Source organism: Scleropages formosus, chromosome 7 (assembly GCF_900964775.1).
Source record: "Scleropages formosus chromosome 7, fSclFor1.1, whole genome shotgun sequence".
NCBI classification, from domain to species: domain Eukaryota; kingdom Metazoa; phylum Chordata; class Actinopteri; order Osteoglossiformes; family Osteoglossidae; genus Scleropages; species Scleropages formosus.
This window is the reverse complement of record NC_041812.1, coordinates 24,151,210-24,212,708: the sequence shown is the minus strand read 5'-3', so window position 1 is coordinate 24,212,708 and position 61,499 is coordinate 24,151,210. Positions and strand designations below refer to the sequence as shown.

The following is a 61,499-nucleotide window of genomic DNA, read 5'->3' as shown; positions in this document are numbered from 1 at the left end:
ACCACTGCTCACGGAGACACAAAGACCGATAATTGCATGCAAACCTTTCACTAAAATGGATTCAGGAGTTGCATGTAGTGGGATAATAGGACGGCCACATTGCAAAAAGATAGTTTCCTCTGGAATATACATGTACACTTTCTTGGGGTGACTCATCAAGAGAACACATGCTCATTTCTACCAACCCAAGTCTTCCCCTTATTTTGGTGAACAGAAAATGTACTATTGTTTATACGTACTTCCTTTACATAATATTTTTTTAATACAAAAATTTTGGACTAATAGTTTGACAATTTCCGTTGGCCCAAGGAATGCTGAGGATGAGGCCGACAATCAATGTTTAGATGACAGAGAAAAGCAGAGAAAAATAAAATGGGACACCGTTCAGTAAGAAATAAACATTCTTTCCTTACATGATAAAAGAGGTCATGTACAGCGATGTTAAGAGCCAAGCATGTGGTCAGTGCTGGGATAAATTAAGTCTTGTGTGCTCCTAAGATGTTAACAATAAAGTACATGTTTGGAAAGAATTTTTTTATGTGTACAAGACAAGTATTGACTCATTTTATTTAAACACTGACTGTGAGCTTTATTCATTTGGTTTTGAATGATTTTTTGCTAACTGCTTTTAGAAACTGAGTTCTACAAAATTCAGAGAGGTATGTTAAAATATGAATATCAATATGCTAAAATAGTCAGCAAGAGCGGTACACAAAAGTTTCATTTTGGTGAATTGTCTATTTCTTTTCACAAAAGGCTGCACTAAACTCTAATCAGTGGCGTCATAAAAATGTCACCTAATGATCACAAATGATAATTGTACAAACAAATGTGAGTTCTAATTCAGTTAACTTACTTGGTATTTATTGTCAAATTTACCTTTGGAATATTTTGGAGACCTAATTTTACAGAAGGAAATGTTGTACACCAAGCAACTCTCATGCCGGCATTTATTTATTTATTTCACCGCCGGCTGCCTGCTATCCACCCGGACCAAGAAGTAGTACTGGCTGTTTATCCAGTGGACAATTTTGATTTTGGAAGACTACTTTTAACTGGGTAACTATTTTTCACTACTCTTCCCCCTCTGGTGAAATGTAATTATTGCTTTCCATCAGTTGTGCTCTGTAAGCGTGACCTGTCATATTTCATAAGACACACTTTCCTCCTCGCCGATTAACATTCCTGGCCAATCACAATACAGGAGTGAGGTCCTCAGAAGAGACCCGGGTCTGTCTTAAAAATGCCAGAAATGTACACTACATATTCTGTTGTCGGAGTTTGGACGAAATCAAAACACGTATGCAAGGCACTCCCTTAATATGAAAGATTTGTTTTCTAAAAGCAGAATTAATTGCAAAATGCAACTGAATGCAGTTCAGTGGGAGTATTCTTGCAGGCAAATCGCGAGGGCGTTCTGTTACCGATGTCTACTTATTAAAGGTACAGTGCGCGTATGACACCTGCTGAGCTCGACTGTCAGTGAGCCGGCGGAGTGTAAGTGCGAGACGTGCACCATGGGGTTGCTGAGCGTGGCTGGCTGGGCGCTGCGGAACGGGGCGAGAGCGCTTGATACCGCCGTGAGGCCCTGGCGCACATCAAGGGCATTGAGCTGCTTGACCGCTGCTGTACATGTAAGTTTCTGGAAGTTTGTTGACTCTCTTATTATTTATACTATTTTTTTAATTTGTTATAATGTTAAAATTTATCCTCATGAAGTATGTAGAAATGTACTACATAAAAGTACTTTTAACAATTGTGGTACTTATGTTCATTCAACTAGTATGTGTGACATTTTACGATGATGTGCTCCCCGTATTATCGCGATATTTGGGCGCAGCGGTAAGCGCAGTTTCACACGATAGTCCGCGATTTCATACTGTATCCATACAAACTAGCCCCCCCCCCCCCCCCCCCCCCCATGTAATATTTGTAATATTCTAACAACTTGCTGGAGAATGTCGTGTTTTACTCTGAGAAACGTCCTAATCTGTTGAAACGGAAACGGATTTTTCGCCTGAATAACTTTTGCGTTGACGTGACACCGTTATTTTGTCAGGCTGCGTTTCACTTGAATTATGAATTGATTTGAATTCACATCAGTTAATCTTTGTTTGTTTGACCTTCTAGCGTTTTCCTCAAACTCAAAGTGATATTATCATTATGCACCATTTGGCTTGTCGCCAAACTGTGTATCCGTCCCCTGCGCTGTTTTGCCTCAGAAAAGCTCCGAAAGGTTGGTTTTTGTCTTTCAACTCACTTTTACATGACATTTCGTCAGAAACGAAGCGCTCACACATACTGAGTACTCGTTATACACAGTAGTTATATTAGTATTAATAATAATACCTTTTAATATTAACCTTTAGTTTGTCCGAGGTGACTTACAATCATGTTGCATCTAATTTTTGCAGTGATGCTATTTATTGTTCCTTTTTTCATTAATAGGTTTTGGCAAGTTCTACTCAAAGGATGGGAATGCACCTGGAGGCGAACGGCCTGCTGGGGGAGGCCAAGGTTGGGTATTGCGCCAAATCCTGCTCTCGGAGTTCGGGTGTGGATGCTTCTTGTTTTTCATTCCAGTTGAATGAATATTCCTGTATGTGATCAGTAGAGGTGAACTCTAAGGACTCTCATCCTGGTGGAGAGGAGAAGAAAAGCAGGAGGAAGGGCTCCAATTTGTGGACACGCCTACAGAAGGTCAGTGTTCGCATTGCGGGGCAGTGTGTCAACAAAACTGAAATACTGCATTTTATTGTGGAGTTGGTCATTGGCTGCGCTGGGTAGTTTGATGCTTAGAGATAGGGTTATTGCAAATCCAGCTTGGCAAAACTCTGAATTATCAGTGTTTTTTTGCTGCAAAGTGGGTAGTATGGCAGCTTGTGGCATAGTGGTTAGGGCAGTAACCTTCCTGTTGATTCAGGACCTAGGTTTGAATCCTACCTGTTCTAGTATCCTTGATACTTAACACCGTATTAGTGCAGTAGAAATGCCAGCCTGGCTAAATGTAATTGCTCATAACAGTTATTTCAGTAAGCAAATTAAGTGCATAAATGTTGATGGAGTAATAAGTAACTGTGTGTCCCCTCCCCCTCTGGCCTTACGCCCTGTGTTGCCGGGTAGGCTCCGGTTCCCCGTGACCCTGTATGGGACAAGCGGTTCTGAAAATGTGTGTGTGAAATGTGTGTGGGTGTTACAGTGATGAGTGCTCCTGCCCCTGCTTACCTACTGTTGGTAATTTCTGTCTGTCTCTCTTAGGGGGACTTCCCCTGGGATGAGAGGGACTTACAGTACCTGGCCATTGCTTTGGCAGGAATGGTGTCTGCATTCCTGTACTTCTATTTCCGGGAAGTAGGCAAGGAAATTACCTGGAAGGATTTTGTGCAATTCTACCTGACCAGGGGACTGGTGAGTTTCATCTGAAAATGACCAGCTCAGCATCACAAGCTCTGCACTCTAGGGATACACCATGAATGGTTTCATTAAGATCTTGATACTATTTCATTAATGGAATTACAATTTTTGATATACAGGAAGAGACCAATTTTTATCAAGGAACCAGGAGACCTGTCGACATCCTGGTTTACTTTAGGAAAGTAGGCTTTTTACTAAGTTTTATTTTGGTACTTTAAAATGTAAAGCTTAAGTCAATGGTTATTGCCTACAAATGCATCAGTAGAACTGCCCCTAGCTATTTACAAGACTTGATCAACCGCTACACCCCAAGCAGGCCGCTTCACTCATCTACTTCTGCCTGCTTCGTGGTCCCACGCACTAAAGGTAAAGCACCGAGGTTCTCGGTTCTGGCTCCATTGTGGTGGAATGACCTCCCCCTCTCACTCAGAACTGTTGAAACTCTGTCCACATTTAAGAAGGGTCTAAAAACTCACCTCTTCCAGACTCACTTTGCCCATGATCTCTTAAGCTCCTGTATGGTGTATAGGCACCGTAACTTTATGATCATGACCAAATAAGCCTTTACACAGCTGCTACTCCTGTATTGTATGTAAATGTTTGTTTACCTTTAAAAAAACAAAAAAAATATAAGAAGATGATCAGCAATTGTGTATTCTGAGATTGACGCACCCACTCGTGCAATGAACATTGGTACATAAAGTGGAAAGGAACAAACTAAGTTTACTTAATCACATGTCTGCAACTATGTCTCTTTCTCCTAACGTAATGCACAAGTTGTATTTCTCTGAGATGTACGCTGCTTTGGAGAAAAGAATCTGCTAAATGAACAAATGTAAAATTGACTTTATGTTTAATGCAATGGGACCTGTGTATAGGTGGACCGCCTGGAGGTGGTGAACAAGCAGTATGTCAGAGTCATTCCGGCACCAGGGGTGAACACCTCTAATGTGGTAGGTGTCAGGAATCTGTTCTTAACTGGGATTTACTTAAACAAAATTTCTTTCAGACATTTGTTGCAATCAAGTGAGGTATAAAAGTAACAAAATTCAGGCAGTTCCTCTTAGAAACCACTAGAGGGAAGCAGCAGATTGTTGTCTGCCTGAATTTAAACTTATACGCTGATCTGTCTGGTAATCAGACTGTAAAAGTACCGAAGTGTCAAATTCTTTCACAGAAGGAGGAAAGATGTACAAATTATTTTTCCATATGTTTTAGTAGTGCTGAATTAGTACTCTTTTTTTTTTTTTTTTTAAAATAAAACTACTACAATATCTTTGTTTCTTTTGCGTTCAAATTCAATAGCTTGTGTGATACCATAAATGTTTTCCCACTGTGTGAGGACACTAGTGACTTGCTGTTGTAAAAGCCAGGGCCTAGTGCATCTCAAACCTGCATTTTTTGCTGCGATTCTAGAACTATGTGTGGTTCAGCATCGGTAGTGTGGACATGTTTGAGCGCAACCTGGAGGCAGCCCATCAGGAGCTAGGTGTAGAGCCAGCCCACAGAGTGTCAGTGATCTACAGGTCTGAGAGTGATGGGTGAGTATGTATCCCTGAGAACTGCAGGGTCCTGGAGGTGTAGGAGAGATGGGCACACATATCTGCAAGAGTGGGTGGTGCAGCAGTGAAGGGTCTGCAGAAGTACTGAGCGACTGGTCAAAACTTCCATCTTTCTTGTATCTAACAGGCTATTTTTTCTTACCTTTTTGGTCTTTCTTGTCATCTAGGTCTTTTTTGAGGAGCATGATTCCCACCTTTCTGCTGATTGGGTTCCTCCTCTTCTCCCTGCGCCAGGGACCTATGATGGGAGGTGCAGGTGGTGGCAGTCGAGGAGGGCTCTTCAGCATGGGAGCGTCTAAGGCCAAGATGTTAAAGGACAACATCAATGTCAAGTTCAAAGATGTGGCTGGTTGTGAAGAGGCCAAACTGGAGATCATGGAGTTTGTCAATTTTCTAAAGAATCCCAAACAGTACCAAGATCTTGGGGCCAAAATACCCAAGGTAAATGTGCAAAGGAAAAGCCTTACAAATAGGTAGTCCTGGAATATTTCTTACAGAAAAACAAAAGAATTGTATTTTATGAGTTAATACTAGTCTGGTCAATTTCTGGTTCCTCTGTTTTAGGGAGCTGTGCTCTCTGGGCCCCCGGGAACAGGCAAGACTCTTTTGGCAAAGGCAACTGCTGGAGAAGCGGGAGTCCCTTTCATCACTGTCAATGGGTCCGAGTTCCTTGAGATGTTTGTCGGTGTGGGGCCTGCTAGGGTGAGCAGCCAGAGTCATCATTGGCTCAAAATATTCTGCCACACTCAACTGCCAAGTTTGGGTTGAATGTATTGCACTGGAATGTAGTTTTGCTTTAGGGTAATATCAGTCCAGTGTGGACATTGGAGTTCATGTGTGTCTTTGCAAACTCCCCCCCCAGATGCATTCAGCGAACAAGTGTGATCTGAAAATGAGGTGCAATTCCCAATTCAATCTATCACTTCTTTGTCCAGCTCACTCAGTACCAGTATTCCCTAAGCATAGTCAAAGTTTTGACTAGTATAGTATGTTCTTAAATAAATGGGACAGCTGGTAGCATAGTGGATAGAGTTGCTACCTTTGGATCCAAGGGTTGCAGATTTGAATCTTGCTTCCAGCTGTAGTACCCTTGAGCAAAGTATTTACTCTAAAATTGCTCCAGTAAAAATTGCCCAGCTGTATACATGGGTAAATGTAAGTAGTCCGACATTGTACACCACTTTGGGGGAAAAAAGCTTCAGCTACATGTATAAATGGCTATGTCAATTGTAAAGATGGCTAAGAACATTAAAAGCAGTTGCGTTTCTCTGTGTTTGTGGTTGACTTGAAGGTTCTGTGGCATTGTGTTGAAGAAGGTGTAGTACAGTACAGCAACCTTCTTTCCTCACTGTTGTGTTCAAGGTGAGGGATATGTTTGCCATGGCGCGGAAGAACGCTCCCTGTATCCTTTTCATTGATGAGATTGATGCAGTGGGCAAAAAGAGGGGCCAGGGCAATTTTGGTGGCCAGAACGAGCAGGAAAATACACTGAACCAGCTATTGGTGGAGATGGATGGTATGTGTGTTGCTATTTATTTATTTATTACATGAGCTGTTTGGCAGGCTCAGGACAAACACTTCACACAGATTGTTATATGACAAGTCAATATTGTGTATTTGATGTTTCTATAAACAATAAAATCACTGCTTTAAAGTCAGCAATAAGCTGTAATCTCCTGTTTTCTCATAGGTTTCAACACGAGCACTAATGTAGTTGTGCTGGCTGGGACCAACCGACCTGATATACTGGATCCAGCCCTCATGAGGCCTGGCAGATTTGACCGGCAGATCTACATAGGTGTGGTTCTGATGAGGAATTCTGGGCCATAACAAGGAAATATTATTTTGAAAGACTGGAGTTTTGATAAAATGTAGAGTTATGTTTTCTCTAGCCTTAAAGATTTTGCTGCTGGTGTTCCATATTTCATCCTTAAATCATAAAATTATTGATCCCTTTTTTACTGTGAAAAAGAGTATTGATTCTGTAAGCAGTATGTTTGTGTAACCAGTAGCAGTGAGGTGTCATGTCTTTTAAACAGGTCCACCTGACATCAAGGGCAGGGCTTCCATCTTCAAAGTTCACCTGCGTACACTGGTGCTGGACAGCACTATGGACAAGGATGCTTTGGCCAGGAAAATGGCGGCCCTCACACCAGGCTTCACTGGTGAGTTCAACTTCCTTTCCTCTGGAAGGATGGAGAGCAAAGGGTCTTATTGTTGCCTAATGTTTAGGTGTTTTTGAAACCCTGATCAATGTTATGAGCAATGACATGCAATCAGAATGGGCATTACAGGTTGCTGTTTTATGAATGCTTTCTCATTTCACCTGACCTTTGATCTCAACCAGCAATGCATTGTTCTCAGAGCCTGGCCTATTACAGGTCCCTCTCATTTCAGGAGCTGATATTGCTAATGTGTGCAACGAGGCAGCCCTCATTGCTGCCAGGGATCTTAATACGTCGGTTGACGTAAAGCACTTTGAGCAGGCCATTGAGCGGGTTATTGGAGGTGAGCTGCGCTGCCTTTGGTGGTGGTGGTGTGTCTCGGGAGATAAAACCACATCAGCGGATGGACCACGAACGTGAAGTCCGAGTCACAGCTCTATGTTAGTCCTGTACCGCTAGACTGTGTGGAGAGCAGTGTGATCCCGATGGTCCACATTCTCGTATCCTCAGTTCCCAGTCACCTCTGCAAGGTTCCGCCTTTAGTTGCTCACGTGATCTCTGTGATGTTAACAAGGCATGTTCAACCGTGTCTCTCAAAAATGCCTTCATTTAATTAATAATCCACATGTTCCTTGCATCCATGCTGGCCCCTAATCATTAACAGCATCTCAGATACGCAGTCAGCCACAGCTGCTTGATTATTTAGGATTTCAGTTATCTCCATTAAGTCATCAGTCAATGTTTTGGTTGCTTGGTCAATATATTTCACAAGTCATTTAGGGTAAAGGCAACAGTGTTCCATTGCAGTGAGCAGATCCTGTTCATGTTCAAGATCAGCACAATATTATCACACGTGAGCATGGCTTTAACACCATATGTATGGGGCAGCATGTAGCGCACTGGATTTGAGTCCTACTCTCTCATGTGGTAGCCTCAGAAAAGGTATTATTCTGAACTGATACAATCTAACATGGTTGCTTTAGAAGAAAAATCACCAGAAGCACTAAGTAATGATGTTATTTGTGATTGATAGCTAATATTGTTTGGGCTTACAGGTCTGGAGAAGAAAACTCAGGTCCTACAGCCCACTGAGAAGAAGACAGTGGCATACCACGAGGCTGGTCATGCTGTCGTGGGCTGGTTCCTGAAGCATGCTGATCCCTTACTGAAGGTGTGGTGTCATCTTCCCCAAGCTCAGATGGTTGTTCAGCTTCCTTGTACAGCAGGAGGGATGCTGTGGAGTCTGGGGAGAAATGAAAACGTGCGCAGCATCATGTCTGCTGTGCTCTGTAGCCTCAAGGGTCACAACAGAGCAGATTATAAAGCTGTTCAGTGCTGGGATCAGTGCGCCCACTCAAGCTGCTGTACAGAACACTTAATGGATGCCAGAGTATAGGATCAAAAGAAAGCTGCAACTTCAGCAAAACAAACGACAAAGAATTCAGTGTTTGTGGTCTGTGTCATTAATGGCTGTGTGTTCTGTGTCATTGCTGCAGGTGTCCATCATCCCCCGTGGGAAGGGCCTTGGCTATGCACAGTATCTGCCCAAGGAGCAGTACCTGTACACGCGAGAGCAGCTGTTCGACCGCATGTGCATGATGCTTGGGGGCCGTGTGGCCGAGCAAGTCTTTTTTGGCCGGGTCACCACTGGAGCACAGGATGACCTGAAAAAAATCACTCAGTCAGCCTATGCACAGGTAGTGTGACGATTCCTTTGCTGTCCGTCTATTTGATTGTCGTTGTCCGGATAGGATTTCGGTAAACCTCTAAAACGTTGTTCTGAGGAGACTAAGTGAACATTCTAGTACTAAGTGAACATTCGTCCTTTATTCATAACCTGCATTCCTTGCTGGGTCGCTGTCATTCAAGTCAGTTTATTTTTATAGAGAGCTGTGCTTTAACACAGGCATAAGGCAATAAAAACAAACATCAGACAAAGAAATATAGAAGAGAGTTGACTAGAAACTATCATAATATAATGCTTTTATAGAGCTATAACTATGCCTACTGGCCATGGAAAAAAGGAATAAAAACTTTCAAACAAAAATCGAAGGAAGGGGGGAGAAAGAACCTCTGGGGGTCCAAGGGCCAGTGGCTCCCCACCCCTCCTGGGCATTCTAGATTAAGTAACAATTCTAAGTCAGTTAACAAGTAATAATGATCTTGTTGCTGTATGGTAGCTTAAATCCCCATCTTAGCATGGTACGTCTTGTCCATCATGGCAGTTGGTCATCATCTTCAGTCAGCATGGGGGGTGCGTCCATGACCGCCGGCCAGCCTCCTTAGGTCTTATGTAGAAAGACCATGCTCAACAAGAAGAAATGGTAATTTGTAACGTATAAGTAAATTTAATTTGCATTGGTGGGGGGAAGGGGGGACAGCAAAGTGGAATCACATTTCAAGGTGGAATGTCTCAGTAAATGTAATGTATTTGGTCTGTATGCAAGTCTTTAGTCTGGATCTGAAAACAGAAACAGACGGGGCATTTGTGACAGTAACTGGTAGAGTATTCCATAGTTTAGGTGCTCTATAATTAAAGGCTCGATACTGAGGTCTTATTGATCACAGGTACTTTAAGGTAACCTGCATCCAATGAATGAAGATATTGTGCTGGGATATAAGAATCAATAATCTCGCAAAGGTAAGCTGGAGCAATGCCATGTACTGCCTTATAGGGCAAAAGTAGGATTTTAAGTCTAAATGTGACCAGGAGTCAATGCAACGATTTAAGTACCAGTGTTACATGGTCATACTGACTAATTCTAGTGACAGTTCTCGCAGCAGTGAAAGAAGTAACTGAAAGAAGCATGACTTAGTCAAAGCATTTACTTGAGATACAAATTACAGCTTTCCATGCAACAGGACGCCCAAGTTCTTGATGCAGTCTACGCTTGAATACCATTTGTTGTAAAGATTGTCGTGATTGCGTCGAGAGCTTTGGCATCACCACCCACCATAAGTACCTCTGTTTTACTGGAATTTAGAAGGAAAAAAAAAAAATTTCTCATCCGTATTTTTATATTGGTAAAACAATTACATAAAGACACCACATGTCATAGATCATCAGGCTTAAAGGAAACCTATAGCTGTGTGTGTGATCAGCATACAAATGGAAATTCATTGTGTTGAACTGTCATCCAGAACCCATCTTGGAAGCTTATGGTCAGAGGTAGGGTACACCCTGGATGGGATAACAGTCCATCCCAGGGTTATTGTGCATACACCTGCTTATTCACACACAGACATACAGTATGTGCATTTTTGTTTTACCTGAAATACATGTTTGCACTGTGGGAGGAAACGGGAATACATGGAAGAAACCCATGCAACTTCCTGTAATCAAAGAAGTTTGAAATTATGTGTGATTAGACACTTTGCTCAGTCATGAAATCTTTATTCTTAATATGGCCTGATATCACAGAGCCAAATGAAGTGGTCTCATCTGTTTGTATGGTATGAGAATTTGCTTCCACAATCCATTTTCAGCTTAGTGAAGACTTCCATGTGATCATTATTGTATAATGTTTCTTGTAAGTAAAGTGGTACATGAGTGAATCTGATCATCCCAAATTGACCTGCAGAAGAATGCTAGCTCTGCATCCCCATACAGGCTGTAACACTGCGTTTAAGGCTTGCTGTTTGAAGCCGATGAAGCCTGTGTGCCTTTGTCATTCCAGATTATACAGTTTGGGATGAGCGACAAGGTGGGCCAGATGTCTTTTGACCTTCCGCAGCAGGGCGAGATGCTAACAGAGAAACCCTACAGTGAGGCCACGGCACAGCTGATTGATGAAGAGGTTCGGGACCTCATTAATGCTGCGTTTGAGCGAACCCGCAGCCTAGTGCTGGACAAGAGAGACCTGGTGGACAAGGTAGGAGACATGGCAGGAGAAACTTGAGTAGTCTTTCATTTGAGTGCTGTCATTTCGATCATGCTTTGGGGAACCTTATTGGAATACTCTTAAATAAAATGAACTGTCTTGACTCTTTTTCTTTTCACAAGCTGGTTATGCCACTGCTACAAGTCACTCTCTAACCTGTGATAAGGCTGGGTCAGGAGCATGGTGTTGCACACAGCACAGATCCTGTTTTCCTCTTGTGCTCTATAGGCCATCTGTGTGTATTTTTTTTTTTCCTTGTTTGAGGTTTTTAATAAATCAGGGCACAGAACCAAAGCTGCTGTAAATAGTTTTATTTATGTAATTTCTTTTTTTACAAGAGAAACTTTTGAAAGCTACATTGTTTGCGATGTTGCACTATGTCAAGTTTAAAACGGCACAATTCACGTGATACCCTGTTTTTTGCAGGTAGGCAAGAGGCTTCTGGAGAAGGAGGTCTTGGATAAGGCTGACATGCTGGAGCTGCTAGGTCCAAGGCCCTTTGAGGAGAAGTCTACCTACGAGGAGTTTGTGGAGGGCACAGGCAGCTTTGACGAAGACACAAGCCTGCCCCTGGGCCTGCGGGACTGGAACAGGCAGCGGGAGGAGGCCCTACAGGAAGGCCAGGCTGTTTAGAGGACACGGTAGAATGGGCATAGGAGAGAGAACTTCTCTGGGCCACTTCAGTGCATCATGGGTCAGAGATCCACTGTACTGCCTCCTTATGTTCAAGACCTTGTGGCTTTCGATTGTCTATGCAAGAATTTGGGAATGCAGGAGCCAGGCCACAGTTCATTACAATGATGGATGACACTGGATGAGCTGAATGTTCTTCAATGCCTTTGCTGGAGCAGCTGTCTGGGCATTTTTATGTTTGTTTTTATGTTGAATGCAGCAAGTCTGCATCATATTTAATGTAAGGTTTTGTGCCCACATAAGGTCTGAGTATATTTAAAATTAGAGAATATAGTGTTTTGTTGAATTGTTTTCCCTTTTGTGAAATAATCTTTGTATTTTAAGATGAATGTATAAGTGTATTTTAATGTTTGTACCATGAAAATACAGGTCCTGTTTAGAAATATCTTATTCATTACATGTAAAGTAGATATTTTTGTGGAATCTCGCATTGCACTGCATTACATTACATGTTACATAACACAGCAGAGAAGTACTTGTGAATAAGGTCAATAACTTAAAGGTCTTTAAAGAAGTTACCTATTTATTCTTTAAACAAGTTTACATTATTTTTGTTAAATTCAGCTATCTTTAAGCTTTTTTTAACTGTATCAATTTTATAAATGTATTCTAAGTTCTTGTCTCAGGAACTTCTGTTTATATCTCCATGTCAGTTATGTTTCACTGCATTAGATTTGAATCTGAACTTTCTGAATTTCTTGTGAATATCTACAGTTCATTTAGCAGTTATGGATCTCAGAATTTCATAGCACTTACATTTTATTTTTTTAGCTGACACTTTTTTTTTTCTTTTTCTCCCCTTCCAGACCAGCTTAAAATTATTTACCTATTTATACAGCGGTATAATTTTACTGGAACAATTTAAGGTAAGTACCCTGTTGAAGGGTGCTACAGCTGGAGTGGAACTTGAACCTCCAACCACCTGCAATGACTATACTTCCTGCTGTTGCTGCTTTACTGTGTCACATCATTGCTGTACGGATGGGAAAGACCGATGCCACATCTCCCTCTATATGCAGTATCCCATTTACTTAGGGCCATTGTGCAGTGATTCAATGTTGTTACTGAAGGCTTGAGAGTAAAATGGGCCATGACATTACTGCTCCAGCTTTCACGCGGTGGGCATAGCCACCCATGAGCACCTCATCACCATGACATTTGGTCCTTAGCACCCAGAGGCTCCTGGTTCCTACCCTCCGGTGAGATTCGCCAGATACCGTTTCCCTCAGTGCAGGAGTTCCACATATAGATAAATGTGGTCTCAACCAGGAATGGAATTGACTCGAGCTTCTGGAACTTTACTCCCAAGTTAGCTCCCAGAAATACCCCTGCTCTTTGTTCAAGCATTTAATGCAATTTTTCCATTTCTGAAGGCCATAAAATGTTGTTGTAAAATTGTAATGTGAGCGAGTGGCCAGCTGTTATGGAGAGGTCCCTGCTGCTCAGGTTCAATTAGACCTTCAGCTCTTGTGATGGGGGAGCCCAGCAGTGGAGTCTAAAGTGCTCAGGCCTGAATTGTTGTGCATGTGTTGTTTGTACACAGGCTGCGGAGAGGGGGTCACGCTGCCTCGCTGGGCCCTGGCTGTTATAGGAAGCTGGTAGCCTTGTTTTTATGTTTGTAATGATTATGGAAATGTCAGTGGACCAAATGTGAAAAGGCCTGCTGTGACATTTGAATGGGCAGAACTGCTTTGGCTTTACAGTATGGCAGGTGTTCTCTCATCCTTTCTCAGCAAAAGGTAGTGTACTGTTTCTTACAGAATGGGTTTGGGGGCTGTCAGATTGATAAGTGGTAAGTGGTGCTTTTACTCCATTATCTGTAATTTTGGATTCCAGTTGTATCAGTAGAATATATTGCAATAAAGATTATATACACTCTGCTTTATTGGGCTGTGTGCTTTGAATGGGTTTACCACTGAGTACATTTGGTGTGGTTCAGACACTGGCAGTGTTTTCTAGCCAGGGTTCTGTGATCTGTGCTGTAGTACTTCCTGTTGTATCATTTTCAGGCATGTCCATAACCCATCTGCATTTTCATTATGTGTAAATGATGTGTACAATAGTGTAAAAGTTTGAGGGAATTTTGTTCTATTTCATATGATTTTTTGTGCCTTTAATTCACATTGTAAAGTTGTGTATTATAGTGCCTGGAGCATGGTAAGACATTCCTATGATTTTTTTGTGAAAAATCAGCATATTCAAGGTGATATTAAACTGGTTTTGTTAGTGTGCTCTTTTCCACACGAGTGGAAATGCTCTTTATGAGACGAGGGCCTGGTGATTCTGTGCATCCAGGCTCTTTGTTCTCTCTTGAACTCATCATGGCTTTTGGTATTTATACTGTGCTGTACAAAGAAACTGAAATATGTGCCCTTTTTGGTGTCTGTGCTGCGACTTGCATGTTAATTGTCTCATCAGTGAAGCGTGAAGTCGGACACATGGTGGAACAGATCTGGTTTCACCCGCCTGCCAGCCTCCTGCCTTTTGACACCTATGGCCACAGGATGTCCACAGCTGGAGACCCCGCAGGCACTTTGGTTCCTGGTGAAAGTCCAGGTGTTTGTGGTACACTGGACACACAGCGTGGCCACAGTCCTTACAGCCTTTCTGACCTTTGTTCTGTACTTGGCTGTTCCTGAGCTCTCCTGTAACTCGAACCTTCAAAACACAAACAGGAGTCAGTATATTTTCATATCACAACCAAATGTAGGCTACACTATTTTTTTAATTTTAAAAATGAGACTATAACAAATGTTTTAATTTCATTTAATTTTATTTTTTCAACATTAGTACTGCTATCAGCTTTAATTCTCAGTTGGGCCCATCTTCTCTCTGGTGTCCTTCAGTGTGTCCTCTGTAGAAAAGCATGTCCTCTACGGCGCTGTTGTGCTGACTGCCCCAGCTCCTGCGAAGTGGTGCTGCGAGTGGTGCTGCGAGTAGTGCTGCGAGTGGTGCTGCAGGTAAGCAACAAAGGGCATCTTTTTCTCTCCCGTGTGTCGCATCATGTCGTGCCTCATGGCCCCTAGGGCCTCCTGTCAGCAGCCTGCCCCAACACATCGCTGTTTCCCTGAGTGCCAGAGCGTCACCCTCAGGGCTGCACACTGACCTACCATCTGGTTTGGTGGCCCAGTGCATCTCCTCTCTAAACAGCTTCACAGTCAAGCCAACTATCTAACTTACTATTTTACAGTAATTTCTATTATATATATTATTATATACATAAAATGCAAATCCACCCCAAATTCCAAATCAAGTGCGAATCGAGTTCATCTGTAACTTCATTTATTGAATTCTCAGGGTTTAATGAAACATTAACTTGGAGCCCATGGACCCACTTGTGAGTCTGTGTTCACGTTACGGTGTAGTACAGGGAAAGGGAGGTTGGGCGTCTCGCACTGTCTGTGTCGCCTCGACCACAGCTTTCCATCGGTCCACTGAGCTGCTAATCACCATGCCAACATATGGCACAGCTGCGTTATTTATAATTTGTCTTAAAGGGCCCTTCCACACTGAACAAACCAAAGTCAACACACAGATGCAGAGGGCCTTGTGCTGGACACATGGACCGTCCATTTCTGATGACTCCTCTTTGTCTTGGGACATTCTCCTTAACTGGAAGTGTTCAAATGCCCTTTGTGCCTCTGAGTTTTCTGAATTCTGGGATGCTGGGGTTTGTTTTGCGTATATGTTTGGTCAGCATGGAAGGTGAAAGAAAAGAGGCTCAGGGAAGTGTACTACTTCAGTGGTTTAGTAGTCTCTTTGCGCTTAAGCGGAAGCTCGTCTCTCAGCTGAATCTTCACATCGCTGTAAGTTTGACAAACCGACATCCCAGCATGCACCACCACAGACCCTCTGTTCTCTCGGCCTCGCTAAAAGCAGAGGTTTCTTTCCCTGCAGGGCTGTGTCGGCACAGATGGACCGACCGCAGCGCCAACGGTCCTGGCTCATGGCTGCTTGGGCCGCTCCGCCCGCGGGAAGGGCTCCCTGGTGTCCGACTCGCTTTGGCGTTTTCTCTCCCGCCCTGCATCTCCTCTGCTGCACCGGCTCCACGAGGGCGAGCGCAAGTACCCTCCTCGGGGCTGAGGCGGGTGATGGTGGCCTGGTGAGGCAGCACACAGCAATACAGGGGTTTAGAGGCATTCCTCTCCAGAGCTCAACCTGAGTGTCTCTAACTCTACATGGTCCTTTAGAGCTGTTGCCTTCCAATCAAAGGACCTGGGTTTGAATCCCACCTCCTGCTATAGTACCCTTCCTACATTTCTTGATGTCTGTGTCAATTTGTCTTTTGAAAGACAGTTTATGCCTCGGCATCGCTGTTCAGACCTGATAGACGACTGTCACCGTGAGGCTGAAGAGCCGGAGCGTCAGTGGGGCAACCTGAGGGATAATGAGACCAAGCTGTGAAGGACACTGTACACACAGTCGAGAGCCATCAAGTTAGAACTTAAGGTTTGTGAACAAAATTGCTTTCTATCCTTATTTTCTTATTTAACTGCCTCTTCTGACAAGCATTTTAACAATACATCCACAAGCAAGTTCCCCCTCCACCTGAAATATTATTTATCTTACTTTATTACTTTATTATGCCACAATTTACACGATGGCAAGACCAAAAGACAGGTCAATAACGCTGTTGGAAATACCCTTAAATTTACTGTCAGATAGTGATGATGACCTCTGAGAGGTTATTGAAGAGGTACTTCCTGCTCTTGTTGGCACTCACCTATTAGAATTCTGACAGTTATGGATTAATCCTTACACTTGCATTTATTCATTTGGCAGATTGTTTTTTCACAATGTTAGCCCTTTTTACAATTGGTGCACTTACCTATTTATACAACAGGGTAATTTGTAATGCAGACAATTTTTAGGATAATTATACTGCTCGGTTACACTGCTGGTTGAATTCGAACCTGGATCCGTTGAGTGGTAAGTAGTGGCTGTGGCCATTATGCCACCTGCTGCCACCTTAGGTTTCTGCCTTCATACATCTAAGTTGTTACACTTGTAAATCAATGTTTTTTTTTCCTGATTTTCCAGGTTGTGTGGGAGAGTGTTGGATGTGGCAGACTGCTGTGTTGTGAAAGTGATTCCACCTGCATAACACCACCTGGCTGCCATGTGACGGAAACCAGAGCTTCACAGATGGCCTTCAAACGGCCCACATCCATCTGGCCTGAAACCAGCTCCTGCTACAGGTTCTGGGCCGCTCTGCACTGGTAGGTATTTATTTTATATTCCGTACTTTCTCTTGGCCGTAACTGCTTCCAGAGTCCCAGTTCCTTATTTTTCAATTTGTAGACCCCTTCTCACAGTGCAGTTCAAGTGCTGAAAACATGGTGATTGATTTTCTTTTTATTTTGGCTGATGATGCCAAAGAAGGCAGGTGTATATTATATCCCCAGATCCTGAGATCGAAAGTCTCCGAGTCCTGAAATCAGTGCCTTGCTTAGTTTATCCCACCATGTCTTATTATCCATGTGAAATTCACAAATCCTGTTTAGAAATTAGCCTGCATTGGAACCAGACTGTTTTTTTTTTTTTTTTTTTCCCCCAATAAGTGATGCTTTTGTGCTTTGAGAGATGAGCTTTGCTGCAGCTTTAACTCTTGTCTTCAGTTAGGACAATATACATGGCCCTGATGAATGAATGACACGTTGTAATTTTTTTATCACGTGTTTGTTTACCAACAGATGTGCTGCTTTTCCCGGTCTCTAATGTCACCTAGCTGCATACATCACCACTGTCGAGCTAAAACATTATTGTTTTCATAAAAACATAAATGTGTGATAATAGTTACTGTAGAGGTCTGTGAAGATGTCAAGATAATCAACAGAGCTTTTCCGAAAAAAAGCAGCAGTTCTGTTTTCCCACATTTAGTCAGTATTTGATGAACACAGTAAGTGGGACATTACAAAAAGTAAAACTGTCTACTAATCATTCTTAAATGGATTGATAAACTGTCTGCTCAGTACTTCTTTCTCAAAGGTTATCACTGCTGTAAATCACAGCTCCCCTCGTACTCATATTCCATGTTCCCCGTCCAAAGTGTTGCTATTGATTTTGTGGATTCTGACAGCTTTGTGTGTGTGTGTGTGTGTCTGAGCCACAGCCATAGTTCTCAAAAAAAACTGGGCACTGCTGAGACAGATTCAGTCTTTGTCTGTATGAGCGCGGCACTGCCCGACCCCGGCACCACCCCGACTGACTCGCGGTCCTCATGAATATGGGTGCAGAGATGCTGCGAGAAGCTCTGGGCCTTGGCTGCTTATTGAGTTGTGGCAGAACATTGAATGCACCCAAATGTCACCTTAAAACTGCCTTCATCTTTCCCAGCTGTTCGCTGTTCTTGCTGCACTGTGGAGTTCTCCAGTGGACACACAATTATAACAGGTTCATAGTTCGAGAATGACCACACTGTCTAATGTGTTACTGTTTGTTTTTTTCTCTCTGTTTATTGGTTAGTTCAGCTGTTTAACAGTGGAGATGTTATGTGTGCAATTATGGGGTCGATTAAAGGAGCTTATGGGCCGTGGAGCAACCCATGGTGCACTGCTCTCATTTGGTTCTCCCCTATAAGGGCATGCCCCTGACACCCCTCCCCTGTCTCATTAAGCTTTCCCTTTGCTCGCCACCCCTGGAGCAAAAGGATGTGGTCCATAATCTGCAGTCCCATGAGTCTTCATTTAAGGTGTCAGAGGGGCCAATCCCATCAGTCTTTGTATGACTCCTTATAGTGACTTATCTTAAAGGTCACCGGATCGTCTGGGCTGTTTCGTTCAGTACAGCCACTGATTAATGTGACCTGGACTCGTTCTATAACAAGTGATCATTAAAAGCAGCATTTTCCATTTCTGCTAATGACACCGTACAACACAATAAACCCAGAGATTCTGATCAGCACGTAGGAAAAGATATATTTATTTTATTTTATTTAGAATTTCTTTTTCTCCACAGACTTGAGAGTTTACAACTTTATACATATTTTACTGTATTTTAGGTTGTTAAATACCTATCCAAGGGTATGACAGCAGGGCAGCAGCAGACACAGGATGACATGTTAATGCTCATCTGAATACTGCTTACCACCCAATAACACCACGGTGCGGTTTTCTGTACTAGACTAGATGTGAACACATTCAGTGAAAAAGTTCTTTCTTTGTGCAATGATGCCAAAAGGGAGGCTGCACCAGGTCTAAGATTTTTTTACAAGTGTTTATTGTCGATTTATAGCTGCATCTTTAAACCACAGCCCATTTTTTTTTTCTACATCATCGGGGAATGATGTTGAAAGAAGGGAGAAAAAAGCGAATTTCTCTCCAGGAGACTATTGAATTATTCAGAGCAGTGAGTTTAGACCAAGAGTACGGCTCCCACGTGGCCGTCAGATGTGAGACTCCAGGGGTGATTCTAAGCGTGAGAAGGATTCCCTCAGCATAGTCTATAACAATTCTTTATCTTTCAGCCTTTCTGCCAGTCAGGTGAAACCTACTTGTTTGCTGTGTCTCACATTCACTGATGTTTTTGATAACATTATTAGTTATAAATGTATAAAGTAATGCCACTCCCCTACCAGAGGCTAGAACTACTGTCTTCTGGTCAAAGAACTCAAAGTTCAGTTCCCTGCTCCAACTGTAGTACCTTTGATCCAGGTGCTTATCCTGAAGTGCTCCATTAAAAATGATCCTTCTGTATAACTGAGTAAATTCCTAAGTGTACAAACCCATCATTGTAAGTTACTTTGGAGACAATAATGATCTGTGAAATATGTAAGTTTTCTACTGTCCACTGTAATATTCTAATAAACTATTATTAGAATATTATATAATGGTGATGGGGGGGGGCGCGGTGGTGCAGTGGATTGGACCGGGTCCTGCTCTCCGGTGGGTCTGGGGTTCAAGTCCTGCTTGGGGTGCCTTGTGATGGACTGGCGTCCCATCCTGGGTGTGTCCCCTCCCTCTCCGGCCTTACGCCCTGAGTTGCCGGGTTAGGCTCCAGCTCCCCGCGACCCCGTATGGGATAAGCGGTTCAGAAAGTGTGTGTGTGTGTGTGTGTGTGTGTGTGTGTGTGTGTGTGTAACGGTGATATAAAAGCAGATATTTGAAATGCGACAATCCTTTAATGCTGGCCATTGTTTTCGTAAGTGAACTGTGGAAAACACCCTGAAACGGTGGAGTTTCAGTGGAAGTTGTCTGAATGTAAGAGGAATTTTTCTTATGTTGGTTGTGACCAACCAGGCTGAGCTTTGCAGAACCCGGTGCAGAGGCTGCTATGGTGGGGACGTGCTGTAATTACACGGTTTATTGTGTTTATGAATGGCCTGGTACTCTCGAGGGGCATTCTCATCTGAAATGCTTTCATGTGCTGTTGACGGGGTGGTAGCTGCTGTTCTGCAACCTCGCACTGAATGGATGGACAGTCTGTAGAGCAGGGCTGCACAACTGTACACTGCAAGTGTTTTTAATGTGGCTCATTGCTCTCTAGTTAGAGGTTGGCAGAGACTCTTTTACCGGCTTCCGAAGTCAAAGCTGCTGTTTGAAATCATTCAGGGAAATATATTGCCAAAAGAGATTCCATCTGTATTAAAACTGACGGCCTGGCACATCAAACAGGGATTACACGCTCATTACGTGCTTTTTGCTCTTTGAACTTTTTATATGGTAACAATGATGTTGTGGCTGATATTGTATTACTGCGGTAATGTCTGTGGCAGCTGTGGTAAGTGTTTTGCTGCAGAAGTAAAGTCTTGGCAGTGCGAGTGCATGTATCTGGCTGGATGCAAATGGCTCTGCTGGCAAAGCACCAGTATCGCTTTTTGCTAAATAATTATTCCATGGAAGTAGCTGTCATTGTGCTTGTCTGGGCAATGAAAAAACAGGTCCAGATATGCAATTCCCGGTGTGCTATGAAAGGAAAGTCTGTTAGGATTTTATTAACGCGGTGGGAAAAGCCCATTTATTTGGCTCGTGCGTATTCTCATATGCTCTTTCCAGGTGCCTGCAGATTACAGAGGCATTTTGGGACGTGAATGAAACAGATCGAATGAAATGTGATTAAAATGAGGTGTAAATGAGGGTTAGCGCTTCAATCATCACCATATTTTCACACAACAGATGAAATGGCAGTGTACTTAATTGATGATGGGTGTCCATTACAGGCGAGCCCTCCGTACGGTAGCTCGGTGCAGTACCTCCGAGACAATTCAGCAGTCCGGCCAAAAACATAAATACATGAACTGAAAGTTATGGTGGGGTGAAACCAGCGTGATCTGTTATGCTCTATTTTCAGTGCTTTTTTTTTTTAGAAATAGTTTTGTATATTCTTTGTGAAGGGGGGTGCGGTGGCGCGGTGGGTTTGGCCAGTGCCTGCTCTCTGGCGGGCCCGAGGTTCGAGCCCTGCTTGGGGTGCCTTGTGGTGGATTGGCATCCCATCCAGGGTGTGTCCCCCTCCCCCTTCAGTCTTGTGCCCTGTGCCCTGGTTAGACTCCAGCTTGCCACGACCCTGCTCTGGACAAGCGGTTGTAGATGTTGGTTGGTTGGTATTCTTTGTGAAAGGGTGATCTATCCAGTAGGGCTGAAAGCACTGCTTTTAAACCACCTTGTTTTGATTTATCAAAGTAAGTGTTTTTAGGAATCAGCCTCAGCATGGAAACACTTTAAACTAAAGTACTATATATAAATATATCCCATGGAGCTTTATATAAAGATTCTGAAACAAATAATATTTACTGGGAAATGGAGGGAAATGACACGTGAACAACTTGAATTCAGTGGGGTGAGTTTACAGGATACTCTGTAGTAGGTTGGGGTACCATGGTAATTGGAAGGCTCACTTACTTGCTGCCAATTCATTGTGGTGTTCTTCATCTGAATCGACAAAGACCTCGGTCAGCTCCTGGTCAGACATATCCGTGAGCTCGGTCAGATCTAGGAGGTCAAAGTGCACCTCCAGGGAGGACACGCTGCTCAGGGGCTCTGGAGGACACAGAAGGAGGCGGAAAAGAATGATGAGCACCATAGACGTTGTCATGAGAGCATCAGCCTACTTCTTCAGACTCAACTGGACTGCTCTCTATTTACCGCTCCTTTTATAAGCTTCCGCTGAATCCCTCAGGTATCGGTTGCTGTGTGAGAACCTAATTGTATTGTATTTTACTAATTTTACTACTTGTCTTGTGGGCCAAGCCTGTCTCACTTCATGCAGTAGGTTACACTAGAACTTAAAATGAGATATTATAGACTGAGCACATTGCAAAGAACTGTAGAAGTTTCATCCTTCGGTTCCAGGTTGATTTAGAACTTCTAGTCCCTCATGAAGTACTCCATCATGACAAATTACTGGCAGATCAGCAGTTTTCCCCTACCTACTGATTTGTAACTGGAGAGCAGGTTAATAGAGCAGAATGAAAGTCATTCAGACTTATTCAGTCAGGGTCTCTGCATCTTAAATTCCATGTTCTTCATGTGAAAAAAGAGCTCCTGTTGTATCTTCAGCTGATAGCACTGAATCATAAGAGCTTTGCTTCCAGGAGACGGTCATTTAGCACCACAGACAAGGAGGCTGAGACTGTGTGTGGGTTTGTCATTTGTCCACAACTGTTTGGGTTGTCCAGCATCTGGCCTTTGTGCCATATAAGCCTGTATCAAGGCCTGATGCAGCTCATTAATGACCAGCAGTGTTTGGTTATGGGTCTTACACAGTTTCTGAAAGCTGGGTCTGGGTTGGTTCTAGGTCAGCAGTGTCCTGAACTGCTGACGTGAAGAACAGATGACTGTTCTGGCCCTGGTAGATCCTGGAGGGATCTGATGACTTGGCTTGGCTGAGCTGCTGTGTCCTGGCTGGGGGTAGAGCAGTGGCCCTCTCTCACCTGCACCGATCTGCAGTGCAGCAGCATACAAAACTCACCTCTTTCAGACACACTTCTCCACTGATCTCTTAAGTGCATGGTGAATGTCTAAATGTTTAAATAATTTTTTGATCAGATATAGCTGAATAATGGGTAAAGCTATAATCAGCTACTCTTGTGACGTATACTGATTATATTGGTTAGTGTGGTGGACTGTGACAAATTAACTGAACTCCTGAATCACTTGTCTGCATCCAAGTTTCTCTTTCCTAGATGCACTCTTTGTATTTTCTCGGAGATCAGCGTGGCTTTGGAGAAAAGTGTCTGCTGAATGAATAAATATAAATGGAAATATACCTCTTTCACCCGCCACAAATATAGTGTCCACCGAAGTGTCAAAACAATCTCCTGTCCTGTGTGTTTGCCACTGTGCCAGAACCCTTTTTGGTGACAAGTTTAGGCTTATTTTTTTCCTTGCATATTTTAACCAAAGAAGAGATTTTTTACAATGTGCATTTACGGTGAAATGAAGAGGAAGCCTATGGGTTTGAAGGAGTAAAAATAGGAGTAAAAATTTTTGCTGGTGTTCCATAACACTCTCTTAAGGCACAGGGGCCACTTTAAGATTCATTAAGAACAACACGCTTACAGAACTCTGATTATGGGGTGGGGCAGTAAAAGCCAAGCATACATTTATTCATTCAGCTGATGTTTTTCTTCTACATGACTTCGTGTTGAGCTATTTACTGTGATTTTTCCCATTTATACAGCTGGGTAGTGTTTACTGGAGTAAGTACCTTGATCATGGGTACTATAGTAGAAGGTGAGATCTGAACCTTAATTCTATGAGTGGAAGGCAGCAGGTCTAACCACTGCACCATCTGCTCCAGGTCTGGGTAGTTGAGCAGCTATGGTGTTGTTCTCCTGGGACTTCTTTACCTTAGTCTATACAAAAATCTGCTGATTGTGAAGTGCAAAATAAATTTTACTTGTCTGTGTGACTGAACCCTTGAGATTCAGTTTTCCAGTATGTATTTAATCTGAGAATGTTGAGTCAAGAAGTTAGGAGGGAGGCTGGTGGTAGGTTCTCTCATTCTGACCATTCCTGCTGTTTGGCTGCATGCCCATGTTCCTCCCCATCCTTGAGTCTTACCATCAAAACTCTCCCACAGGATCAGTTGTTTATGACTCATGCAAAATGAAGAAGCAACATTGTCAGCAACTAACAGCTTCCAGCGGCTTCTGTATCATCCCAAGTGGGACTTCAGTGAGCTCTCTACAGAAACTTGTCTTGTCTTTTTTTAATTTTTTATAATCCAGTGTATCCTATTTACCTTGCTCGAGGGGGAAGGAGAAGGGGAAGGAGGCTAGTAGTGTAGTGGTTAGAGCTCCTGTGTTTGTACCCGAAGGTGGCAGGCTCAAATCCCACCTCCAGCTGTAGTACCCTTAAGCGAGGTCCTTACCTTAAATTGCTCCAGTAAAATTATCCAGTTGTCTAAATTCTAAATAATTGTAAGCAGCTTAACACTGTAAGTTGCTTTAGAAAAGCATCAGATACTGTAAATATTGTAAAAACAATTACATATTATTACTGTAGCAAATGGCTGGGTCTTCTCACAACAGGAAGACACAAAGTGTGGTTTCAGTGGTATTTTACTGAACAAGGGTTTTGGGGAGAAGCAAACCAGAGCAGAGACTAAAACTCCTCCACTCCAGTCTCTGGTCCCTCTCAGTGTCTTGCTTTGGGGACTCTGCCCTCTTGTTATCACACATAAGTCCCTTACATGCTACAGTTACTCTGCACTGCAACACAGCCTGTGTGGCCTCAGCTGCTCTGTAACAAAAATGGGGTATTTAGTTCATTTTGGGAAGGAAATGTGTCTTGTGTGCCAGTCAACAGCTGGACTGCTGACTTGACGAAAGAAAACGGGCAAAATAAGTTAGTGTTTGTCTGACTCCCCGGGGACAATACGAGCTCCGTAGGGTGGATGTCAGAGGGACAGCTTTAAGTGTCACTTAACTATCTGGATATTGCATGGTCATCCCGAAACAAAATGCTTTAAATGCATCTTTGTGATGCCTTTTAATGTCCCCTAATGAGCTCTGCTTCCCCTCCAGGTAAACAGCTGAGAGATAATGGGCAGAGTCACTTTCCTTGTACAGGGCCGGACCACAGGGTGGACGCAACCATCGGTCACACCATGTGCAATCGCCTGTAGTGCTGTTAATTACAGGGCTCTCCATCTGATGGCTCATCGTTAGTTCACACATCTGAGTCTATCTGCCACATGTCTCGTGTGTGTGCACATACGCACACACCTTCCTGAACTAATCCCTCCTTTATCGTATCAGTGCACATCTCTGTGCTTATAGTATTGAGGTTGCTCCTAAGGCTCAGCATGTAATCCGCTGTACGTCCTCCTTTTGCAGCTATGCAAGCTCATGTTGAAATGAGCTGTGAAGAGGGATTAAAGGTATACATATTTATGATAACATGAAGTGCTGCTTGAAAGTATGTGAAGCTCTTGTGTCGCTTAGTTTTTACCAGGAAATCGTTTTTGACTCAGAAGCAGTCTTTCTCATGTGAAACAGCAGGTTTGTAATGACCAGTTCCATATGTTGTATTACAGGAAACTATGTGTGTAGCAGAAAAACAGAATTAGTGCAGGTGCAAAAATAAGCGAACCCCAAGTGTCATTGATTAAACCAAGGAGGTAAGTAGAATCAGGTGTGTAAATCATAATCATTTATTCATTGTATAAATTTATTTTACGAGTTAGATTCTTTTAATCTAAATCAGTTTATTTTGATATTTTATTCTGGAATAAAGACCATCCCTACAGGGTTCACATGCTTTGCAGCAGCTGCACCGTATGCATATGCTTTGAGGAACTGTGTTACATAGTCTATTGTCTGTCCAGAAAACATGCGGTAAAAATGTCATAGAAGTGTTCTATTCTAATGGTCCTGCTCGGTTGAAAACAGCACTTTGTCTATCTGATAAAAATATCCTTGTTTTCTTGACTTACTTTATTTCCTAGGTGTGATTTATGCATTTTATGTGGGGCACATCAGTGCTGAGTTGTTTTGCTTTAACGCCTTTTACGTTCCGCTTGTGCGTGAAAGAACAGCTACAGGTGTCTCCGATTGCACTGTAAAAAAACAGAACTGGAGCAAAATCCCGAACAAGGTTCGCTAATCTGCCTTTTTATTTTGGGACTGGAAGAGGCAAAACTGGGAGTCACTGAAAGAGGTCTCGCCTCGGGCTGTAGGTACTGCTGGGCCGGAGCAAGCAAAACTAGCAGGTCACAAGTACTTCTGTTGGTGAAACGTAAAGTGTGTGAAGCGGGAAGTAATTTGAATGACAGGTTGGACTGATGCACAGAGTGTGAGAAGGAAGCGCGGCAGGAAACACTGCGGTGGCTCCTCCTGTGTGCGACAGGTCCCGTTGCAGTAGTTTCATATGGGTGGGACCATGAGCACCACGAGCATGTGGAAGTAAGACTCACCCAGAACTGCTTCAGCATCACACAACATAGAAATCTTATCCAGAGTCCAAATTCACTGCACACCTTCAACACACTCCCTAACCCTGTCCACTGCTGGCACAAATCCCACTCCCATCTGTGTTTGCTCTCCCTGGGGGAGCTATTTCTATCCTGCAATAAATCATACTCGTGTATGATACAGGAAAAAAATGATTTGACCATATTTCTTCAGAGCTGCACAAATTGCAAAAGCTGAACAATTCGCTGAAAGTGAAACCACTGTCCAGTTATTACTATCATGTTAATTTAGCTCACAGGTTTCTCCTGAACTACTTACTCTGGTTTCTTCATTTACACAACAGGGTAATTGTATCAGTTCAGGGTAAGTACCTCAATCAAGGGTACTACAGTAGGGGGTGAGATCTGAACCCAGCTCTAACCTTTATGGCATCTGCTGACCCTTACTGTACATTTACTATGGGAGATACCCTTGGAAGCCAGTGTCTCAAAAAAAGTGTGTGTGTGTCTGTCTTCCTTTCCTGGCACACTGAGTCTTTGGTTACGAATACCGAGTCTCCTAGCGTGTCTATATTGCCTTAGAGACGGTCCACACACAATTGCATGCTTGTGTGGTATGTTTGTGGCCTCCTGTTCGCTCTCTCGACGGGAGGAAGATCACGTCCCCTGTGCAGGCCACACACTGGTGCCTTTCAGTGGTGTGGTAACAAAGCACAATGAGCCGGGGCTCCCTATGCGCCATCCCCACCATGAGCCCTGTGTGAGTCCACAGCTGGGTGTCACTGGGTTGCCAAGCGCAGTGGCTGTCAACACCCACAGTTTAAGCTGGAGAAGGCGAGTCCACTTGCTGGAAGAGTCACTGTGCTCCTGCTAAGTAAAACTGTAGCACTTTTGACAAAAGTATCTTCCAGATGAATATTTATGCACGTCTATGCATAGGAAGGTGAAAGAGCTGGGTTATGGTTATGGTCATGGTCATAACGGTCATGCATAGAGACCCTTTCCAAAGAAGCACATCTTATTAAACATGGTTTACCAGGAATATTGAAGGGCGTGAAAAAAAAAAAAAAACCTCTTGAGTGAGTTTGGGTGCAGAGCGTGAGAAGGGCAGCGCCCTGGGACTCGTCCTCTTTCTAAGATAAATGGCCCGTCCTTCCCAATGCCCCCCCATTCTTATCTGTGTGTTTTATGAGTGGGTACTGTGCACTTCAGTGTGAGACAGATATACACACGTTGTAAAAAAAAAAAGACTGAAATGAGTATAGTGGGACCAATAACCCATGTCTGCATCCCTCCAGCCACCCTGTACTCACGTCTCCTCTCTGCGACCTGAAGCAGCCCAGAGATGGGCACCGGAAATCCTCTCTCCGCTCCTCCTGAGGCATTGTGGGAAGGTTCTGTGTTCACTTCCCCTGAGCTGGAAGGCCTCCGTAGCTTCTGCGCGTCTTTGTTTGGCTCTGCCGAGAAAGGTGAGAGAGCAGTATGAGGGAGCGACGTCCATGTTATAGGACACCGTTTCCTTCTGGGTTTCATTCATCGTTATATGCTTGAATGAAGGCTCCTAGTTCTGTCCCATGCTTTACACTGTGTTCTTATTGCTGTTGCCATTAACATCCTCTGAAACAGGCTGAGTGTAGATCAGCTGGAGATGGGATTGCAGAGAGCTGGAGGACACCCAGCAGAACACACACACACATGCTGAAAAAAGGAACAAAGAACAGTGATTGACTAATTCTGTTTTCAGTGGCAGCTGGTAAAATATTTAAATTTACATTTATTCATTTAGCAGATGCTTTTCTCCAAAGTGATGTGGATCTCGTCAAAAATACAATGTGTGCATTACATTAGCAGGAAGAGAGACATACATGCAGACGCATGATTCTTAATTGCAGTTTGGTTCATATGGTGGATGGAAACTGTTCATCACACAAGTAGCTGAATAAAACTTCATCAGAACATCCACAGTTCCTGATCACCTTCCTAGTAATAATTTATACGTTCTATATATAAACATTTACGTTACATTACAGGAGTAGCTGTGTGAAAGTTTATCTAAATAATCAATTCCTAATCAAATTCCTGTTTTTATTTTTTTATTAAACATTTTCATTACAGGAGTAGCTGTGTGAAAGTTTATCTGTTATTCAACAGTTATGATCTCAAAGTAACAGAGCATAAACATTTACACATTGCATGTGCTTAAGAGATCAGGGAAGAGGTGAGTTTTAAGACCCTTCTATAATGTGAACAGAGATTCAGCATTTCTGAGTGAGAAAATAGGACTTTAGGATTAATAGAACCAGACCCGTAGGTAAGAGCGCACATGGTAACTTTCTGAATAAATGTGTTATTCTGCCAACTTTTAGTAATTCTTGTTTGGTGTGTTATCGTCCACCTGCTTAATCGATGCTTTTACCAAGAGCCATTTTCAAATTTATTTGTACACAGGGGTGACCTGGACAAATAGGGCTACCATGCTCCAGAGTACTGACGCAGGGACCCCATTCTCACACTGGAACTGGCAGCTGAGCAGTTAAAGGCTGGTGTGTCACACCACTGCACTGCAGGGAAGCTCTCCTGCGGAGGGTTTACTGGCACCAAGAGTCTCTGGCTGCTGCGATCCCTGCAGCGTCTCTGCATTTGTGAGAACTCTTGTTCTCGGGGCACCGAGTGGCTGAACATTTTCAAGACCCTGCTCCATGTGTGACGTCTCTCTCCCTCCCCATTTCTTTCCTGTCCTCACAATCTCACAAACTTCTCCCAGGCCTGCTGCTGGCGATGCTACCAGACATGTCTGGACAGGCAGCTTTTCCATCCCACAGCACATGATCTCCAGCGGTTTGACCTTGTAATACGAAGACCCTCGTTTCAGGCGTGGAAAAATTCCAGGGTGTGATTACAAGTGCACACCCGTCTCTCCGTCTGCTCCCTTGTGGAGCTGTGTTTGTCCCATTTAATCTCTATTTTAATATTGCAAATTCCTGCGAAAATGAATTTGAGGGTCGCCGCGTGCAAAATTTAGCGCCACACCTGTATCTTTAAAAGCACTTGTACACACCTGGTACGGTACGTCTATTTTTGTGTTCAGTGATTTGGTTCAGCTGCAGAAACTTTACGGACAGTGTTAAAATAGAAAGTCTTTTCTTTAGTGCACTGCTTGGGCGTGTGTGTGTGGGCGTGTGTGTGTGTGTGTGTGTGTGTGTGTGTGTGTGTGTGGAGCCAGAATTAGCGACGTTGAGAGAAAACAGCTGGTCCTTCTATTGCTGGCTATTTGGAAACAAATGGTCAAATTCATTTGGTAAAAATAAATTGTGTGAGACAGACCCCTGTGAGGGTGGCTTTCCCGCGACGACGATTCCTCAAATATTCGCCCTGCTTCACGCTCACAATGTGCTCTCTTTCCCCCCCAGACGGGTGACTCTTCCCGCAAGCCTTGTGTCCAAGTTTGGCCGTTTCTGCTGCATGTGATGCTGAGACTGTGGACCTGTGGGCGTCCCGTCAAGAGGCAGGACCCTAACCCGAACCCTCCCACGTGGGACGGTCCGTCACAGTTGTTCTGGAACCTTCCTCGGAGCCCAGACCTGCTGCTCCTAGGCCTTGTGGGGAAATGCAGCACAGCGCCACGGTATTTCACAGCAGGTTCACCTTCCCGAATTCCCATCCATTTTCTGTTTTTCCACAGAGCCCAAGTGCATTTAATTCTGAGTGCGGTAAACTGCGGTCACAATCTGCAGCTCTCAGAGGGTCTTTGTTCGCAGGGACTCTGCACTGTTTGTCCGAAAAGTCTTAAATGTAGCAGGCTTGTGACAAAGACTGAAGTGAACATGTCCGTTAGCTGCATCCCCACCTCCCCCCAGTTTGTTGCAGGTCCTAACCCCTCCGTGATCAAAGGACTTTACCCAGAATCCTTTGCAGACGGCGGTCCCAAACGAGCTCCCTTGAGCAACAATGTTTAGTAATCGTTGCATTTCCGGTGCTTTTCATTTCAGCTTGTGCAGTGGTGCAGCCGACTCTCCCTTCGGAGAGTAAGCCACACAGCCATCCATTCGACATACACAGGACAAGATGTTACATCCCATGCATATATTGGACCCAGTCCAACCGGCTTCGCCACGAAGCCACAGAGAAAAACATCCAGCATTGCCATCATACATCTCCATGGCTCAAGACTCAGCGGCTTAATTCCCTCCCCTAACCACCACATAAACCACAGGGTGCCAATATGGGTATTTCATTGAGGTTGTCAAGTGGGCACTTCACTTTGTCGGTGTTGCATTGAATTAGGCCCACAGCACCTCCAGAAGGCTCAACAATGCAGTCTGGCGTCCCAGACCTGCCCCCCTCCACACACACGATAGATTCCTTTCACCTTCAACAAATGCGCAACTCCACAAACTCAGCGTGCCAGAAACCTCTGTCATGCTGTGAAATGTCTGTCCCTGGATTCAAGAACCAGAGCTTAGCGTGATTTCACCATGGCTGAGGTCCAGGGTGTGTGTTTCACCTGCAATTGCTGTGCGCTGCTGTGTCCTTCACTCGCACCTGGAACGGCGCGGCGCTTTTCCACTGTTAGGCTGCCATACTCACTGCCGGCTGAGTGTGAAACCTGTCAGCTGATGATTCCTTAAAGTGTAAATGTCGCAAATCGATCCCACGGCTCCAGTTCCCACCTGACCTCCCATCCACTCGACCACAATCGAAAGTCTCTGTCCTGCTGACTGTCCACCTGCTGCTTCACCGTCTGCGTTCCTTATTCTTTAGTGCAGTTCATGTTCTTTCCAACTAAACTAAACAGGACACGTGAACAGCGCCAGTGTTTTTTTACTGCCTTTTTATTCTTAGCGTATCTTTTCCTGAAAACGTGGTCATTGCAATTTAATAATTTCTTTTGCTATATATGTGTCCCTCAACTAGACTGTCACAACTTCCCCTCTCAGCGGTTGCTTCTAACTCTGCTCTTTCCTTCTTCTTGCTCCATGAAGACGCACAGGTGTGCGTGCCACTAAAACGGACCAGACCCCCACTTACCTGGGCTGCCCGCTCCTCCCCGTGCCTCCATCTGGTCGAGCCGAGTGCGTGCAGCTGTCTACAGTAGTGGCATGAGCAACAGGACGGGGGGACAGGGACAAGTGGAGAGAGACCTGCCCACCCGCTGCTCTCACCGCAGCATCGAGCAGCAGGGACACCCCCTTGAGCCCCTTCTTCTTGCCATGAGTATTCCCTACGGTGCCGGTCACCTGGCCACAGCAGCCCCACACTGCGAGCAAGTGAGAGAGAGGCCGTCTCGCTCGGCTGAGCACACAGCTACTTCGCAGTGTAAGCTCTGTGTTTGCAATGAGCTCGGGATGGCCGGACTGCAGAGCGCGGGGGATGGGGGGTGGCAAACTGCCCAGACACAGAGGATGGGCTCAGCCGTGGGGGAGGAGGGGCCGCGCACCGAGTGTGTGTGACAGTGATCGGCCTGTGTGTTCTTTCTCCTGGGGAGGGGGGTGGATGAACATCCTCCCAGAGGAGCATACACAGACAGCTCGCCATAGCAACGGGACGTCAGCGGAAACTAGGCGTAACCTACCCCCCCCCCCCCCCCCCCAGCTGCAAAGGGGCCTGGCCTCCGGAGGATGATGGAGGGTTTCCTTGGTGATCTGACTGTCTGTGAACTCCTTCAGGAGCGTCTCTCCAACAGAATCACACGTGTAATAACATTAGCTATGTGCTGCTGACAGTGAGCTACACTCCCTTGGCTCCCCTCTGTGCCTTCCCCCTGCTGTCTGTAAGCAGTTGCTCGTACACCTTTGCTCACCTGGAGGTGCAGTGCCACTGAATCCTGCTGAACCTTCAAGCCGACATCCACATGTCCCAGACAAACAGTCATGTCTGTTATGAAGGCCCAAAGTGGTGACGTTCCAAACAAACCCCTCCCCCAAAACATGTTTTTTAGTGTTAAGGGGCAGAAGAGAGAATTCTTGTTCATGACCCACTGTCCCGGAAGATGGCCCATGTGGCCAGAGGCAGAGACTCGAGTGGAGTGGAGTGGAATTGGCCGGTATGAAATTGGGCGGAGGGGGCCGGAGCCGAATTGGCTGGTATGAAATTGGGCGGCGGCGGGCCGGAGCCAAATTGGATGGTGTGAAAATGGGTGGAGCCTAATTGCATGGTATGAAAATGGGCGGAGTTAAATTGGATGGTATGAAATTTGGCGGCGCTGAATTGGATGGTTTGAAATTGGATAGCAGGGCCTGGAGCCGAATTGGATGGTATGAAATTGGGCAGCAGGGGCTGGAGCCAATTTGGATGGTATGAAATTGGGCGGCGGAGCCGAGCTGAATCAGATGGTGTGAAATTTGGGCAGCAGGGGGACGGTGCCAAATTGGGTGATGTGAAATTTGCATGGCAGGGACCGAAACTGAATTGACTGGTATAAAAATGGATAGTATGAAATTGGGCGGCCAAATTCAATGGTATGAAATTGGCTGGACCCGAATTGGATGGTTTGAAATTGTGCTGCCGAATTGGATGGTATGAAAGTGGGAGGAGCTAAATTTGCTGGTATTAAATTGGGTGACCGAATTGGATAGTATGAAACTGGGTGGCCGTTTCGGATGGAATGAAATTGGGCGGCTGAACTGGCTGGTGTGAAAATGAGTGGCCGAATTGGATGGTATGAAATTGGCCAGAGATAAATTGGATGGTATGAAATTGGCCGGAGCTGATTTGGATAGTATGAAATTCGATGGCTGTTTTGGATGGTATGAAAATGGCAGCCGAATTGGATGATATGAAATTGGGCAGCCGTTTTGGAAGGTATGAAAATGGCAAGGCAAATTCGATAGTATGAAATCCGATGGCTGTTTTGGATGGTATGAAAATGGCAGCCGAATTGGATGATATGAAATTGGGCAGCCGTTTTGGATGGTATGAAAATGGCAAGGCGAATTGGATAGTATGAAATTTGAGGGCCGTTTTGGATGGTATGAAAATGGCTGAAGCCAAATAGGATGGTATGAAATTGGCCGGAGCTGAACTGGATGTTACGAAACCGAGCGGCCAAATGGGATGGTATGAAATTGGCCGGAGCCAAATTGGATAGTATGAAATTGGCCAGAGCTCAGTTGGTTGGTATGAAAATGAGTGGCTGAATTGGATGGTATGAAATTGGCCGGAGCTGATTTGGATAGTATGAAATTCGATGGCTGTTTTGGATGGTATGAAAATGGCAGCCGAATTGGATGATATGACATTAGGCAGCCGTTTTGGATGGTATGAAAATGGCAAGGCGAATTGGATAGTATGAAATTCGATGGCTGTTTTGGATGGTATGAAAATGGCCGAAGCCAAATAGGATGGTATGAAATTGGGTGGCTGAATTGGATGGTATGAAATTGGCCGGAGCTAAACTGGATGTTACAAAACCGAGCGGCCGAATTGGATGGTATGAAATTGGGAGGAGCTAAATTTGCTGGTATTAAATTGGGTGACCGAATTGGATAGTATGAAACTGGGTGGCCGTTTCGGATAGAATGAAATTGGGCGGCTGTATTGGATGGTATGAAAATGAGTGGCCGAATTGGATGGTATGAAAATGGCCGGAGCCAAATTGGATGGTATGAAATTGGCCAGAGCTCAGTTGGTTGGTATGAAAATGAGTGGCTGAATTGGATGGTATGAAATTGGACGGAGCTGATTTGGATAGTATGAAATTCGATGGCTGTTTCGGATGGTATGAAAATGGCAAGGCGAATTGGATAGTATGAAATTCGATGACTGTTTTGGATGGTATGAAAATGGCAAGGCGAATTGGATAGTATGAAATTTGAGGGCCGTTTTGGATGGTATGAAAATGGCTGAAGCCAAATAGGATGGTATGAAATTGGGTGGCTGAATTGGATGGTATGAAATTGGCCGGAGCCAAATTGGATGGTATGAAATTGGCCGGAGCCAAATCAGATGGTATGAAATTGGTCAGAGCTCAGTTGGTTGGTATGAAAATGAGTGGCTGAATTGGATGGTATGAAATTGGACGGAGCTGATTTAGAATGTATGAAATTCGATGGCTGTTTTGGATGGTATGAAAATGGCAGCCGAATTGGATGTTACGAAACTGAACGGCCGAATTGGATGGTATGAAATTGGCCGGAGCCAAATTGGATGGTATGAAATTGATCAGAGCTGAATTATCTGGTATGAAGTCGGGCGATGGGAGCCGAAGCGGCATTGGATGGTATGCAATTAGGCGGCGGGGGCTAGAACCAAATTGGCTGGTATGAAATTAAGTCGAGCCAAGTGGAGTGGGATGCTACTGATGTTGCTCAGGCTTTTACTCCATGTTCCTCATAGTGCGTTCATCAGCTGTGTTGCTCAGTCCATGGCAGTCACTTTGGTCACATTTCATGGGCGCTCATTACAGACTGCAGTCCCCTACACTACCCCTCCCCGGGTTCAGACTCTCTTTTTTGGGGTTTTGCAACAGATCTGTGAAATTTCAGTGAATTCTTGCAAATATAAATGTTTTTACATGATGTTTATAAATTGCCCCTGCAGGAACTTGCTAGGGAACTAGTCCTCTTCCCTGTCTACATGAACTCACCTCCCTTTTCTGAGCTGGCACCACCGCAGCAAGAAGTCATACTGTGTGCTTTCAATAATGCAGACATAATATCAAAGAACTGTTTTTTCTTTTAGAATTGCCTGTTATTTTTACGAAAAATAGTGTTGAAGTACACAGTACAAATTAGCGGACATTTCTCACTCTCTTAGAAAGAGTGCGTCGATTGATGTCACAGAACTGCACTTCGTAACAAAGACAAAAACTGAAAAATTGGGGAATTTCAGTGAAATTTTCTAGGTAGAACACATTAACACGGTGAAAGTACAGTACAGTGCAGGGATGGAAAGTGTTGTCTTCTACTGCCTCCTGCTGGCACTGCATTCCAGTGCCTGGGCTACATACGGTGTGTCTACTCGCGCACAGCCTCTACTCACACGCAGTCTCTGTTCACACACAGCCACTGCTCACACACAGATCCTACTCATACACAGCGTCTACTCACACACAGTCTCTGCTTACACTCGCTGGCTCTTATTCTATTGTAACAGGAAGGGAACTAAGAGTGAGAATGGAACCTTATGAAATACTGCAGTGATTACATAAAAAGAATAAGGTAAATACCACAGGTACCCCCTTCATCCCACACGGTGCTTCTCTACAGAGCAGCACTTCTCTGTCTGCTGTTGTGAAGATTCTTCTTTTTTTTGCACTAAATGTACATTTTCACACTACAACACAATCTGTGATATTTCCTCTGTTTGTTCATCCCAAATGTTTTCAGATGTCCACCAGTTCGGGGCTAAGGAGGTGAAAATGTCTCATGTTTTTCAGCCATCTGATTCTGTCATTTGATTCAGTTCAGTGTAATGAAAGACCTGTTCCGTTATTTATCCCGTTAGTACAGGAGCCTCGTCCAGTAACGTTGAAGTGCCACACTCTGCACACTGGGTACATTACAGCACACAGTACGCGGTATAGTACACTACAGTACTCAGTACAGTACTCAGTGCTCAGCATAGTCCACTACAGTACTCAGTTTTCACTACAGTGCACTACTGTACTCAGTACAGTTTACAGTATTCAGTATAGTACACTACATTACTCAGTACAGTTCACAGTATTCAGTAAAGTCCACTATAGTACTCAATACACTACAGGACACGTGCAGTACAGTACTCAGTATAGTGAACTGCAGTGCACAGTACAGTGCAGTACTCAGTACAGTACCCAGTACAGTGAAGTGTGATAGGAGAACATTGCCCTCTAGCGGATGAAGTGATTTGTAACAATTAGGTCAGAGATACACGTGCATTCGAAACATCTTTTGGTTTGTACAGTGTTTCCACGGGGCCTCTGCGTAGTATACTAGGCACAGTGAACAAGGTACAGCATTCGTTTACATGCTTTTTAGCCTGAATATTTGTATGCTTGAGTAGTCTAGTAAAAATGATAGAATACAAACTTTTTTTCAGATAGATGGAATAATGTGCTAATTTTTCATTACTAAATTATTCCTGTGTTGTCTCATTATACTTACATATACTGTATGTATATATGATCCTATGCATAAATTCTGGTAAAATTAACAAAAATGACAGTGGCTCATATATGTATTACATATATGGAGAGATGTGTTACATCATGGTGACTTTCCAGAAAGGTGTTTAGAGCTGTACATTTAAGTGACACTGATCTCTGATATATGAGCTCCTCTGTCTTGCTGTGGGACAGTTCGAAGTTTGGTTTGAAGACAAAGGGAAGTAAATATTATTATTATTATTATTATTAATAATAATAATAATAATAATAATAATAGATCCTATTTTTTCCTCTACCCAGGTGACGTGGTTTTATTTAATATCTCTAAGCAGAGTTCATTTCTAAAGAGCTGCTTAATTTTCATTTTACAGCAAGATCCATGTCACTGCACCCATTGTATGAATCCAGTTGAGCCCCTCTGAAATGTGCTTGTGAAAGTTAAAATGAAAAAGTAAATGTGTGTCACAATAGCTTGAATTTGTGGCATAAGGTTTCTGATATTACAGTTAGCAAAGTGACTTACAACATTAAGCTACTTACATTTATACAGCCAGGTAATTTTAGTGGAACAATTTAGGGCAAGCACCTTGCTCAAGGGTACTACAGCTGGAGGGGGGAATTGAACCAGTGACCTTTGGGCCCAAATACAGCACCTCTAACCACTGCACTATCAGCTGTCCCATATGTTCCCAAGCTAGTTGCATGGTGGCTGGAGGTCAGCTGCTACTGGACCATGTCTAGGACAGTGAATGACATGTGCTGCAGGCAAGTACTCTGCCCCTTGGCTGGTTTCCTGACCACCTCTCAGCTTGCGACCTTCGTGTCCCTGGTGTTGGAGATGGCTGCCAGCAGGTGGCGCAGTCACTGTGTGACTCAAAGGAATCCAGCCTGAACAGCATCACTAGGAGCAGATTGCCAGAGTTTAGACATGAGCTGACGGATGGCCGCTTTGCAGTCGTCTTCTTCTAAATAAGCCTGGCTTTTATAGAGTGTCCGTCCATCTCTTCCAGCAGCTGTGCCACGGAGTGTGAATCCTGGCTCCACGTGATGTTAGCAGCTGCCCAGTGTGTGCCAGTGTTTAGTTGAGCATTTGGTCCAGTGTGTGGTCCCATGTGTGGTCCAATGTTTGGCCCAGTGTGTCATTGTGGTGTGCGGTTTAGCATTTGGACCAGTGTGTGTGTCTCCGTGCTGGCTGTGGATGTCCTGTCCCACACGATCACACCCATCTGGGCACGTGCAACAAGTCCTCACTAGGTGTGTTTGGTTTGCTCACACGTGGGTAAGTGGCTGATGACAGCTCGTGATACAGGGCTTCACTGCGCAGAGGCCTTGCAGAGCACTGCTACTGAAATCCACGGCCATCATGGGCTCGTGCACTGCTGCCCGTTCACTTTTAACATTTGGCCCAGTGAAAGATGTTACAAAAAAGTACACTGTAATGAAGTGTAAATGAAGTGGGTGGCATGTTGGCACAGTGAGTAGCGCTGCTGTATCACAGCACCTGGATGGTGCGAGAAGATGTGGGTTCAGTCCTTGCTCAGTCTGTGTGGAATTTGCATGTTCTCCCTGTGTCCGTGTGGATTTCCTCTGGGTGCTCTGGTTTCCTCTCACACTCCAAAGACATGCTGTTCAGGTTCCCCTGTAGCGTGTGAGTCTCAGAGAGTGTGTTCCACTGATGCATGGATGAGTGACCCAGTGTAAGTTGTGTATCCAGCACTGTAAGTCACCTTGGTGAAGGTGTGTGTCCTGATAACACTACATAGAGTTTGTTGGAAGTCGCTTTGGAGAAAAGCGTCTGCTAAATAAATTTAAGTGTAACGTAGTCCGGAGGAAACTGAAACTCTGTCGCAGTATCTGCTTACAGTAATTGCGTGAAGCTCCTCATATAATTTCCTCTGAAATATGAGCAAACCACGATTAAGAGTGTTTCGGCAAATATCTGGAGAAATATTTTAGATTGTTTATATTTATCCAAAGCGAATATTCATTACTGGCTCGAGATTATACTGTAGGTGTGTCAGAGGTTATGTGTTCAGCAGCAGCACTGTACTCTGAAGTGAGTGTTGACGATGAATTACTCCGCCTCGTGTTCAGTGAAGCTCGCGCGTGTCCGCGCAGAACACACAGGAGGGGGCCGTGATTTCGTTTCTTTTACCCCACCTCCGCCACCCGGCCCCTTAAATTTATTGTACTCCTGACCGCGTCATACAAACCGGTGCTAAACACAGAGAATCGCGCATGCGCGCAGTGAAACAGCGCCTTTCCCGGGCGGAGCTCCTCTTGCACATGTTCTTCCACAGCTGTCAGGCCTGTCGCAGACACTGAAAATATTTCCTCGCCAGTACTAATATTAAGTCAATATTTTCACACTTGCTCTATTTCATCGATCCGCTCACTGCGGTCAAATCGAAGTCGATCATTTGGTAAAAGAGAGTAAAATCAGTCTGAGTTTAATTAGTGGATGGAAAATTATCCCCTTAATTGGATCGTACGGCTGAATATGTAATAAATTATGAACTGACCACTGGTTTACCTTATCTTAACTTATTTTTATCTTATTATTCTATTACAGAAATCATTAAAAGACAACATGAATTCTGAGAAAATAGTTACATATATAATATGTTTAAATGTGTCTAGTGCGTAAGCGATTCCAATAGATTTACTCAAGCTGCATGGCTGTAAGTTTTACGTTTTATTTTATACAAGTGCTGTGCAGGTTGGACTATGTTATGTACATACTTGAGAAAGCTGGACACCAAAAGACACCGTCATGCAGCGTCTTTATGGAAACGCACACAAAACAAGCATGAAACGGGTAACTTGTTTTAGTGACGTGTCTTCAGTCGTTCACATGGATAGAGAAGAAAGGGCAAATATTGCCCGTAAAACGAGGGAACGCTGGCATTTTTCCCTTTCACACGGAACGCCGAATAAATAAGGGGTTTTGCGCTTTAAGGGGCTTCTAAACAAGTGTCCCAGATCTTCCAGGAGCGACCGGACCTGTGCTCAGTTTTACACTTGCTCAACGTGACGTTCTCGTGCCCCTTTTCTTCCACATAAATGAAGGTCTTGGTGGGCCGGTCGCGCGGACTCATGCACGCGCGAGACACACAGCCTTCGATCGGCTTAATGTACCTCTGCCGTTACCCCGAAAATACCACAGATTGAGATAGGCATGACATGTCAAGTGATGTCAAAAGGTGTGTCTGAAGTTCTCAGGTGGTAAAAATCCTCCAGCAGTTTGTACCTAACATCAACATTTTCTTGGCCAAAAAAAAAACTGTAAGGGGGATTAAAAAAAAGGCATAAATAGAGTGGAAATAGTTTTCAGTTTAAAAAAAAAAAAAAAAAAAAACAGTGTCATGTCATTTGTTCTTCTCGTCCCCTTCTTCAGTAATACCGAGGAGATTGTAGTTGCATGCGTTGCGAAGGACTGTCCGTAGTTTGGACACTTGCGGCTCCTGCACACGTCCCTTTGTCACTTGGAGTCCTGGAGGAAAGAATCGTTTGCGGATGGGAGCTCCTCGCTGGGGTCCATGTGTCCCGGGGCCTGTCCGGCCAGAGACTCCCACCGCCCCCCCCCCAACCCCCTTCCCCTCCCCGCCCCAGTGCTCACAGCGCGGGGCGATGGGCTCACATCACACAGGGCTTGATGTCCTGGTAGGTGACCTGCTGGTGATGGTAGTAGGAGCCGCTGACGGGCGGGTGGATGGCTGTCGAGGCCATGGGGTTGAAGGAGAAGAGCAGCTCCTTCCTGTCACACACGCTGGGGGACTGCGAGTGGTACCGGGGGATCCCTGTAGGGGGACAGGCAGGACAGGCAGGGGGGATCGGTGACCGCGTGCGCAGCTGGGAGACAGCAAAGAGAGTAAAACTCCACAGGCCTACAATATAACTACTGTATCTGGAGTAAAAGTTACCCACCACATTCATTGCTTTCTGATCTATTGCACCATGCGCACCTACAGCTACTGTAACGATTAAAATAGCCGTTGTATCTTTGTACTTGCATTGTACTTTTGATCATCATTGTGAATATCAGTACAGATATTTTTTTAAAAAAAAAACTTTAATATTGTGAGACACCCGTCGTTTTCATTAATAGATATTTTAACGCATATTTTAGGAATTTGTCCTCTAAAATAAATGCTGCGACAAACCATCCAGTTCATAATCGAATTTACAAAAAAAACAAAAAAAAAGGTGTTAGTATGTTTTTGATTTTGATATGGAATAATAATTTACGGAAGAGTGCATTACATGGAATACTGTATAAGCATTCTAATGTCCAGTATTAGTTATTGAATCAGATGTTTACACTCTATATTTTGAACAAGGTTACGACTTACGCGAAAAGACTTATACAGAAACGTTACAACGATTCTTTCGCACAACATATTTAGAGGAGTGCTAAACACACATCGGTACAATTTTTTAAAATATAATTTCTGCTCCGTGTTCTTGCTCGTCGATTGTCCCGCAGCAGGGGTGATTGATCAGTGATTAGTGCTCGTATCAATGTGGAGAAGCTGCACGCGACCCCCCCCCCCCCCCCCCCACACACACCGGCTCGCGGTTGTTGTTCCTGCCCCCGGATTGGCACCAGTCCAAACAGGACCCCAGCGAGATGCCCCCCCCCCCCCCCCGCCCCACGAGGAATGCGGTAGGAAAACACGGCGCGCGCGGCTTCGGTTTGTTTTCTTACATCCCGGCATTTCAAAAAAGGGAAACTATTGAATTTAACTGTAGAAGAAATATACTTTTATTTAAAAAAGCCTTTGATTTAAAATGCTTATGTGTCGTATTAAACATTAGTGATGAGCACTTTCAGTGCAATGGGTATATTACTCACTGTACTAGTATGAAATAACATTGTTGCCTACATCATATAATGTGTGCTCAGCCAGGTAAGAGATCACCGAAAACATCGTATTTAACTATCATGTCACCCTAATTGCGACCGTTACACGTTCCTTCTGATTTGAACAATAATATCTTTTTTATTCAGAGCACAAACTCTTTCTAATCCCTAAAACAGCATTTTTCTATTTGTCCTGGAAAACCTATTTGCATAAATGATGTGTTGAGGTGGCCGCTGTGATCTTACTGTAGGTGTACAAGGGATACAAGATTAGATCACCAATCAGTCAGGAAAAACTGTTTCAAATCCTACGAAATAGAGGGAAACGATGCACTCTTATTATAGCCCGTAAAGATTTACGGTTTGAAGGTTCCTCCTGGTTCGAATCCCTCTCCCGTCGCAGGTACTTACCCCGTTACACGGTCATGAGTAAAAGGCTGGGTAACTGCAAACACGTGTCATGTAGCTCTTACAAGCGGCCTTGGACGAAGGTTTCTCTTACAGATGAATAACCAGAGTGTATAAGATGCCTTACAATGAAACGTGTTTTAGGTGTTCAGTGTGCGACATCTGTTCAGTTCTGTGTGACTAAGGGAGTGAATGGCGTGTGGTTACAGCTCAAACCTGTGTCCATAATGATGTTGACAGCACCTCGTACCTTGCAGGTCAGTGGTGGTGTGTCCATTCTGGTGCAGGTAGGACTGGTCCAGGGAATGTGCCGGTGCCCCAGCTTGCAGTGAATTCCCACCAGGGTTGCAGGGTGACAGCGGTTGCTGTTTGATGTAAGAGGTGCCGCTGTTTAGAGAGGCTGAGTTAGCCCATGTGGACGTCGTGCCGGAATACATCGGGTGAGGGTCCATGACTGCCCCTCCTGAAAGGAGCGGTGACGCCGAGTTGTCATGGTGGGGGTACTCTCCGGCCGCGGATCCCGTGCAGCTCCCCATGTATGAATGTGCACCGTTGGCTGACATGTGTGACATCGAATGTCCCGTCAAAGTCATCCCTTCCATACCGTTCAAGTGTCCGTTCATCATCCCAATCCCAGTATCTATGGACAAGGCGTTTGGGGGGCAGGAGAGGGCTCCGCCGCCCCCCTGAATGCCGTAGGACTCGGGTAGATGGTTGAATCCCAGGCCGTTCATCATGCTGTACATGGGTTTCAGCGCCTGGCATTTTCTCCTGAATCCCCTCGGCCTTCTGCGGAAAGAGCCCTCCTCAAACATGAACTCACTGGCAGGGTCGATCGTCCAGTAGTGTCCCTTCCCAGGTCTGCCCAGTCCTTTGGGCAACTTGATGAAGCACTCGTTGAGGGACAAGTTGTGGCGGACCGAGTTCTTCCATCCCTGGTAGGAGCCTCGGAAGAACGGGAAGCGGCTCTGGAGGAACTGGTAGATCTCGCTCAGGGTCAGGCGTTTGCTGGGCGAGCTCTGGATGGCCATCACTATCAAAGCGATGTACGAGTAGGGAGGTTTCTCGGGCCGCCGGACCCCCGCGTTGCTCTTTTTCGTCTTGGCGGCTGGACACGCGCCTTCCAGCGCCGCGGGCTTCTCGGATGCTGCCGACATGGAGCTGCTCTGAGGAGCCCCCTGGGCCGATGGCTGCTGGAACTCCGCCGTCATTTCCGTCGCTTCTGTACAGCCTGAGACACCTCGACAGAAACTAGACTAGTTTTTTCTGAAACATTGCGGTGGGTGGTGCAAAACGTGAAACAGAAACGAAAAGCGCATCGGGCGGCTTTCCCTTCTGAAGCGCACGCGTAACGCGCTCCGGATTCGCGCTCAAAAGCCTGTAACGTGTAGCGCCGCACGCAGAGCCGCATTTGGCGGAGTACCTTCTGCCCTGTGCTCTTCCTCTCCTTCCCCAGCAGATCTCCTTCAACTCATCTCTTGTCATCGGAGTCTTCAGGCTCTTGAGCATGATCAGGAGCGCCCGGAGCGCGCGGAAACCCGCCCAAGTTCCTCCCACTCACACGGGCTGCTCGGGGGGCCGCAGCCCCTCAGCATCTGCCCCTCTCTCACCCCTCTTTCAGCCCTCTCACACACATATATTCCTGCAGTTTTCCCCCCACCGCGCCCCCAAAACCCGTTAATAAGAACGCACTCTTTAAAGCGCTTCTTCGCAGTTCCCTTCACGCGGACGGAAGCGTGACGCTTCGCAGCCGGTGCGCGGACGCGCGCGCGCCATCGCATCGCACTGTGCTCTCATCGCTCGCATTCGCACGTGAGTGCGGTGTGTCCCCGAGTCACATTTCACACAAGTTATGGACGTAGCACCCCCGTTGCTGCGTGTGTGCCGCCACTAACGGTCCGCGCCACTTCTTCGTTTTGTGGCGTGTGTCACGCGGCCCAGTCCGAAATAGCCGCACAATTAGCAGTAAAGCCTTTTCTATTTGGTCGCGACGTTTATTGATCTCAGAAGCGCGGCTCGTGTTTGTAAGAGACAGATCCGTGGGGCAGGATGTTTATACAGGAACGTGTAAACAATTTCTGCCGGGATTCCTGAAATAGAAATCAGACATAAAGGTCCTACTGAATCAAGTGAAACCGCTCCCTTCCCTTGTTGTACTGAAAATACATATATGATTTGGACCTTTTTCTGTGCGAGCATCGCTCGCGCCGGCATCGTTCCTAAGACTGTTAACCACTTTTAATTGGGACTCCGGAGACGCGGAGGAAGGGCGGGGAGGGGGGAGCGCTCCCCCGCAGCGCCAAGCCGAAGGAGGACGCGCGCGCTCCTTCCGCGCGCAGACGTCGCGAAATACAGGCAAGTTATTGAGGCGAGCGCACAGATTTATTATACATACTTATTATACCGCAGCGCTAGGGATATACCACATACATACACAGCATATACTGTACAGTATATCCTGTGCTACAGACCCCTCCCATCTATTTTAGAACAATTTTAGTTTTATTGTTCTGTATTTTCGTTTATTAACGCGTCGGTAATTTTGTAGGTTGCTAGTAGTGTACAAAATAGCATGAATATTGAATTGTGAGATAGTGTTGCATATGGAAATAAATTGTCTGTATTTCCAAGCATCGCATTTTAAATATTTAGTAGAAACCTGTCCTAAAAGGGGAGACTACGAACCATAATGTGGTAACAATTTAAAGATTACACATTTGATTTTTAGCAAAGCGCGAGTTATATTTAAAAAGGGAGAAACTCGGCCTCAGATATGATTATATAGATTTGACAAATTATTAACGTACGGGATTCGGATACTAACTGTGTTAAACTTAATGCATAAATTGTACTTTTGCTGAGATGTACGTCGCTTTGGACAAAAACAAAAGCGTCTGCTAGTAAATGAATAAATGTAAATGTAAACTTCATGATCATGTTGGTGCACCACACAGTGGCCTCTGAAATGAATTCATTAAATGGTAAATAATTCCTAATATACCAAATTCAGACAATAATATGTAATTAATTGCAGGTCTAACAGAACATTTAAAGCAGAATACTTGACATGACTTCACGTTAGCTTTTTTTTTTAATGTACTTCGAAAAGTGCAGTGTTTGAGCAGGATGACTGTGACGGTTATAGACTGCTGTCAAACAGAGTAGTCATTCTGACCACGAGCAAAGGTGGTGGGCGACATTTGGCCAGCATGCAGACTAAATATACAGCCCACGGTGCCCATCCTGCACAAGGGAAGTGCATTGCATTTTGGATTTCGAACTGGAGAGCTTGTGAGAAAGTGTAATTTGTACTTGTTTCTGCTCTGAACGGGATTGGGAGGATGCATTTATCAGAGGAGCAGTCCAGGACCACCCAGTGCGTGTCGGCCTCTCCCTCCTGCTTTTAATTAAGGCTCATGACTTCATTCCAAGGAGACCCTTCGCCTGCATGTGCCCACTTCTCTGGTTCAGTCTAACTCCTGCTTTTACTCCTCTCTCTTCCCTTCCCCTCCTCGGAAACACTGAGCTCCTGAGCTGGTTTTCAAAATGATGACCGGTGGGTGCATAAAGCAGGGCTGCCAGGAGCTCAGGCCGTGAAGGTGGCCCTGCTGTCACTGCAGATTTTCGCATTTTAGCAGGAAAAGGCCGGCAATGTTTCACAGCTTCATTTTCATTTGAGGGATCGTTCACTTAATATAGAGTAGTGTAAGTCTTTTTGGTACACTCGTGTCTGTTGAATTCTTGAAGCTTTTAAAAGTAGTGTGGAATACTCTTTGCGTATTTAATAAAAGAATGCATCTTCTGAAAATGGTACTCTGCAGGAAATGAAAGGGAAATCATTTAATAGATACGTATGTATTCCAGTGCACTCAAATATTTAAAAGACTGACAGCCTGTACACTTCTTTAAATAATTTACGTTTTAATAATCTTTTTTTTTTTTTTTTAGATTAGAGGCTTACTGGAAGTGCACAGTTGATCTAGATTTTTCAGTTACAGAAATTTACTTGTGCAATTCAATCATATTTTGCCCTCTTTTCATATCCTTTTAATTCCAGCTGCACACATTTTCCATGACCTCTATGAATGAAACACTTGGCAAAGTGACATTCTTTTTTGGCTGCTTCTTTCAGCTGCTTAACATCAGCTTTACAGCTGCATGCTTTTTAGATGCATTGTCTAGCAGAATCCCAGCAAGTTCATCTTACATTGCAGCACACTGCTAGTACCCATTTGTGCTCGCTAAATCAATTCAAACGTTCTCACGTCTTTTCAACATTAATATTCTTTAATATTAAATACAGAACGGAAGAAAAAATCCTTTTTTCATTTAGGAGAAAGGTATCGCAATTATGGCAAGCACTATCGGTCAAGAAGAGTCTGGGTTAACTACCCGTATATTGCTGTTTTAGGTCATTCGACTAGTTGGTTAAAGAAAGTCAAAATTGCAAAATGGAAAGTTTAAGGTTTAAGATTATTCAGTGTATGAAAATGTAAAGCTCTCGGGATTCCACACTTTGTGGCGACCCTCAGGCCTCTTTGCTCTCTGAAACAGTTCACCATAGTGCTTTTTAACATTTATCACCCGACTGACTCCAGGTCAGGTTGGGAATGGAAAGGTTCACCACTTGAAACTCGAAAGACACCTTTAATGCCCAATTTATCAAACTTGGGCTATGCAGTGATTAAGAAGAACAGTCACTCTTTAGCATGGATTGTTTTCATAATAAATAAATGGCAATTTCAGAAAATCCAGTTGTAAATGCTTCAGGGTTTTCTTATAATCTAGGGAGTGGATAAGAAGTGTGCAATGCTTTATTTACTGAGCGGGACTCTTGGCATGTGATGAGTGCTGGGAATTTATTAATTTGACCTTTATATATATGAACTTTGGGCTTTTTCTCGAGCCCTTTGAGTGTTGACCTGAGTGTAGAGACTCAATGCTCACTTAGGCGGTTGTTTGTTTGAGCTGTTTTGTTTACACAGGTCCTCTGATAGCCATGTACACATTTTTCCATGTTAAATACATCTTCAAAGGATAATTTGTAAATACTATTTGGGTTACAGTTTCAGTTGTGGGCACGTACAAATAAAAACAGTATATGTAATCTAGCCCTCGGAAGCGGTGTAAGTGTAGACAAAATTCTAACCTCTAACTCAAATAATGAGTGATTGACAAGGAACTGCGGAGGCCGACAAAATCTGTCCGTTTTCCGTGTTATTTTAAGACGCTCTTCGCTACATAATTAAATTCACCGTCTGTATTTGTTTATATAAATTAAGCCGTAAGTGAAATCGGAAATTTGTCTCTTGTCAAACTATTCAGTTGTTTTATATAAGAACATATATTCGACCCTGTTTATTATTGATTTGGTGGTACTTATCGAAACTTTCATTGTCTTATTTTCAGCAGTAGTATGATAATCGAATTCAGAAATCGAATTATTATAGAAAGGTTATGGGGCTCGAACTGTATGGGTTAGAAAGACATTAAGCGAAGCTTCGGTCTCGTGTCGGATAACACTCTTTTTATTAAAAAAAAAAAACAATCCTGGGATCCTTCATATTTGCCCTTTTTCCCCCTCCCAAAAGTGTTTCGTCTATTTATATTCCGTAAATATTTTTCTGCATGTTTTGCGTTTATTGCTTTTGACTGATTTTCATTTAGAGACTTAAATGCAATATGTAACTAAACATCGTAGACCGACTGAATTAGTCAGATCCATATGGTTTTGGGACGTATTTGAAAGATTGTAATTGAAGTATTGATTGCGGTCACTTACGAGTATTGTAATATAAGACTTAAGAGACACACGTTTGCCTCACCGTTTCGTTACGCTCTGGTCTTCACTCTATTAATAGTTTGTATTTATTTTTTTTTAAATACTTTCAGCCGACATACAGTTTTGAATTTGGAATCCTGAAGATCTGGGCTTGTAGTGTCTATTTTTGTTGCTATCGCTGCATAATAAATGAGTGACTTTTAAGTTGTTTGTATATAAAAATATTGTAGTAGAGTTTCCATCGTTGCTGTCAAAGGAGGAGTTTGCAACCTTTAACAGACAGAACTTTGCTTCTTGTTTGTTTGTTGAATGTTTTCAAAAAAATAGTTTCATATTATTTTAACAGAAAATAAAAAAAAACTGATTTTTTTTTTTTGTATAGAGTCAAAATTTTTCCTTTATACTCAAAAACACAAAAGCAATTCGCATGACTGGTAGAAGTGTGTTCATGCTACTGTAAATGAAAGTAAATGAAAGTGTAGCCTCTGGAGTGGTGATTCAGAAGCGTAACTGCATGCCTTTTTACCCTGGTGTGGAGAGCGCGCGCTCAGGGAATGAAGCGGAGCGCTTTTCGTTTCGCTGCTCATCATTTCCCACAATCTAAAATAATTTAACTGTCACTATTTTTTCAACATTTTCATTTACTTAACATTTGTATTTTATTTAAAATAAAAAAAAAAACGTTTATGTGTTTATTTCACGTAATCATAATCGTTTTAGCATAAGGGTGACCAATACCTTTCGGACCAAATAATTTCCACAATAATCATGATTACATACTGTGATACATTTTCTGATTTGCAGGTAAAATCTGTTCTGCGCTTTTGGGAAATTCATGGACGCATGTAAACAGTTCCCTATGAATTCTACCTTCAGAGTCCTAGGGGGGAAAAAATAATGAAAATGTATATATATTTTTAATATATTTTATTATATATAATTGTATATTGCATTACTTATTACTAAAATCGAATTACAAAATTGTTTTTTTTTTCCTGTGGATCTCACTTTTTCCCAGAGCCTCATGGATACATTGTTTGTATACTAAACTACTTACAAATATTGTAAATGTTTAAATAGCTGTTTAGTCTTTCCTGTATCAATAGAGGGTCGACACCTCACTCAAGGGTCCCACAGCAGGACGTGGGATTTGAACAATTTAAAGGCAGTCGCTCCAACCACTATGATACTTGCAGATTTATTTATCGCTTTGTTTATGTGTTCTTTTTAATCACAATGGATTTACTAATATTGGTGCCTTGATTTTTGCCACAGTCTCTTACTTCTGCAACTGCAAGTGTCACGAATGATAAGATTAAAAGACTTTATCATAGCTGCAGGCTGTAAAAATGAAGATTAGGCTGTCTGCAGGGTTAGGAATGATCAGGCATCCTTATCATAAACATAAGAACAGTTATTGTCCTATAAAGATTACAGACAGTGTTTGTCCTCTGGGTGTGTGAGTGTTTTCTGCAGGCACCGCTAATGATTGGTCGTTAAAGGGCCAAAGGGACAGACTGGTGCAGTTTCTGTTTCTGTCGAGTTTTGGAAAAACCACAGTAAAATACCTCCTCTCACACTCTGAGCTCAGTCCAGTGCAGTACATGCTCACCGAGTTTTGCCACTGTCGAAAATTCAGACCCCTGAGCACCCGAAGAGTCCCCGCAGGCATAACTTCAACAGCCATTCCAGTCTGCCAAGAAATAATAATTATAGGATAATGTTTGTAACCATTTTTATTTTTTAGTAGTATTCATTAAAATAACTGTATAAGGAAAGAGATCAAGGATGCCAAATAAGTAAATAAATAAATAATGGTTAAAGCATGTGGAATATGCCTTGTGAAGAACCACCCAGGGAAGAAACAACTTCTATTTCATCATTCTGAGAAGTTTGTTAAAGCTGATAATATTCCAGGGAACAGTTAGTGCACTGGGGGTCTGGGTTACATGATGGGCGTCATCCAAAATGGGCATCATTGTCCTCCCAGTGCGTAACATATAATCTCAACTGGAAGATGGCAGGGTGTATCTAAACTGGTTCCCACAGTTCCCAGGAGTGAGAGAGTGTAGGCTGGCTGGGACTACATCTTCTGTGAACACTGTAGTTATGTGTGCCTGGAGAGGGCTGCTGGCTTCATCAGCTCACAGGCAGCAGCATCCGTGCCCGTGTTTCAACGTGGAAACAAGTGAGTCAGAGTTCCTCAGACGGTCAGCGAGGCCCAGACACACACCTGTACGGAGCCAGGTTCCAGCAGAGAGCACTCTTACAAACGGCTTCAGTCGGTAGTGTTAATAGTGGCCCGTGCTGTGTAAAGAAAATGTGTTGGAGGAGTCCGCATCCTGGGTCATCCGAGGATTGTTAGGTCTACGTGGTCATTGGGCAACACGAGATTCGAAGATGGTAAAAATAAAAATAATGGAGTAGTTAGTGTTCTGGTCATTGTCTGCAGCCCGATCACCATATCCTCATAATGACAGTTGTCTCTTCTGTGTGGATCGTACGTGATCTTCGTGTACGAATGTAAGAGACATTCAGGGCTTTTCTATCACACACTGTTCTTTTTTTTTTTTTTTTTTTTTCTTCCCCCCCCCCCCCATCTTTCATCATGAAGTTTCAGCAGGTGAAATTTGTTGTTTGTACAGATTTTCTTTTTTTTGTGTTCCAGACACACTTCTCTAGGATGTTGTGAGAGGCAGAAGTTTTTTAAAAGCCACTTGTTACTTAAATAACCCTTTAATTTAGTGCTTAATACTCTTATTAACCTTCTGGATCTTTTTAACTGAAATGGCTCAAGATGTGAGTGAGGAGTTGGATGCTACTAGAGGATAAGATAACAGTGTCTCGGTGCTCAGTGGCACAGACACAGCGTCCATCCAGCCAAGACCCCCCGAGAACTGAATAAATGTTTAGGAAAGCACACAGGGAATTTATTTAAATATTCAAAGGACTCTTTTATTTGTATCTGCACCGGCCTCTATTCACCAGTTCTGCTGTAACAGCGCAAGTGTGAATGGTGCCTATTAACAGGTCATGGCTCATATTTGTGTTGGATATCCTCGGCTCTTTCTTTGACACAAAGTTAGAAAGGAGATGGTATACTTTTTCCCAAAACAAACAATATTTCCTTGCCATAGTAGTGTAGGAAATGCAATCTGGTGGAGCAGTATAAACCACATTCTGTAGTAAGTCTCTTTGACTATATTTTTCCAAGGGAGGGGCAAAATAAATGAAGTGTCTTGTCTCCTCTTTTCTGGTCACATGTGCCTGAAGAGCATCGGTGGGGTGTGTGCAGCCTTCTGTCCCCTGTGTGCAGGATTTTGTCCCCTGGACACATCCCCCACTGTAAGACATGTAAACATACTTGATTCATACTTATATTTATGAACATATTATTAAGTAATCAGGTCCCACCGCAGCTGCTTCTAATGTTCCTTAATTGCACTCAATAGAATGAAATTAAAGTAAAATTAAAGGGTTTTGTTAACGGTTTATTTACATAGCAAGTCTGACAAAATATGAAAAATGTACACTTGTGTTTTTTTCTTTTTGTATTTGGCACTGATCAAATGTAGCTGTGCTGAAAAGTTTCTAATTTGAGAGGTTATACTCAAACAGCAACGAAGAAGTACATATGTAAATATTCAGATGCACATACTTTTTAAATAAATTGACCGTGTTCATAAAATTGTTTTCTTAAATGTTCGTTACAAATAAGGCATGCTTTTTATTAACTAGTGAAGTGATTATTATTTTTTAATGAAAAATTGAATTGTAATAATTATTATTATAGATATTTGAAATAAATAACCCATATTTATTTAATTATTCTATGGCCTTATGGGTTTTGCATGAGTAACCTTTTCTCTGTAATTTTAAAGGAAAAAAGCACATTTATGAACTAGCCTTTGCTCTGCAGTCTGAATCACATTTTTCTCAATACTGTATGTGAAGAAATGCCTTTCCACCGGAGGAACGGAGGCAGAGGTGCAGAATATAATGGACTGATTTTTCTCCATATATTGGGGGATGTTTGTTTTGAACGCTTAAGATCATTCTCTCACTATGGATAATTTAGTTTTAGAATCAGTCAAACAACAGATGTTTTATGTCAGTGTGCCTCTGCTCTCTGAAATCAGAACACACTTATTATGATCATGCTGCTGAACATCTTTCCTTCGGCGTATGGGTGAAGTGTTTGATAGTAATTAAGAGAAAAAATGTGGCGCTTCATCTATATAAATCTGTTACCTCAATAAATTTTCATATCTGACTCTTTCAAATGATTGCAATGAATGAAGTGATGAATGAATGATATTCATATTGTAAATTAAAGCAGACCACATTTCCAGAATAAAAAGTATCCCGCTAATAAACAAAACAATGTATATGACCGTTATGGCACTTTACTTTTCAAATATCATATTTAGTAATTTTTTAAGAATTAATATCAATTTTATAGAATATATAAATGCGCTTCCGTAGAACGGGGGCGCGGAGGCGCAGCGGGTTTGGCCGGGTCCTGCTCTCCGGTGGGTCTGGGGTTCGAGTCCCGCTTGGGGTGCCTTGCGATGGACTGGCATCCCGTCTTGGGTGTGTCCCCTGTCCCTCCAGCCTTGCGCCCTGTGTTGCTGGATTAGGCTCCGGCTCCACGCGACTCCGCTTGGGACAAGCGGTTTCAGCCACTCTCTGTGTGTGCGTACGTAGAAATTCAACTGCCTGCTAGCTCTTGGTTCCACTGCTTATTACACGCTTATTACCCTCGGGGGGGGCAGTGGTGACGCACAGCGTTACGAATCCTTTCAGTGGAGCCACATACACTGCGAAGGTGTTGTTTAAGGAAGATGACGAAACGGCAGCGCTCGCCCTGGACAGGACGCCAGTCCATCGCAGGGTAGGCATGCGCATAAACAATGCACAGACAATTCAGTCACAAATTCACCTGAAACACGTGTTTCTGAGCTGTGGGCGAAAACGCAAACTCGATGCAGACCTGAGTTGTATTCGAACGGCCGAGGCGCAGAGGTACCAGCGCTACTCACTGCGCCGCCAATCAGCGGCTCCCCGAGCACCTGAGGCTGAGTGCGACACACTTGGGCCTCGCGTTTCCTTCGGGCACAAGTGGTCGGTGCTCTGGGCTGTCGAGAACACACCGACCCCATTAAAAGGTCTGTGATTTTAATTTTTTTAAATATTCAGTACTGCAGTGTGGTGTCGCGATTTCTAATAAAAAAAAAAAAAATCAATCGGTACAGAGAAATACTTGGTGACTCACCAGTAGCGCGCGCGCGCTCCCCTTGTTCCCGCCTTTTTCACCTTGCCTGAGGAAACTGAAGTATCAAACGGCTGAATTGTTCCAAATAACTCTTATTTTTACCTGGTTTCCTTACCACATTCGGTGTATCAAGGTGACAGGTGACAGAAAATATAAGGGGCCCAGTTCTATACACACAAGGTAGGACGTAGTAACTGAAAAGCAGTCATGAATTATTGGTAACGACGTATTTTTTGCCGACTTGTGTTATCTTACTGCAGCGACTGTGCTCGTGGTCCGCGTCACACTGGGTGACATTCATGATGCAAATGTTTATTGCAGAGTTTGTCGAATAAACATGTTTGGGTGAAGAACAGTGTTAAACTTGAAGCTGACTAGCTGTGGCAAATATACAATAGGCCTTTCGGGGCCCTGCCTTTGGCGCGCGCACACAATCACAATCAGCGCACTTCTGCACTCAAACAAGCGTTTGTGTCACTTTTCCGTTAAGTTACCGTTAACGCAATGTGTTTGAAAAATGTAAATTCGGAAGTGACCTGCAGTACAGAGGAAAGAAGCAAAAAATACTGGAAACTGTTGAGCCATTTTAACTTTTTTGTCCCGAGTGTTAAGTTCTGGCATGTTTTTAAATTCTTTTTCTAATGCTGACTTTTTTTTTTTTTTTTTTTAAAGTGTTGAATGTCAGTACAGTTGCAAGTCTGCAGATAAGGGTTGCTTTGTCTTATAAGAGATGAATCACTGCCTGTACACTCCTTTTATTGTTTGACAGCATGTGTTAATCTTAGGTGATGGTCAGTGAAGGTGTGCTGCTCGAGGAAATGTACCGCTGTCACTAAACTTACTCTTCCCCCCTACAGCAATACATGTCGATAGGACCGCACTGTCGCTCCAAGGTTCGCACGCATTTGCTATTTCTGTTCTGTGTGCTGCCCGGCATTTCAGCTAACGTCACTCATGCGGTGTATTGCACAAGAACCGGCCCTGCTATTTAGTCAACAACAACAACAAAAAAAGCACACTATGGGCCTCAAAATGTACGATGAAGGACCTTTAACTGCATCCGTTTTGAAAGAGGAAAGTTGACGAGGAAGAGGTTGCGGCCCACGCTGCAGTTTTGAACAAATGCGCGTTGAAGGTAAACACACATTACGTTTAGCTGACTGCTGAGGGATCTTCTCCTTGGTGCTTTCCTCGTTCGCTGTACAATGGAACCTGTCCTTTGGGCTTGTGTGCTTTGTGTGTATCCCTTTGAAACTGACCACACTGTTCATTCCCTCTGACAGTTAACACACTCACTCACTCACTCACTCTCAGATACTGTGATATCCAGTCAGTGCTGCACTGAAGGGAAACATGTTTGGCTTGGGATGTTTCTGTATGAGAAACACATCTGTGACACTAGTCCTGATTTTGTTATTGACTGGTGGGCCTTCAGATATCAGTAGTGTCCTGAACCATAATAAAGTAAATTCACTTCATTATAATCACCTTATTTGATGCCTTTTGACTAACAGGAGAGGGATCATCTGATAGTTGTCAAAATTGTGATTCTCTTCCCCCCCTTCCATTTTCACTCTTAGACACTTATGTGGCATATTGCTATGTACGAAATACGAGAAGGTATAAATTCATAGGTTTCCCAACAGTTAGATAACATTTAAACTGCAGAGGTATGTATGTATGTATACTTGTATGCATACTGAATGCTGACATATGTTGGACAAATAGAGAAGTGAATGATTCTCTGAATTGAGGTGTACCTTTGGCAAAGTTGGATTATGTTGTGTGTCTTCTCCCAGACAATTTTTCCACAACGATGTGATGCACGTTACTGCATGATTGTGGGCTCTGATAGATTCAGGGGACAGTTTCTTTCAAGAATCAAAGTAATCCATTTTTACAAGGGCTAGTTTTCTATTAAAAAAACATCACAAAACTAATTTTTCTTGTACTTTTAATAATGTTTTCTGTCTTTATTTTCCTCCTGTTTCTGCTAACATTTTTGCTATGCAGTTACTATGTCCATGTTATTTTTTTTGTGTGTTTGTTGGAAAGGCAGAGGGTGTGATATTTTCTAAATAGTAAAAGTAAATAACTTCCACTGTCCAGGTGAGAAAGACTCCAATTGAACACACTTCATAGTGGATCGAGATCAAGTTATCATAGAGAAGTAACCCAAGCTGTTATTGAAAACTGGTCAGTAGTAGAGGTGGAGATATTTCAATGTGGGATAGCTCAGTATCAAAAAAGGGTTAATCGGGACAGAAGTTGCATCGCGTATCAAAATCAGTTCAAATTTATACGAGAGATTTATAAGTGTAATTGATCACACTTCTGTATGGCTTTCACTGAATGTCCTGCAAGGTCACTGCCTATTTGCAGTGTGTGCAGTTACTGTGAATACAGTGAGCATCACCATGGGGAGGAATAGCGGATGCAGCTCCAGCAGTAAGCCATCCTCGTGTAACATACTATCCACAAGCTTTGAAAAGAGTTCAGTTGTTGAGCAATTAATAGATTGCATGTGGGTATTTTATTTACTCATTCCCAGTCTGACCTTGCTTATTTATAATCCCTGCTAATAACAAGCAGCTGCCTGCTAAGTGGTCTGTGTTCGGCTCTTTGTTAGAGATGCTCTGACCTGGTGTTTGCGCCACTGTGGCAATGAATCACACCGCAATGGCTCTCGTATGCAACTAGATGTATATAGTAAATTTAAATTGCATAATATTTTGTGACTGCAGTCTTCTGAATGTATATATTGAAGGAGAAAAGTCCCATAGAACAAAAGTTTATTTATGGGGAGCCTGCAGGGATGAGCTGCATTGCCATCAAAAGCTGCAGTACAGGAGAATTCTGTTTTCTCCAGTTTGGGACTGAAGTTTGCAAGTTGTACCGCAGGGAGGAAAGTCTGCAAAAGCTAAATAGCTCGTAAATCACGTCATTACAGCCCCATAGTGCAGTACCAAGTCCTGGAGTTAGTGAGTATTCTGCATGTAGGAGGATTGGATGTTCAGGAAGGTTTTTTTAATGCAGAATGTACCTATTAAGTCATTCATCCAAAAGGAAAATTGTTTTTAACCCTTCTGTTCATTTGAATTAGTGTATTTGTCACATTCTATAACTATTGTTTCAGAGCTAGCTAGAAGGATTGCTTGTCTTGTATGTTGAAGGCATGACTTTCATTGAATTTAAACAGGGTTTTTTCCGCATTATATTATGGGAGTTGGGATTGTCTTAAAATATAGTAACGTCAACTTTTGAAAGGAACGCTTTCTTACAACTATACATGAAGGCTTAAAACAATTTGGTAATTTTGTTTTGTAGGTGGAGTATGTGTTGTGTGTGTATTTGTTTTGATACAGTTCCATGTGGTCAGTTGCATTGCTTCTCTTTCTGAAGGCAGCAAAAGGGGCAGCTTTGCTTGACTGTGCGGTGGCTTTCATATTACAGGGGATCTGAACTGACTCCCCAGTATTCGGTGAAGACAAGGGCTTGTCCAGTGTCCCCTGAACCTGGATGCTGGAAAAGAGCTCCTTGTTAAGCTGTTGGGCAACGGGGGGTGTTAGACCGAAGGGAAACGGTCTGTCTTCTCAGAGAACCTTCTACCGTGTGTGTTGTTCCTGCTCTCCTACAGAGAAACAGCACTGTTGCATCATATTTATGTATGCATTTGTGTTCCTATTGTACATGTGTAAGTGCTGTTTGTTAGTGAGTGTTTTAATGTAAGGAGTAAACTTGGTGAACAGAATCTGTAGGCTGTTTCAGTTATGTAGGAGCACATGGTACGTTACCATTTACATTACATTTACTCATTTAACAGACACTTTTCTCTGAAGCAACATACATTACAGAAGGAGAGATGTGGATGCAGTAAATTTAATTTGTCACAATCCACCATTTGAAGCTGTATACATGACACGAGTGCCATGTTACCGGTCAGGTTTTTTTTGGATAAGCAGTTTCTAGGATATTTTATTGAAAGTTAATGTCTTTGGCACTACACTGAAGAACTATGTGTAAAAAATCCATTATTTAAAAACTGCTAAATTGTAGAAGTAAAATGGTAAAATTGCTCATAATCTTTCCTTTCAAAATCCAGCACTAAATTGACATGCGCAGGCTGTCCTTTGCTGAAGTGCACAGGCAAAAAGTTTACATTACAGAGAATGCCAGAGCTTCACTCTTTCTCCACTCTACCCGGAATTCGTCTTCCAAAGTGTTGTGTGGAATTTTGTTTAGTTCATGCACTCGGGTTGCTTTGCTATGACCCAAGATAGATGAAGGTGATGTGCAAAGGTTGCAAAATCACTTTCACTTTCCAGAATTATTACTCTCTGGGATCAGTTTGAGGTCAAGGATAAGAATAATTTTTGTTTCACAGGCTCTTGTTAAATTCAACGAGAAATTTTTACAAACTAAAATAAAGGAACAGAAGGGCGTATGTATTAATTTTGCATTAGTTTTCAGACTGCAGTGACAACATGGGGCTGTCATAGATGACACCCCCAGTTGTGTGTACAATATGTGTTGAAGTTGCTTGAAATGTTGTTCAGCAGTGTGGCTCCATCAGAAACCTTGATGATCTTGATGACCTTTGGGGTGTTTTTTGGGTTACTGCTTTTGTGAGATCAGACTGGAGGTATAGCATTAGTACTGAAGTTCTGCTGCTGCGTTTTTCAAACATAATGACACGAGTTCCACAATAATTAATTACTTTGAATATATGTGCGAAACCAGTTTTAAGGAGATATTTGCATTACAACTGAAGTCTTTGAGAATAAATTTTGTAGTAGATATTGCAGAAAGTCAGGTCATTGAATTAAACTGGATGTAAAACTTATCAGTGTGGTGGCACAGCAGGTAGTCTTGGTGGCAAACGGTACTTGACTTGTGTGTTTGCCTGTTGGCTTGACTCTAGTTCAAGGCGTGTGAAGTTTGCAGGTTCTCCCTACGTTCACATCCCAAGGACGTACGCCGAAGGATATGGTGAACCACTTTTGTATGCTGCGAATGGTTGCTGTGAGTCCAGTTCTGCTTGACAGCTCTTTACTTGCTTTCCAGCTAAGGACAGTCTTTTTCTTTTGGCCCCAAAGAGGTGTAGATATAATTTGAACAAATGTTTTAATGTCTTCATGTCACCATACTGGTAAATTAGCTTGCCCGCACTGCAGCTAACAGGAGTCGAACACACAAAGAACACAGCTGTTAAGCCTCATGGAACCCAGGCTCTAATTAAAACAGTGAAAATGAGAGAACTCTTCATATTCATCACTGCCACAACTGGCTGTCAGAAAATCTTATGGACTGCCACCCATCTGTTGTTTGGGTCAGGACATTTGGCTCTTTTCTCATGTGTTTCTTTTATTGTTGGAGTGTTGCTCTGTGAACGGCTGTGAGTTTCAACTCCGTTGCTTTGTTTTCACTTTTCTTGAGCATTCCTCGGGGGCCACAGCTGTGCTGCTGTTTTCGCACAATGCTTCCAGTCTGTGACAGCAGAATAATGCCATGATGCCACTCTCTCTGGCCAGAGGGAGCTTCCTCCATGTTCCTTAAATCTACATGCTTGACTAAGACATGGTGGCTGATCACCTTCGAGAGAAAACTTTGTTCTGTGGCGGTTTGCTCTTTCCACCATAACTTTTCCCGTCATTCCTCAGAGTGTATTAGACAAGAGCGCTGTTTATAGCAACTGTCCAAGGCCATCTGGAGGTAGACAATTGATAGTTGGTATGTTATGCTTAATTTCAAATTATTGCACTTAGGCTTGAACTTATTGTGATCTTTACATATTGGGGAACAAAGCAGCTATTAGGCAAGTTAAAAGTGATTTATATTTTTATGTGTTTTACAGAATATAGTCATGCTTACAAAGTAACTTAAAACCGCTCCAATTCAGATTGTGTATCCAGTAATACTATAATCGAGTTCAATGAGACAGGTTAGTTAAGTGCCATTGACTCGGGTTGGAGTCATGGTAACTTGATGAATTAAAGATCTAAAAAAGAAATCGGTTTTTGCTCTAGTTTGGTGAGCTCTACCAGTGTTGTCCCCATTGTTGTTGTCAACGTATCAATGAAACAAACAAGCAGGAAAATCTGGGTATGGACATTAGAATTGACATAACGGTAAGGGTGTGTTGGAGTCCCTCGGCACATATATCCATATAGGGAAGCTGGCCCATGACTGCGTAATCAATAAAGGGGACTGTTTGTAAATTGTCTGTGGACATCTTGTGCATCGCAATGGTGGGCAGCTCACTGACAGATGACTGCATGTGGAGTACACAACGGCATCTCTGACTGCAGCATAGCTGTACGCATATATCGTGCTTCATCTGATCTGCAGGCCCCTGAGTGGAAGGACCACAGTGAACTGTTCTCCTGCTGGCTGAGCCCCGACCCTGCGGCTTTGTGGACTGACCGCGCCGGGTGGAGCTGCGTACCGGCATCCGTAAGCCTAACCCACCCCTCCCGCAGAGTCACGGTTTGGCATGCCAGCTGGCACCTGTCCTCCTCATGCAGTGCAGGCCTGCTTTGCCGCCCTGATCTGGCCATGCGACAATGACTTCTTAAAACCCATTGTTCTAAAGGTCTGTCTCAATTAAACTCTTCTGATTTTAGCTCTGTTTTGCTCCAGTGTATGTTTGTGTGCTGTAATATGAACCTCTTGCAAAGACAAAAACAACAACCAGCGGAGTGTAAATATATGAATCATGTGTATCAAAACACTTTTTAGGCGAAAGCAGTTTGAGAAATCAGTCTGAGGGCATAATGGTGGAAATGACAGTGGGAAAATAAAAAGCATTTGTTGGGGCAAATGCCAAAAGTAGAGATGTATTTGAATTTCTCATTAATGTGGACTGTTCATGTTGTGAAACTGGAAGTTGTGTATCACTCGCATAATTCATAACGTGTCGTTTTGGTAGCTGCACTGAGACCGACTTGGTTCAGCTGACATGTTTAACAGGTTTTTATTTATTAATTTAAATATTGGCGCAATATGCTTGTCAGATTGTTCTGTTTTCCTGATACCCCCCCCTCCCGAAGCTTAGTGAAATGAAGTCCTCAGCACGCTGGGCTGTAGTCATGTGTGATCTGAAAATAGAGTGAAGTAAACACTGGAAAAAGATCAAGAGCGTTTCACACCAGAAATAAATATTTGTAAAACTGAGTCTTCCACAGTCCACATATGTGACACATGTGGTGCTTGGAGTCGTCATACATAATCAGTGTTCTTTGAGCTCCTGTCCATGCCTGACCTGCTCACAAAGGGAGCATCCTCACAGAATGCTGTTGTCAGCACCTTTTTCTGCATCTTTCAAATTCATTCAATCCCCCCCCCCAGAGTAATGTTTGTACTTGTACATACTACACAAATAGCTGTACTTGTTTCTTACTGTTTGGAAAAATTGAATGTTTCCTTGAATAAAAGTGCCAGTTGAAGGTGGAATTAACTGTCTGCTGAACTATAGAGTTCATTCAGCTAAAGTATATAAATAACCTTATGTTTACTCTTGATATTTAGCTTTGAGTCTTTATTGGTGGTGAACAGCAATGTGCTGTTTTAGCTATTTTCATCTTTGTGCTCAGAACTGCACATCTGTTTTACAGTGTAAAATTCACATATATTTACATAACACTCAACTCTAATTAGATTTACAAAGTAACTCTTTCATGGCTAAGGCTCTGTCTTCCCAAAGATTATTGTCTTGGTGTATTTCTCTGTTACTGTGCTTTTTAGTACTTTTTCGTGCATGTAATTGCATAGCTAATTAGACTCATTCTTTTGTTCTCACCTTTGCACATTAGTGGTGGGGGGTGGCCCTGTGTTCAGAAGTGTAGGACCACAGCGTGCAACCAGCATATGGCCTTTTAAGGATGTGCTGCTCAGAAGCCTGACAGTGAGCCTTCTGCACTGCAGTCGTCACACACACACACACACACACACACACACACTGCCAAAACGCTCTGGTCTCTGCACAGATACAGTGCTGTCAGACCAGTGCAGCATGCTGATAGTGTTACGCCCTTCTCGCACTATGAAGCATGTGTGTTTCTTACTGCTCTGGTGTGTTGTGTATCCTGGTTCCTATAGTGTCAGCATTTATAGTCATGCTTCATGTGTTATAAAGGCACATTGCTGCTGTCTTATGTAAGCAGAGTGTTTGCCGTGTTTTCCTGTGGAAATATACACCTTTCCGTACTGTTAGTTTTGATGGTCCGTGCTCTGTGTTCCTGCCCTGTGTGTACCAGCGAGGCCACGTGGATTCCTCTTGAGCATCAGTATCTTTGCTGAATTGATGGTGCTTCTGTAGAGTCAGTCGTGTAAGGCAAACGTGCTATAGAAATTTCCAGTGATGGATGATTGCAGGCCGCTGGACTCTTCCTTCTCTTCACCAGAGTCAGAATCAGACCCTGAGCTTGTCCACCGAGTCATTTATGATTTTGTCAGTGGTTTTTCCTGTTTGTCTCCCCCCCCCTCCCATTCCCTCATACTATGCAGTTGTAATTTGATATAGCCAATTGTAGGGCACCACAGAAGTTGGTGTTGGCCAAAATAAATTTGTCTACATACAAGTGAAATATGACCATGTGATGCAGTGACTGGCTATGGAATAACAATACTGTCCAGATTTGTAGTAATAGTTATAGTCCAGGTTTAGAAGATTACTATGTTTTAATGAAAAACAGGCCATTCTCTTCAGCATAGGCTTGATGAAAGGAGACGTGTTCTCTCGTTGCATTTCCTCTGGGTAATTTTTATAATATGGCAATAAAAATCCCGACCCAATGAAAACGGTTTCTCCGCTGCTTAGGACTTGCTTGCTGACATGAATGTGGTTTATGTTACGGGGTGATTTCTGTTGGAACTCTTCTCCGAAATGTTTGACCACAAATCCTGGGCCTTAGCTTGAGGCACAATTCATAATCTTATTTATAACCACAAGGGTGTTGAACGTTTAAAAAGGAGGTGAGTGAGGTGGATGCGCTACCACAGAGGTGGGCCTCCTGTCTGG

At 43.4% G+C, this 61,499-nt stretch overlaps 3 protein-coding genes and 1 long non-coding RNA gene across 6 annotated transcripts in view; 2 read left to right on the top strand and 2 right to left on the bottom strand.

Moving 5' to 3' along the window:
- Nucleotides 1-1,463: 1,463 nt before the first annotated feature.
- On the top strand, nt 1,464-11,998 carry LOC108926191 (AFG3-like protein 1). 2 transcript variants are annotated; one of them, XM_018738759.2, is made up of 17 exons: nt 1,464-1,634; nt 2,131-2,236; nt 2,449-2,517; nt 2,615-2,700; nt 3,259-3,408; nt 4,293-4,367; nt 4,831-4,955; nt 5,144-5,417; nt 5,541-5,678; nt 6,339-6,492; nt 6,667-6,774; nt 7,016-7,141; nt 7,374-7,484; nt 8,197-8,312; nt 8,638-8,838; nt 10,819-11,013; nt 11,449-11,998. In XM_018738759.2, the coding sequence occupies exons 1-17, from the start codon at nt 1,518-1,520 to the stop codon at nt 11,653-11,655; spliced, it is 2,358 nt and encodes a 785-aa protein (XP_018594275.2). In that variant the 5' UTR covers nt 1,464-1,517; the 3' UTR covers nt 11,656-11,998. The 2 variants fall into 2 exon arrangements, with proteins under 2 accessions (XP_018594275.2, XP_018594274.2); XM_018738758.2 differs by having other exon boundaries at nt 2,612-2,700.
- Nucleotides 11,999-14,651: 2,653 nt separating this feature from the next.
- LOC108926285 (dysbindin domain-containing protein 1-like) lies at nt 14,652-31,406 on the bottom strand. Its single transcript, XM_018738886.2, has 5 exons — nt 31,096-31,406; nt 27,381-27,524; nt 21,552-21,689; nt 16,039-16,092; nt 14,652-15,814 (listed from the first exon to the last, which is right to left on the bottom strand). The coding sequence occupies exons 1-5, from the start codon at nt 31,124-31,126 to the stop codon at nt 15,660-15,662; spliced, it is 522 nt and encodes a 173-aa protein (XP_018594402.1). The 5' UTR covers nt 31,127-31,406; the 3' UTR covers nt 14,652-15,659.
- Nucleotides 31,407-39,778: 8,372 nt separating this feature from the next.
- On the bottom strand, nt 39,779-42,881 carry LOC108926232 (forkhead box protein F1-like). The gene is made up of 2 exons (XM_029253750.1): nt 41,674-42,881; nt 39,779-39,951 (listed from the first exon to the last, which is right to left on the bottom strand). The coding sequence occupies exons 1-2, from the start codon at nt 42,632-42,634 to the stop codon at nt 39,788-39,790; spliced, it is 1,125 nt and encodes a 374-aa protein (XP_029109583.1). The 5' UTR covers nt 42,635-42,881; the 3' UTR covers nt 39,779-39,787.
- A 9,145-nt stretch (nt 42,882-52,026) lies between these two features.
- Nucleotides 52,027-61,499, top strand: part of LOC108926339 (uncharacterized) — a 62,921-nt gene continuing 53,448 nt past the window's right edge. Inside the window, exon 1 of one of the 2 annotated variants that reach the window (XR_001965474.1) lies at nt 52,027-52,099. This is a non-coding gene — a long non-coding RNA (uncharacterized LOC108926339). Of the gene's footprint in view, nt 52,100-52,254; nt 52,374-61,499 lie in introns of those variants that run through there. The other variant, XR_001965473.2, reaches the window with a different exon arrangement.

Excerpts from the sequence above, each read along its gene's own strand:
- LOC108926285 (XM_018738886.2), bottom strand. The coding sequence starts at position 31,126 with ATGGAGGCACGGGGAGGAGCGGGCAGCCCAG. Across the intron at positions 27,525-31,095 it reads GGGAGGAGCGGGCAGCCCAG|AGCCAAACAAAGACGCGCAG; the intron begins GTAAGTGGGGGT and ends CTTTCTCGGCAG. Across the intron at positions 16,093-21,551 it reads CCACAATGAATTGGCAGCAA|GTTGCCCCACTGACGCTCCG; the intron begins GTAAGTGAGCCT and ends ATTATCCCTCAG.
- LOC108926232 (XM_029253750.1), bottom strand. The coding sequence starts at position 42,634 with ATGACGGCGGAGTTCCAGCAGCCATCGGCCCAGGGGGCTCCTCAGAGC. Across the intron at positions 39,952-41,673 it reads CACCACCACTGACCTGCAAG|GGATCCCCCGGTACCACTCG; the intron begins GTACGAGGTGCT and ends GTCCCCCTACAG.
- LOC108926191 (XM_018738758.2), top strand. The coding sequence starts at position 1,518 with ATGGGGTTGCTGAGCGTGGCTGGCTGGGCGCTGCGGAACGGGGCGAGA. Across the intron at positions 5,418-5,540 it reads TTGGGGCCAAAATACCCAAG|GGAGCTGTGCTCTCTGGGCC; the intron begins GTAAATGTGCAA and ends CCTCTGTTTTAG. Across the intron at positions 8,839-10,818 it reads CTCAGTCAGCCTATGCACAG|ATTATACAGTTTGGGATGAG; the intron begins GTAGTGTGACGA and ends TTGTCATTCCAG.